The sequence below is a fragment of the Morus notabilis genome, unplaced genomic scaffold (assembly GCF_000414095.1).
Source record: "Morus notabilis unplaced genomic scaffold, ASM41409v2 Scaffold206, whole genome shotgun sequence".
Classification (NCBI taxonomy): domain Eukaryota; kingdom Viridiplantae; phylum Streptophyta; class Magnoliopsida; order Rosales; family Moraceae; genus Morus; species Morus notabilis.
In genome coordinates this window covers 161786-233874 of record NW_010365213.1, presented here as the reverse complement: position 1 = coordinate 233874, position 72089 = coordinate 161786, and the positions used below count along the sequence as shown (strand labels likewise).

At 32.7% G+C, this 72089-nt stretch overlaps 4 protein-coding genes across 4 annotated transcripts; 2 read left to right on the top strand and 2 right to left on the bottom strand.

Moving 5' to 3' along the window:
* Positions 1 to 28262: 28262 nt before the first annotated feature.
* LOC21404383 (agamous-like MADS-box protein AGL104) lies at positions 28263 to 31194 on the bottom strand. Its single transcript, XM_024171881.1, has 12 exons — positions 31010 to 31194; positions 30493 to 30546; positions 30366 to 30398; positions 30243 to 30261; positions 30065 to 30126; positions 29897 to 29924; positions 29692 to 29753; positions 29419 to 29518; positions 29260 to 29304; positions 29062 to 29165; positions 28772 to 28964; positions 28263 to 28385 (listed from the first exon to the last, which is right to left on the bottom strand). The coding sequence occupies exons 1-12, from the start codon at positions 31192 to 31194 to the stop codon at positions 28263 to 28265; spliced, it is 1008 nt and encodes a 335-aa protein (XP_024027649.1).
* A 3582-nt stretch (positions 31195 to 34776) lies between these two features.
* On the bottom strand, positions 34777 to 36085 carry LOC21404382 (heavy metal-associated isoprenylated plant protein 24). The gene is made up of 2 exons (XM_010107570.2): positions 35546 to 36085; positions 34777 to 35412 (listed from the first exon to the last, which is right to left on the bottom strand). The coding sequence occupies exons 1-2, from the start codon at positions 35697 to 35699 to the stop codon at positions 35117 to 35119; spliced, it is 450 nt and encodes a 149-aa protein (XP_010105872.1). The 5' UTR covers positions 35700 to 36085; the 3' UTR covers positions 34777 to 35116.
* Positions 36086 to 44278: 8193 nt separating this feature from the next.
* On the top strand, positions 44279 to 51380 carry LOC21404381 (60S ribosomal protein L30). Its single transcript, XM_024171902.1, has 5 exons — positions 44279 to 44361; positions 44465 to 44570; positions 44678 to 44779; positions 51000 to 51068; positions 51172 to 51380. Exons 1-5 carry the CDS (start codon positions 44341 to 44343, stop codon positions 51210 to 51212), a joined length of 339 nt encoding a protein of 112 aa, XP_024027670.1. The 5' UTR covers positions 44279 to 44340; the 3' UTR covers positions 51213 to 51380.
* An 11120-nt stretch (positions 51381 to 62500) lies between these two features.
* LOC21404378 lies at positions 62501 to 63295 on the top strand. Its single transcript, XM_010107566.1, has one exon. The coding sequence runs from the start codon at positions 62501 to 62503 to the stop codon at positions 63293 to 63295; it is 795 nt and encodes a 264-aa protein (XP_010105868.1).
* The last annotated feature ends 8794 nt before the right edge of the window (positions 63296 to 72089 follow it).

Below are 72089 nucleotides of genomic sequence, written 5' to 3'. Positions count from 1 at the left end.
TTTCAAATTTGACCCCAAAAAATAGAAGTTCTCTCAATTTTTGCCCAACAAACTGATTTATGTTGGCAGCCCACATGGCACATTAACCAATCACCATGAGTTAAAGGTTGCGTTTGTGATGAGAGTTCTAGAACTGAAACTATGATTCTGGTTCAAATCTTTGTTTGTTTACAAAAAGTAAAAAATGGTCTTTGAAAACCAATGTTTAGTTTGGATAATTATGTTTCAATATTTGAATCTTGATGTGATGTTTTGAACCAGAATCACCTCAAAAAATAAAACCATCTTTCCCCTTGATTTTGGATGGTTCAAACTTCTGGTTATGATTCCAATTCTAGAACTATGGTTTGGACCCCAAATTTAAATCATAAATCATAGCTCTAGTTCCAAAATTAAAACCATCTTGATTTGAACTCTCGTATCAAACACAATCCGAAGTGTTGAACAAATAGTCTTCTAATTTAGTAGCAGTGTATCATGTTGCCATGTTATAGGTTTTTTATTTTTTATTTTTTTTTATTTATTTTTAAAACTGCTATGCTGTAGCAATATTTATTATATTAATGAAGTTGATAGCTGTATAAATCAAGTACTTAACTTTGAATTTTTCCGGTTGTTTAGTTGTCATAATTACCCGACTAGGAAATCACCAAATTGGTCATAACAAATACAAGAAGTCCACAAAAAAAAAAAAAAAAAAAAAAAAAAAAAAGGTCTACTGATGAAAGTAACGGAAAGTCTGAAACGACAACCTCGCAGATCAGAAAAATAAAGAAAAAGGAAAATAGAAAACCATGCTGAAACTGAAGTAGTGAAACAAATCCCAAAGGCAAACCGTTACTAAATAGATTATTTGGCTACTGCCTAACAAACCTGGCCACGTTTTATGCATTTCTGAGGATATTGGTCATGCATGGAAAACGAGTCAGGGTCACCCAAATTAAAACTGCATTTTATTGGTAGATTAAAGTACACACACATATATATTGGTTCCCGGCTATATCATCGTGCGTTAAATACACTTTTACAGTTGAGTTGCCTCTATAACTCTATTAGTATACAAGTTCATGAGTAATTGTAAACCCAATGTCGCTCTCTAAAACCAACCTTGGTTTTTCTGGCATGTCGATACCAAGTTTCTAGTAGGCCAGCTGGGGAAGTTTTGCTCCTTTTAAATCATCAAGGAAGAAGAAGAAGGGCCTTTTTTTATTAGAAGAGTTCTGCAGATTGTGATGTAACAAAATAAACAAAAGAGTTTAATTCATGCATAGAGTCTATTTGGTATTGTTTTTAGAGGAAAAAAAAAACTACAACAGGACAGGGTGTTTAATAAATTGTGTTTTTGTCTAGCAGCTTCTAAAAGCTGCTGTCGAATGACATAATTTGAGAAGCAAGTTATTAGTTGCTAATTTGCATAGCTACTTTTGCTATTATTGTCCAAATTTACTAAAATAACTTTAATAATAAAACTTAATTCTCTATCTATCTATTTTATTTTTCAAAATAAATTAAAAAAATATAAATTCTTAAATATTTATTTAAAAATTAAAATATTCAATAAATATTCTATGTTAAATTTAACTCAAACATTTTATATACTTGTCAAAATGTTTAAAATAACAACATTAATTAATTAATTTTACAATTTATAATTTAGAAATTGTTTTAAATAACAAATTAAGATCATATATACTTTTTAGATTTTGGTGTACAAATATTATGAATATTGATCTTAATAGAAATGAAACTAGCTATAAACATATGTGCTAAAGTATGTCTATCTTAGTTATTATACATCTTCACAATAATTTTATACATAAGTTACCAAACACTAAAATTTCTACTTATGGTATTCACAATAGCTTTGAAAAAAAAAAAAAAAATTATCAAACACTTATATGCTTCTTTTCACAGTAACTTCTCACTAACAATAAAACAATAGCAAAAAAATTTTAACAGCACACCAATGCTAAACTAGCCAATAATGTAGAATTCAGAAATTGAGAATACAGTAAAACCTCTAAAAAATAATATTGTTGGGACTAAGAAAATATATTATTTTAATGAGATTATTAATTTATCAATAAATAAATAATTTATCAATTTATCAGTAAATGAATATTTATTTATTTAAGAAGAGTTTTATATTTTAATAATATGTGCCACTTTGGTACATGCATTGTTCTTTTAACTAACATTCATGTATAAGTTATAAATAAATTAAAAAAATGGATATAGTCAAAATTAATATGTTTATATATAGAATTTCAAAGGTTATAATGTATATAATAAATCTTATATCCAAATAGATAGAAGCCAAAAATTAATGTAAGTACATTTTACATAAAATGGTAATAAAATTAATGTACATATTTTTCAAATTTAATACCTAGAAGGAAAATAGTCCTTAACATGATGAATTCTATATGTTATTTTTTATTATTTTTTGTATTTGATTAATTATTAATTTATATTTTCATTGGCCCTTAAGGGAATTTGAGAAAAATTATTATCTTATGCTTTTAGCAAGATTATTAATTTAGTATATTAGTCCAAATTGAGACTAGAAGATTTTATTATTTAATCAAAATTATTAATTTATCAAACATTCATTTATCGAAATTTTATTGTAGAGTGCGCATAAATATTGAGTTTACGATCATCAACAGTTCAACATTTAACGTACTTATTATAGAAAACATCAATAGAATAATAGCAAGCCAAAACACTGAAGCACAACTAAAAAAATACCGAAAATACGAATTTTTTAAAAGAAGAAAATTTTGGACAGAAAATAGAAAACAAAAACTATTTGACTAAATAAGAGCAAATATAACCGGGATAAGAATCCAAAATGGCTAATAATGAAAAAAAATACTGAAAGTACAAGATTTTGAAAAAGCAAATTTTGAATAGAAAGTAGAAACAAAAAACTATTTTATTAAAGGAACAAGGAACCACAAATCGAATTGGAATCCAAATTTCTTAGATTAAGTTATTAACAAAATAAATATTACCAAAAAGGAAGGAGAGAAGCCTTTTGAAGGCCTCAACGATAGAATTTGACCGAAGAAGTGTTGGCTTGTTTTCACTTGAAAACATATATTTTTTCTAGACATCTGCACTACCTATCTTTATCATATAACTATTGAATCATATAAGGAATCTCTACGATATAAATCCTCTTTTTCACTATCAGTAAGAGTTACCGTTTAACTGTTAGATTAATTTTTTAACTGTCTAATTTATATTTAATAGTAAATCAATGTCACATGTTGTAAAGTTAACGCGAACACTTACATATCTTACCATTAAAAAAAATTCCAACTAACATCTATAAAAGACTCAACTTTAATTCCATAAAAAGGATATCCCAACTTTACTCTATAAAAAACCGATCCCAACTTTAAATTTGTTGGCAAATTAACTGAGTGCATCAGCGGAAATTATTAAAAATTAAACAGTACTACTCTCCTGGATTTATCCAGAGAGGAAAATGTCTAGAAAAATTTATTCGATAACTTTAAGGAGAAAGAAGAAAAAATCATTACATGAGAAGCCACAGAAGGCCCTTTTACTGATCCAGTCTCGGTAACTAGTAATTCCATCCTTCATTTGCTCCCTGCAAATCAAAGGTTAAATTCGTGTTAATTAAGATAATTAATGTATTATGACCCAAATTATATTTCAGGAATTTGCAATTACCATGTTTTTGGTTAAATGCCGCAAACATTCGGAGATGGGGGTCAATAGGAAGACCCATCTCTTCATATTTTGGGTCATAAACGCCATTTGTTGTCCTCCTGAAATACAACACATATATAATATAGATTCCGTCAATATCTTTGACTTTTTTTCTTTGGCTTTATAAAATTCTAGAAATTAATTGTGCATGGCTTGAAATTAGGTAAATAGATATATAACCTTGCAGTAGTATGACGACTGGAAATATTAGCGCTGTCAGCTTCATTGTTTTCTTCAGATTGAGAAGTCCCGAACTTGATCACATTTTGAGAAACAACATTGGCTGACGGTGAATTACTTTCTTTTCTAGCACCTTCTTGAATATCCCTCTATACGAGATTTGAACATATTAATAATTAAAATTATAACTAATTACGAAAGTAATGTAACAAATCTTATACTGCATTTGAAACTAATTATACTACTAATAAACGATCCCTTTTTTTCTCACAGGTTTGAGTAGAAAACTTGAACTGAAATTTAAATTTTCGTGGAAGAAAATAATGTAGTAAAAATGTTGAATTGTGATTCGACTGTGAAAATAATAGAATTTTTCTAAAATTTTAAGGGAATAAAAGTTTTACCCTGACGCGTTTGGACAGCAGTGCAATTGACTCTCCAATTTCAAGTCTCTTTGTAGCACGGGGACGTCCATGGCTATCTAATATTGCTTCTCCCTAAAAATAAATTTCCAAAAGAAAAAAAATTAAAAAACTATTGGACTATTACTTCAAGGTAAATATTTTTTTACTAGTTTTTCTTAAAAAAAAAATAAAATGATAAGAGATTTATCAACATTTATTTTTTTACTCTAGCAACGTACCAGCTCTTTCATCGATGATGTTACACTCTGGTTGGGAATTGCCACTCCCGTAATCCGATACCCACCTTCCTGCGCTGATAATTAAGGACCCGTTTAGTTCGTTGATTCGAGTTTTTAATTCGAGTTTAAATGTGATTTTATGTGAGAGCTTTTTACTGTAGTAAAAAAGTTAGATGTGACTGTTTCTGAGAGCTTTTTATTATAGCAAAACTCAAATTCTAAACTCGAATCAGTGAAATGAACGAGGCCTAAGATTGTTCTACATATAAATGATATTTTTACGTAAGTTTGTCAATGTGCTATAAAATATGGAAATAATTTCTGAAATTGGTTATTGTTATGTACTGTTATTAATTAATTATAAGCAAGAAAAGAGTATTACTTGCTCAATTTGTGAGTTCAGGATCTGACTATCCGGAGGAATAGTGCCATTAACATTAGTACTACTAATCTCTATTGGGAGACGAGTTTGAGCCTGTGATCTAAAAATTTTATAGATACAGTAAGAGCATGATTGAATTATAATTAATCAAAGAAATTTAAACTGAAATATGTTGAATAATTAATTTTACCTTTGCATCAAAGATACAATAGGGTCACTTTTATTTGCCCCTGCAGTGAGTAGATCATTGGTCTGTTGGCTGCGTGCCCGGGACCTATAATAATAAAGGAAAATATTTTAAAAATATATATATTTAAAAATCGTATAAAGGAAAAATTTTGAGCGCGCGTATATTCATCGAAAAGAAAAGGAAAAAATGTAAAAGGTTTGATTACCTAGTAAGGATGGAAGGCATTGGTATGCTGGAGCTACGAAATCGCTCCGCCGGACACGCATTAGAAAGTGTCTCAATCTGCCGCTGGTCAGTGTTGGACAACCTTCGGGAAAGGAAGTAGGAAAAGAGAGAAAATTAACTTTAATAGAAATGACAGCTTGGCTGAAGCAAACTATAACTATTTTTCCACTTAATTCCTGTCATTAAAATTGTATAACAACAAATATTCAATAAGATTACACCTAGTTACCTAGACAGTATTGAGGAAGGTCCGCTATTAGTAGGTGTCGCGCTAGGAGGTGTCACGGAATTATTAGAATATTCTTGTGGACCGAGCATGTTCGGGATCACCGATGACTGGTTAACTTGTTGTACTCCGGTATGCAATGTCGGTGGGATCCTAATTAAGGTTAAGATATGCCAAAAAAAAAAAAAAGGTATAACAAAAACGAGCTAATTAATTTACACAAAATTATGATGAAATGAGAGAGAGATTGGAAATGAAGTTAATGAAGGATTTTTTTTTTTAAAATGTTACCTTGAAGACATGGCATTAGATTCAGGTATTAAAGATGTGTTTGTCTTTGGCAGCATTTCGTTAAGTTGTTGACGAGGATACGAAAACTGTGAAGGCCTAAAATATTCATATAAATAAATCACCCTTTAGTTGTTTCGACTACATATATATATACACACCTATGACCTATCTGGACTGATTAATTAAACAGACAAGGTTTATAATACATATATACATATACATGTATATATATATATATATGTATATTCTAAAAAAAAAATTATTATTTCTTACTTTTTTATTTAAAAAAAAAAACACACACACACACACACACACATATATATATATATATAATTTGTATATACACGTTTTATGCACAAAATGGAAGACAAATATACGTACCTCGGATTGAAAGGGACTTCAGGCAGCATCGAGTTATAGAGTAGTGGCCGCCGGTCATACACAGCAGGTGCGGTATTTGAGGGCTGGTGATTAACATGATAATACGACAAATTTTGGGGCCTAAAACATCCAAAAAAGAAATATAAGAAATTATATAAGAAGAAAAAATTGTAGTGTGCTTGATTCGTACGTATACCGCGTCAGTAAATATTTATACTTATATTAACTTATTATATACAGTGCATAATTACTTGGAGGAAAACAAAAATATCAAAATGTTGATTAGATACCCGTGATGAGGCGAAGAATATTCCAAATTTGTGTCATGAGCAATATTTGACATTGGTGGAACTTGGCTAAATTGTTGAGGTTGATTAGGTAAGAACTGCTGGGGCCTAAAATATGAGAGAAATCAAAATGAGTACATTTTTTCGTCTCTATATGCTTAGTATATAATCAAATAAAAACTTGGAAAATGTATAGAAATTATGAAAATAAATATAGACCAAAATCCCGCAGAAGTAGTAATCGCCGGACTGAAAGCAGCATTTAGCATATTGAAGGGAGCGAAAATGGCTTGATGTGGGTTGATCAGTTGAGAACTTTGATCAGCAACTCCTGTCCCAGTCATCTGCTAGTTACAGCATAATCAAATTTACAACGTCAAAGTAATTACAACTCTAAATGTAAAATTAGTAGTGATCTTAAGTAATACTTTTTGTATGGCCCGTTTGGTTGGGTTTCAACAATAAATTTGAACATAAATTCAAAATTTTATGAGAGAATATAGATTAAATTGTAGTTTTAAGTTATGAAACAAACGTGCATATAAATATTTGTAGTCTTATAACTAAGCATCAGGTTACCAATAAAAATACTTACACCAGTGTTTTGAGGGAGCGAATTTGAGTAGGGGGATGGTTGTTGACTAATGTTGTTGTCCATGAAATTATTGCTTGACAAGATTTGGAATGGTTGAACATTGTTTGTGCCGAATTGACTAGTAGCACCCATACTTCGAGACCTAAAAATATCGAGTAAATTTCGAGCATATATGCAGTTGAAAACTCATGGAAACTGATGAATAATAAAGATTTTCATAACTAACATCATCTAAAATTATACGTAGTTTTGTTAACATACACTGCAGGAAAATGTTGCTCAACAAGTCCATGATGAAAATTTTCGGAGTAAGCATTCGAATGGTAGGGGTAAATCAGGTTGGGCTGATGATCATCTTCTCGACGAAAGGATTGAAGAACCGCAGTGTCTTGTGCCATTGACATTCCCATCTGAATTTGATATATATATATATATATATATATATTACAAATCAATGGCACAGGTAATTAGTTTTTTTTTTTTTTTTTATTGATATATGTTACACATAATGTAACTTAATTTCAGTAGGAATAGATGACACATGCCGTAACTACCGGGAGTGAAATTCCATTGAAGAAGGATGATAATCTTGGAATATCTATCACACTCGGAGAAGTAATCTCAAGCGAGCGATTTGGGCTGTGAAGTTGAAAGCTTGAAAATGGAGGTTGCATCATCATCAGGTTCTGACGAGAGTTTGCAGAATGTTTTATGTTGGACCAGTTACTTCCAACCAATGACCTCAGCTCTGGGTGTGGGTTGTCCTATATACAATAGAATATCATTATAAGGGAGGACCATTTTTTTTTTATTATTTTCTTTTGGAACAAGATGCCTATTACTATATTAACACACAACCACATAAGATCAACAAAATAATTAAGGGTCCGTTTGTTTTATATACTCAAACTTAAATAATTGATTCTGTTACAGTATTTTTTTCTCACAAAAAGATTGAATTTCAAACGTTAGAATCAAGAATCATAGTTTAAGTAATATATATATATTATACACATATAAATTCACAGAAAACAAAGAGATCAGTGTATAGGATTCGAGTATTGATGTAATTAATAAATACCATTATTGGAGGATGTTGTTGGGGTGCTCCTGTTAATACAAGATTGGAGGAGTAAATAGTTCCCAATGGCTGCAAGTTTGGATCATTAAGAAGTGGAGTGCCGGAGATATTTTCACCTCCACTTTTATTCTGTGCATGATTCGTAAGGTCCAAATTCTGGTTCTGGGGCAGTCCAAGCTCCGAAACATCATCCTGATCGATCATCAGCATAATAAATAAAATTAGTAGTCAAAATCATTTAAACATCATAAGCAATTAATAAAAATTCCTGACTAACATATTCACAATTATCATAGGTTACCTAAGAGCGTGTTTTTTTTTTAAACTAAAGGAAAAAAATTAACACGTTCCAATAAGTTGGCACGTACAAGCAACTTAATAAAACCTCAGTCTAATTTATTAAAAGGGTAAATCAGAAAAAAAAAAAAAAAAAAAAAAAAATTCAGAGTCCATGCACAGGGCCAAACCATATTACAAAAGAAAAATACCACACAAAAAAACAACCCTATATATTATGAAGGCAAACGAAAACAAGCAAAAATAAACATATGTTTCATTTGTGCACAGTAGAAATTATCTCACATTTCAATGAAATAAAACGGCATGTAGAAACGATCAGGTGATATAGCCAAGTGAAAAGTAGTAACAAAGATATTGGTAATTACGGGGCAACTTGAAAGAGAAATTTTGGCATGCCAACAATTACACATCAAGTAATCAAACTAATTAGAAGATGATCATTCTAGCATTAACAATTAAACAAAGCATATAATATATTGTACTACACATTTCATTAATTGAGTTGGTTACCGGTGTCCCCGACATTGAAGGGTTATCATCAGAAGATGAAGTCCCCGTTGGTGCCATGTTTGGTCCAATATTCTCATGAGCTAGATCTGGGTCAGATACGGTAATACTACTAGTATTAGTAAATGCTGAAACGGCGACGTTTTCCGTCTTGTTCCCCGAGCTTATTGCTTGATCATTATCCGCCAGAGGCTGCTCGTCAGTACTGCTCCCACATGATGATCCCCCTTCAGCCTGCTCTTGCAGATTCTGCCGATCTTGATCCTGCACCTATATATACAATAAAGGTTATTCGGACATATCTTCTATGTACCTTTTTTTTTATTAGTTATAAGAATTGAGGAGTGTTGGAATTGAAATTTAGTGGTGTTGAAATACAAGAGACAGAAAAAATAAAGAAAAATGTTTTAACATAAACGTACATTGTTGGACATGTCAATTCCAGTTTCGCTTTGTTGTATCAGATCAGTCTTCTGGGTAGCCTCGTTGTTAACCAACTCCATCTCATTAAAAATTGAGTTCAACTCTGAAGGAAGTCCTTCTTGAACAGCAGCCGGGTCGATGTTGTCCATTTTGATTCTTTCTGATTGCATAACTAGAAATATTAAAATTAACATGTGTGTGTGTGTGTGTGTGTGTGTCACGCAATAAGGTAATTAGTTTGACAAAAAGGTGGAATGATTATGATGCCTGGTAAAACCTTGGGATTGGGATTATATCCTATTTGGCCAAATTCAGTCCCCAAATTTGGATCGCTAAGAAAAGTCATGCCAAGTATTCTTTGTGTGGTCTTTCCTAATTAATATTTAGTTTAGAAGTATGGGGGTGAGGCTGATCTCACTGTTAGATTTATACAAACCAATAATAGAAGATTGAAAAGAATTATATGTTAATCACTATTGTACTAAGCACATGATTAAAATTTGCATAGTTTTCAAATATATATATATATATGAATATTTAACATAAAGAAACATAAAAATAAAAAGTAAAGAATTTTATTGTCGATTAAGAGTTGAGGGATTTATAATACAATTTCAAATATTTAAATTATAGTGACGATTATATAATCTAACGGTGGCATACATATTTTGGAGAATTTTAGAGGAAGGGTAAAAAAAATATATTAGTACGGCATAATTATACATTGTCAAATAATATTAGAATCATACTAGATTCAAATTACGAGACTTAGTTCTGACCACTATAACGGTATAGATAAATTCTCCAAATATTCTTGTAATTTTCTTACATTTTACCTTTTTCTAAATTTAAAAGACTTTTTGATACCATTTTAGTTTTCTGAAAGTTGCACTAAATACATTTTCTGAGTTTAAATGGAAAAATTAGAGAATTATATAATAGGAAAAAAAATATTGTACTATTTAAATGCAGTTTTGAACTGTAAGATTGTAATAAAATGATATTATATATATATATATATAAGATATAGTATTTAAAGAAACTCGATGAAAATCTAACAATTCAAAAATATTCCTACAGTTAAAGTAATTTTCTCGGTTAAAAAATAGCTTTTTCAAATACAGAAAAAGTTGATTTAGCCACAAAAAGGTTACAAATATTTGGTGAGGTGCGTCAGATACATCCGAATTTTCCATATAGATCAAGCCCTCGGATATAGTGAGTGCACAAGATCGCATTTAAAGGTATTTGTGCCACCTGCTAATCATGAGCAACGCCCTAAGGCTAATATCTTTCCCCTGTCAAAACTCGACAAAAACCATCGAGTGAACCAACTCACACTACTCCTAAGTGCAAATCCAAGACAACACAAAAACCTGGTCAACTTTGAGTTTCATTTACGATAAGGAAAAAAGACTTCTTCTGAAAAAAGAAAAAAACAATACGTCATTTTATTTATTTATCTATTTATTTATTTATCTACGATGTGGTCAAGTACATAGTACATCTTGAGAACACGACCACTCTAGATTTTACCTTTTTCGACCAAGTATATATGATAATCCGGCCACACAATCATGGAATAATCACATAAAGAGAAAAATTACAGATAATCAAGGCCATCAACATAAGGGCAAAAGAAAAAGATAGAGACAGAGAGAAACACATAGGTAAACAAACTAATTAACAGATTAATCCTCACATTTGTAATTGATAAAGTTTTAATTTTTATAGAGGATCGTGTAAAGTATGGCGTATAGATGTAAAAATGTGGCTTATTAGCGATTAAGATAATGTAACTAAATATGAGAAATAACAAATGAAGAAAAGCACACATTTATATTGGTAACTTAAAAAAATAAAAATAAAAAATAAAAACATCGAGTGAAAAAGGTATGTGAAATCGATACATACTTTGCCTGCAGCAATGGCTTTCTTCAGTTTTGCCTGCAGCCTGAAGGTAGCTGATCAATGAGGGGCAAAAGAGAGAGTGATCAACAATATGAAAGAGATAGACTAAGAGGTTTATAAGATAATATTGAGGAGCCTTGTTAAACTGAAAGGAAAGAAGAAAATAGAACTATATTGGAGGAAGAAAATAGAACTATATTGGAGGAAGAAAATTTAAGAAATGAGAATACAGGAAGGTCATATAGAGATCATGAGTATTTATAGGCAAATGCACATGAAATTTTGTCCCATATGGGGAAGTTGAAACAGAAAATATATATATATTTTTTTTGGAATTTTCTTTCTTTCTTTCTTTCTTTTTCGTATTTTTCCTTGGTTTCCTTTGATTCTTTTTTTTTTTTTTTAGGGGCTAATTAATTATGACGATGCACATACGGGAAGAAATCCGAAACACCAAAAGTCCACAAATTTTCAAATATAGTCTTCTCTCTTTAGAGAAAGTCGTCGCTAAACGACATCGCATCGATTCTTCACGGCCAATATCTTCCACTAAATGACATATGCAAAAAAAGCAGAATTGCGCCGTTTGGCAACATAGAATCCTCTTCATATAGAAGTTAATGATATCCTATATTTGAAATATTGTTGTATTTTATTTTTTTAAAAGGCATATGTAACCGTTTTCCTTTATCATGTCAAGTGTGCCCTAACAATTCTTAAACCGATGCACAATTCTAATCCGACCTGAGCGACCTACCCCTCTAATAGAAAAAGAAAATTAGATGAAAAATTGAATAATATTAATATGTAATCAAGGTGATGTGAACCATGTATGATGTAGCCCTAACAAGAGTGATGAATATTGCACGGTGTGCTCATAAAAAAATAAAATAAAATAAAATCCTTGACAATATGATTCTATTTATAATACATAAAGACTACGAAAATGAAAATTTATTTTCTCTTATTGCTAACAAGGACTAAATATTTCGATTACCACAGTCACAGATACTGAATTTGTCTAGCCATGATAGTTAGTTGCTACTTTGTATACATACTTAGCCATTTGACTTTGATAAACTAAGTCTCAAAAGGATCCAATTAAGACTCTCTCCAATGTAAATGTCAATGTCAATGCTATATTTGACTTTAAATTTTATAAAACTGACATCTTGATATGCTATTTTATTTTATGCTCCAATGTATAGTGCTAATTTAAATGCTATATCCACTTTTTGTCACATTTATTAAGTTTTAAAATGATATATAATTTCAAAATCAAAATATTGTAATTGTTAAAAAGAAAGACTTACCAACCAATAGCAATTAAATGTAAAATTTAATATTTGTTATATTTGGTGATAAATTTTTCATCAAGTATAATTACATTTTGCACCAAACATAACATTCAATTGGATATGATCTTCCAGTTAGATGCCAAATTTTGGCATTGACACGTAAATTGAAACTTATGTTAAAGATGCTTTGAAAAAATAAAATGGACCAGGAAAGATTTGCGCGCCTGAACTTTCTCGTAGGTGTGCATGTGTGATGATTAGGTATAACGTGCATGGCGTAACAAATTTATTACCCTTTTTTTACAATCTAAAATTAATATACGATTTTTAAGAATTAATGCAACAAGTGGCATAATTTTTTATGAATATTTTATTTTTTATGATTTTTTTTATTTTTCATCTTTAAAAAATAAAATAAAATAAAAATTACGTAAAAAAATTATGAAATTTTGCAGACACGATCCTAACATTTTTCTGGGCATGCTCGCAAAAGATGGCCTCAAAAAATGACAAAAAAAATAAAACAGTGTCAAAAAGCCATCGGCTTGCGTAGTGGGGCTCCCAGGGGCCGAAATAAAAATTTTCCATTTTTATTTATGTTCTGCATTCTAAAATTAATATACGATTTTTAGGAATTAATGCAATAAGTGGCACCAATTTTTTATGAATATTCTATTTTTTATGATTTTCTTTATTTGTCACCTTTGAAAAATAAAATAAAATAAAATCGACGTCAAAAAATTATGAAATTTTCCAGACACGATCCCTACATTTTTCTGGGCATGCCGGCAAAAAATGGCCTAAAAAATGACAAAAAAGTAAAACGCTGTTCAAAAGCCTCCGGCACGCATAGTGGGCCGCCTAGGGGCCGGGATGGGTCAAAAATTTACATTTTTATTTATGTTTTGCATTCTAAAGTTAATATACAATTTTTAGGAATTAATGCAACAAGCAACACCATTTTTTGATGAATATTCTATTTTTTATGATTTTCTTTATTTTTCATCTTTGAAAAATAAAATAAAATAAAAACAACGTGAAACAATTATGAAATTTTACAGACACGATCCTTACTTTTTTCTGTGCATGCTTGCAAAGAAAAGGCCAAAAAAAAGAAAAAAAAAAGAAAAATGTTGTATAACAGCCCCTTGCTCACGTAGTGGGGTGCCTAGGGGCCGGGATGGGTCAAATATTTACATTTTTATTTATGTTTTGCATTCTAAAATTAATACATGATTTTTAGAAATGAATGCAACAAATGGCACCATTATTTGACGAGTATTCTATATTTTACGATTTTCTCTATTTTTCAACTTTGAAAATAAAATAAAATAAAAATGATGTCAAAAAATTATAAAATTTTGCAGACACCATCCTTACATTTTTCTGGGCATGACTACATAAACTGGCCTAAAAATGAAAAAAAAAAAAAAAAAAAAAAAGTAAAACGCCATCAAACAACCCCCTAGCCCGCGTATTGGGGCACCCAGGGGTTGGGATGGGTCAAAAATTTAAATTTTTTATTTTTGTTTTACATTCTAAAATTTATATATGATTTTTAGCAATTAATTCAACAGGCAGCGCCATTTTTTGATGAGTATTCTATTTTTTATGATTTTCTTTTTTCTCCTCTTTGAAAAATAAAATAAAATAAAAACGACGCCACAAAATTATGAAATTTTGCAGAGGAGATCCTTACATTTTTCTGTGCATGCCTGCAAAAAATGGGTTTAAAATGACAAAAAAAGGGAAAACGCTGTCAAAAAGTCTCCAGCCCGCCTAGTGGGGCGCCTAGGGGCTAGATGCGTAAAAAATTTAACTTTTTATTTATGTTTTGCAATCAAAAAATAATATAACATTTTTAGAAATTAATGCGACAAGCGAAACCATTTTTTGATAAATATTCTATTTTTTATGATTTTCTTTATTTTTCATCTTTGAAAAATAAAATAAAATAAAAACGACGTCAAAAAATTATCAAATTTTGCATATACGATCCTTACATTTTTCTGGGCATGCCCGAAAAAAAAGGCCTCAAAAATGAAAAAGAATGCTCTCAAAAAGCACCCTAGCCCGCGCAGTGGGGCGCCCAGGGGCCGGGATGGGTTAAAAATTTAAATTTTTTATTTATATTTTGCATTCTAAAATTAATATACGATTTTTAGGAATTTATGCAACAAGTGGCACCATGTTTTGATGAAGATTCTATTTTTTTATGATTTTCTTTGTTTTTCATTTTTGAAAAATAAAATAAAATAAAATGACATCAAAAAATTGTGAAATTTTACAGATACGATCCTTACATTTTTCTGGGTGAAGCTGCAAAAAAAAGGCCTCAAAAATTGAAAAAAAACAGAAAAACGCTCTCAAAAAGCCCCCTTGCCCGTGTAGTCGGGCACCCAGAGGCCCGGATGGGTAAAAAATTTACATTTTTATTTATGTTTTAGATTCAAAAAATAATACATAATTTTAAAGAATTAATACAATAAGCGACACCGTTATAGATGAATGTTCTATTTTTTATGATTTTCTTTATTTTTCATCTTTAAAAAATAACATAAACTAAAAACGACGTCACAAAATTATAAAATTTTGCAGACACGATTCTTACATTTTTCTAGCCATCCCTGCAAAAAATAACCTCGAAAATGACCAAAAAAAAATGTAAAACCCTTTCAAAAAGCCTACGTCCCTCGTAGTGGGGCGCCCAGGTGCTGGGATGGGTCAAAACCTTACATTTTTATTTGTGTTTTGCATTCTAAAATTAATATAAGATTTTTGGAAATTAATGCAACTAGCGGCGCCATTTTTTGATGAATATTCTATTTTTTATGATTTTCTTTATTTTTCATCTTTGAAAAATAAAATAAACTGAAAACGACGTCACAAAATTTTAAAATTTTGCAGACACGATCCTTACATTTTTCGGGGCATGTCTGCACTAAAATGCCTCAAAAAATGACAAAAAAAAAAGTAACACGCTGTGAAAAAACCCCCGATTCGCGTGGCGGGGAACTCAGGGGCCGGGATGAGTAAAAAATGTAGATTTTTTTTTTATAATTTGCATTCTAAAATTATTATACAAGTTTTAGGAATTAATGCAATAAGCAGCACTATTTTTTATGAATATTCTATTTTTTATGATTTTCTCTATTTTTCGTCTTTGAAAAATAAAATAAAATAAAAATGACGTCACAAAATTATGATATTTCGCAGACACGATCCTTACATTTTTCTGGACATGCCTGCAGTAAATGGCCTCAAAAAATGACAAAAAAAGCAATACGCTATCAAAAAGTCCCCGGCTCACGTATTGGGGCGCCCAGAGACCGCGATGGGTCAAAAATTTAAATTTTTTATTTATAATTTGAATTCTAAAATTAATATACAATTTTTAGGAATTAATGCAACAAGCGGCACCATTTTTTGATGAATATTCTATTTTTATGATTTTCTTTATTTTTTGTATTTGAAAAATAAAATAAAAATGATGTCACAAAGTTAAATGATTTTACAGACACGATCCTTATATTTTTCTGGGCATGCCCACAAAAAATGGCCTAAAAATGACAAAAAAATGTAAAACCCTGTCAAAAAGCCTGTGCCTTGCGTAATGGGGCGCCCAGGTGGCTGAGATGGGTCAAAACTTTACATTTTTTTTATGTTTTCTATTCTAATATTAATACAAGATTTTTGGAAGGTAATGCAACAAACGACACCCTTTTTTGATAAATATTATATTTTTATGATTTTCTTTATTTTTCGTCTTTGACAAATAAAATAAAAGAAAAACGACGTCACAAAATTATGAAATTTTTCTGACACGATCCTTACAGTTTTCTGGGCATGCCTGTAGTAAATGGCCTTAAAAGATGACAAAAAAAGTGACACGTTGTCAAAAAGCCCCCACCCCCATAGTAGGCGCCTAGGGGCTGGGATTGGTCAAAAATTTAAATTTTTTCTTTATGTTTTTCAATCAAAACTTAATATACGATTTTTAGAAATTAATACAACAAGCAGCACTATTTTTTTATGAATATTTTACTTTTTATGATTTTCTTTATTTTTTTGTCTATGAAAAATAAAATAAAATAAAACGACGTCACAATATTATGAAATTTTACATACACAATCCTTACATTTTTCGGGCATGCTTGTAAAAAATTACCTCAAAAATAACAAAAAAACATAAAACGCTGTCAAAAAGCTCTCAACTCGCGTAATGGGGTGCCCAGGGGCCCAAGGGCCGGAATGGGTAATTTAAATTTTTTATTTATGATTAACATTCTTAAATTAATATGCGATTTTTAGGAATTAATACAACAAGCGGCACCATTTTTTGGTGAATCTTCTATTTTTTATGAATTTTTATTTTTCGTCTTTGAAAAAAAAAATAAAATAAAAATGATGTCACAAAATTATGAAATTTTATAGACACAATCCTTATATTTTTCTAGGCATGTCTGCAAAAAATGGCTTCAAAAAATGACAAAACAAAGTAAAACGCTGTCAAAAAGCCCGCGACCCGCCTAGTGGGGTGCTCAGGGGCGGGATGGGTCAAAACTTTTAAATTTTATTTATGTTTTACATTCTAAAATTAACATACAATTTTTACAAATGAATGCATCTAGCGGCACCATTTTTTGATGAATATTCTATTTTTTATGATTTTCATTATTTTTCATCTTTAAAAAAAAATAAAATAAAATCGATGTCACTAAATTATGAAGTTTTTTAGACACGATCCTTATATTTTTCTGGGCATGTCTCCAAAAAATGGCCTAAAAAGACAAAAAAAAAAAGTAAAACGTTGTCAAAAAGTCCAGGGCCCGCCTAGTGGGGTGCTCAGTGGCCTTGATGGGTCAAAACTTTTAATTGTTATTTATGTTTTGCATTCTAAAATTAACATACAATATTTAGGAATGAATGCAGCAAGCGGCACCATTTTTTGATGAATATTCTATTTTGTATGATTTTCTTTATTTTTCGTCTTTGAAAAATAAAATAAAATAAAAATTACATCACAAAACTATGAAATTTTACAAACACTATCATTATATATTTTCTAGGCATGCATGAAAAAAAAATGGCTAGAAAAATTGTACAAAAAAAAAAAAGTAAAACGCTATCAAAATGCACCCAGCTCGCGTAGTGGGGCACCCATAGGCCGGATGGATAAAAAATTTACTTTTTTATTTATGTTTTGCATTCTAAAATTAACATATGATTTTGAAGAATTAATGCAACAAGCGACACCATTTTTTATGAATATTCAATTTTTTATGATTTTTTTTATTTTTCATCTTCAAAAAATAAAATAAACTAAAAACGACGTCACAAAATTATGAAATTTTGCAGACACGATCCTTACATTTTTCTAGGCATACCAGCAAAAATTGGCCTCAACCAATGACAAAAAAAAGTAAATCGCTCCCAAAAAACCCGCAGCCCGCGTAGGGGGCACCCAGGGGCTAGGATGTGTAAAAACCTTACATTTTTATTTATGTTTTGCATTCCAAAATTAGCATACGATTTTTAGGAATTAATGCAACAAGCGGCACTATTTTTTTATGAATATTATATTTTTTATGATTTTCTTTATTTTTTCACATTGAAAAATAAATAAAATAAAGACGTCACAAAATTATGAAATTTTACAAACGCGATCCTTATATTTTTCTGGGCATGTCTGCAAAAAATGACCTAAAAGAATGATAAAAAAAAATATATAAAACCCTATCAAAATGCCCCCGACTCGCATAATGGGGCACCCATAGACCGGGATGGGTCAAAAATTTATATTTTCATTTATATTTTACATTCTAAAATTAATATACAATTTTTAGAAATTAATGCTACAAGTGGCACCATTTTTCTGATGAATATTCTATTTGTTATAATTTTCTACATTTTTCATCTTTAAAAATTAAAATAAAATAAAAAGGACGTCCCAAAATTATGAAATTTTGAAGACATAATCCTCACATTTTTCTGGGCATGCCTGCAGAAAATGGCCTCAAACAATGACAAAAAAGTATCATGCAGTCAAAAAGTCCCTGGCCCGCATAGTAGGGCGCCAAGGGGCCGGGATGGGCCAAAAATTTAAATTTTTTATTTAAATTTTTTATTCAAAAACTAATATACGATTTTTAGGAATTAATGCAACAAGCAGCACCATATTTTGATGAATATTCTATTTTTTATGTTTTTTTTTATTTTTCATCTTTAAAAAATAAAATAAAATAAACACGACGTCACAAAATTATGAAATTTTATAGACACGACCCTTACATTTTTCAGCGTATGCCTGCAAAAAGTGGCCTAAAAAATGACATAAAAAATTAAAACGCTGTCAAAAAGCCCACGGCTCGCGTAGTGGGGTGCCTAGGGGTCAGGATGGGTCAAAATTTTTACTTTTACTTATGTTTTGCATGCCAAAATTAATATACGATTTTTAGGAATTAATGCAACAAGCGGCTCTATTTTTCATGAATATTCTATTTTTTATGATTTTCTTCATGTTTTGTCTTTAAAAAATAAAATAAAATAAAAATGACGTCACAAAATTATGAAATTTTGCAGACACAATCCGTAGAGTTTTCTAGGCATGCATACATAAAATGGCCTAAACATGACAAAAAAACATAAAACACTCTCAAAAAGCCCCCGGCTAGAGTAGTGGGCCGCCCAGGGGCCGGGATTGGTAAAAAAATTTACATTTTTATTTATGTTTTGCATTCTAAAATTAATATACGATTTTTAAAAATTAATGCAACAAGCAGTACCACTTTTTAATGAATATTCTATTTTTAATGATTTTCTTTCTTTTTTGTCTATGAAAAATAAAATAAAATAAAAATGACGTCACAAAATTATGAAATTTTACAGACATGATTCCTACATTTTGTTAGGCATGCGTGCAAAAAATAACCTCAAAAAATAACAAAAAAAGTAAAACATTGTAGAGAAGCTTGCAGCCCGCGTACTAGGGCTCCTTGGGGCCGGGATGGGTCAAAACATGAAATTTTTCTTTATGTGTTGCATCCTAAAATTAACATACAATTTTTAGGAATTAATGCAACAAACAACACGATTTTTTTATGAAAATTCTATTTTGTATGATTTTCTTTATTTTTCGTCTTTACAAAATAAAATAAAATAAAATAAAAACAACGTCACAAAATTATGACATTTTACAGACACTATCCTTATATTTTTCTGGGCATGCATGCAAAAAATGGCTAGAAACAATTGTAAAAAAAAGTAAAACGCTATAAAAAAGCACCCAGCTCGCGTAGTGGGGCACCCATGGGACGGGATGGATAAAAAATTTACATTTTTAATTATGTTTTGCATTCTAAAATTAATATATGATTTTGAGGAATTAATGCATCAAGCGGCACCATTTTTTATGAATATTCTATTTTTATGACTTTATTTATTTTTCATCTTTAACAAATAAAATAAACTAAAAACGATGTCACAAAATTATGAAATTTTGCAGACACGATCTTTACATTTTTCTAGGCATACCAGCAAAAACTGGCCTCAAACAATGACAAAAAAAGTAAAACGCTCTCAAAAAACCCACGGCCCGCGTAGGGGGGCGCCCAGGGGCTGGGATGGGTAAAAACCTTACATTTTTATTTATGTTTTGCATACGATTTTTAGGAATTAATGCAAGAAGCGGCACTATTTTTGGATGAATAATATATTTTTTTATGATTTTATTTATTTTTTCACTTTAGAAAATAAAATAAAATAAAAATGACATCACAAAATTATAAAATTTTACAGACACGATCCTTATATTTTTCTGGGCATGTCTACAAAAAATGGCCTAAAAGAATGATAAAAAAAAAATATCATACGCTTTCAAAATACCCCCGGCTCGCATAGTGGGCGCCCATGCACCGGGATGGGTCAAAAATTTGTATTCTCATTTATATTTTGCATTCTAAAATTAATATACCATTTTTAGAAATTAATGCTATAAGCGGCACCATTTTTTTGATGATATTTTATTTGTTATGATTTTCTACATTTTTCATCTTTGAAAATTAAAATAAAATCAAAAGGACGTCACAAAATTATGAAATTTTACAGACACCATCCTTACATTTTTCTGGGCATGCCTGCAAAAAAAAATGACCTCAAAAAATGATAAAAAAAGTAAAACGCCGTGAAAAAGCCCTCGGCTCGCATAGTGGGGTGCCCAGGGGCCAGGATGGGTAAAAAATTTATATTTTTATTTATATTTTGCATTCTAAAATTAATATACGATTTTTAGGAATTAATGCGACAAGCGGCACCATTTTCTAATGAATATTTTATTTTTTATGTTTTTTTTATTTTTCATCTTTAAAAAATAAAATAAAATAAACGCGGCGTCACAAAATTATGAAATTTTGTAGACGCGATCCTTACATTTTTCAGCGCATGCCTGCAAAAAGTGGCCTAAAAAATGACATAAAAAATTAAAACACTGTCAAAACGCCCCCGACTCGCGTAGTGGGGTGCCTAGGGGTCGGGATGGGTCAAAATTTTCACTTTGACTTATGTTTTGCATGCCAAAATTAATATACGATTTTTAGGAATTAATGCAACAAGTGGCTCCATTTTTTCATGAATATTCTATTTTTTATGATTTTCTTCATTTTTTATCTTTGAAAAATAAAATAAAATAAAAATGACGTCACAAAATTATGAAATTTTGCAGACATGATTCCTACATTTTGTTAGGCATGCCTGCAGAAAATAACCTCAAAAATAACAAAAAAAGTAAAACATTGTAGAGAAGCTCGCGGCCCGCATATTGGGGCGCCCTGGGGCCGGGATGTGTCAAAATTTTAAAATTTTATTTATGTGTTGCATTCTAAAATTAACATACAATTTTTAGGAATTAATGCAACAAACAGCACCATGTTTTTTTATGAATATTCTTTTTTTTATGATTTTTTTATTTTTCAGTTTTAAAAAATAAAATAAAATAAAAATGACGTCACAAAATCATGAAATTTTACAAACACGATCCTTACATTTTTCTGGGCATGCTTGTAAAAAATGGCCTAAAAAATGGCAAAAAAAAGTAAAACGTTATCAAAAACCCCCTGGCTCGCGTAGTAGGGCGCCCATGGGCCGGGATGGGTCAAAAATTTATAGTTTTATTTATGTTTTGCATTCCAAAATTAATATATGATTTTTAAGAATTAGTGCAACAAGCAACACCATTTTTTTGATGAATATTCTATTTTTTATGATTTTCTCTATTTTTCGTATTTGAAAAATAAAATAAAATAAAAACGACGTCACAAAATTATGAAATTTTGTTGACATGATCCTTACATTTTTCCTGCCATGCCTGGAAAAAGTGGTCTTAACAAGTGACAAAAAAAGTAAAACGTTGTCAAAAAGCCCCCAGCTAGCGTAGTGGGGTGCCTCGGGGCCGGGATGGGTCAAAAATTTAAATTTTTTATTAATGTTTTGCATTCTATAATTAATATATGACTTTTAGGAACTAATGGAACGAGCAGCACCATTTTTTATGAATATTCTATTTTTAATGATTTTCTTTATATTTTGTCTTTGAAAAATAAAATAAAATAAAAACAACGTCACAAAATTATGAAATTTTGCACACATGATCCTTACATATTTTTGGACATGCATAGAAAAATAGCCTCAAAAAATGACAAAAAAAGTAAAACACTGTCAAAAAGCCCCCGGCTCCCGTAGTGGGGTGCCCATGGGCTGGGATGGATCAAAAATTTATCTTTTTATTCATGTTTTGCATTCTAAAATTAATGTACGATTTTTAAGAATTAATGCAATAAGTGACACCATTTTTTGACTAATATTTTATTTTTTATGATTTTCTTTATTTTTCATCTTTGAAAAATGAAATGAAATAAAAATGATGTCATAAAATTATCAAATTTTCCAGACATGATCCATTCATTTTTCTGGACACGCATGCAAAAAATGGCCTAAAAAAATGAAAACAAAAAAGTAAAACCCAGTCAAAAGGTCCGCAGCCCGCGTAGTGGGGCGCACAGGTGCAGGGATAGTTAAAAAATTTACATTTTTAATTATGTTTTGCATTCCAAAATTAATATACAATTTTTAAAAATGAATACAATAAGCGACACCATTTTTTGATGAATATTCTATGTTTTATGATTTTCTTTATTTTTTATCTTTAAAAAATAAAATAAAATAACAATGACGTCACAAAATTATGAAATTTTATAAACACGATCCTTACATTTTTCTAGGCATGCCTGCAAAAAATGACAAAAAAAAGTTAACACTATCAAAAAGCCCCCGGGTCCCGTAGTGGGGCGCCCATGGGACGGGATGGGTAAAAAATTTATAGTTTTATTTATGTTTTACATTCTAAAATTAGTATATGATTTTTAGGAACTAATGCAATAAGCGACACCATTTTTTGACTAATATTCTATTTTTTATGATTTTCTTTATTTTTCATCTTTGAAAAATAAAATAAAATAAAAACGACGTCACAAAATTATGAAATTTTGTAAACACGATCCTTACATTTTTTTGGGCATGCCTCCAAAAAATGGCCTGGAAAAATGGCAAAAAAGTGGAACACTATCAAAAAGGCTTTGGGTCCCGTAGTGGGGTGCCCATGAGACGGGATAGGTCAAAAATTTATATTTATATTTATGTTTTGAATTATAAAATTAATATACTATTTTTAGGAATCAATGTAACAAGCGACACCATTTTTTGACTAATATTCTATTTTTTATGATTTTCTTTAGTTTTCATCTTTGAAAAACAAAATAAAATAAAAATGATGTCATAAAATTATCAAATTTTCCAGACACGATCCTTTCATTTTTCTGGGCCTACCTGCAAAAAATGGCCTCAAAAAATGACAAAAAAGTAAAACGCAATCAAAAAGCCCACGACCCGCGTAGTGGGGTGCCCAGGGGCAGGGATGGCTAAAAAATTTACATTTTTATTTACATTTGGTATTCCAAAATTAATATATGATTTTTGAAAATTCATGCAACAAGCGACACCATTTTTTGATGAATATTTTATTTTTTACGATTTTCTTTATTTTTTGACTTTGAAAAATGAAATAAAATAAAAATGACGTCACAAAATTATGAAATTTTGCAGACACAATCTTTTTTTTTTGGGCATGCCTGCAGAAAATGGCCTCAAAGAATGATAAAAAAGTAAAACGTTGTCAAAAAGCCCCTGGCCCGCGTAGTGTGGCGCCCAGGGGACGCGATGGGTCAAAACTTTACATTTTTAGTTATGTTTTGTGTTCTAAAATTAACATACGATTTTTAAGAATTAATGCAACAAGCGGCACCATTTTTTTATGAATATTCTAATTTCTATGATTTATTTTATTTTTCATTTTTAAAAATAAAATAAAATAAAAATGATTTTAAAAAATTATGAAGTTTTGCAGATAGGATCCTTACATTTTTTTGGGCATGCCTACAAAAAAATGGGCTCAAAATATGACAAGAAAAAGTAATCACTGTCAAAAAGCCCTCGGCCCGCGTAATGGAGCGCCCTGGGGCCGGGATGTGTAAAAAATTTACATTTTTATTTATTTTTTGCATTCTAAAATTAAAATATAATTTTTAGGAAATAATGCAATAAGTGGCACCATTTTTTTGATGGATATTCTATTTTTTATGATTTTTTTTATTTTTTTCTTTGAAAAATAAAATAAAATAAAAATGACATCAAACAATTATGAAATTTTGCATACGCCATCCTTACATTTTTCTGGGCATGCCTGCAAAAAAGTGGCCTCAAAAAATGACAAAAAAAAAAGTAAAACGCTGTGAAAAAGCCCCCGACTCACATAGTGGGGTGTCCAGGAGCCAGGATGGGTAAAAAATTTACATTTTTATTTATATTTTACATTCTAAAATTAATATACGATTTTTAAGAATTAATGTAACAAACGGCACCATTTTTTGACGAATATTCTATTTTTTATGATTTTGTTTATTTTTCGTCTTTAAAAAAAGAAATAAAATAAAAACGACGTCACAAAATTATGAAATTTTACAGACACGATCCCTTCATTTTTTTTTTTTTGGGCATGCCTGCAAAAAATGGCCTCAGAAAAATGACAAAAACAAGTAAAACGTTGTCAAAAAGCCCGCGGCCTGCGTAGTGGGGCGCCCAAAGGGCCGGGATGGATCAAAATTTTACATTTTTATTTATGTTTTGCATTCAAAAATTAACATATGATTTTTAAGAATTAATACAACAAACAACACTATTTTATGATGAATATTCTTTTTTTATAATTTTCTTTATTTTTCATTTTTTAAAAATAAAATAAAATAAAAACGACGTCACAAATTTAGCACAAGTTTGTTTTATGGTTTTGAATCAAAATTCTCCATTTGAATCGGGAATAGAGAATCTATTAAGTAGAGTCCAAGTTTTGTGAGAGATGAGTCATGTGAATACATTTATTGGGTTAATTAAATAAATGGTAACGGTGTATGAGTACTATTATGTATTATTTAATACAATCTAGTTATTTGAGTAAGTTGAGTCTAGATTTTGTGACCGATAAAATCAGTTTCTAGTAGATTGTCACTACTCATCATATGCCTCTGCATATATGTAAACATAATTATGCATTCGATTTACCACAACATAACTTTAATGGAAGCCTGAAGCGGATGATTAAAAGAGTCAAGAAAAGGACAGAGACAACATACTAGTCCCACAAATGTCAAAACAAAAAAAAAAGAGTATGTTAGCTCTTGTAATAAATTGAAAATTTGGGAATTTAGTAATAACCATTTCTTTTGTGTGTGTGTGTGTTTTTTTTCTTTTGATAATTCGACAAGTTTTGTTCGTTTCACAATAGGATATACACACCAACATGGTGGATTACCATCAGTATCACGATATATTCCTATCAGGCATCAGCCATAGGATACGTCCAATAAAGAAGCAGACTACCACCCGCATTAAAGTGGGCAACAGGTTCCGTTGGCCTAAAATGAGCACGAAACACTGCAAGGTTCCAGAAAAAGCACATTAGACGACGTTTTTTTAAAAAATTCATCGTGTAATGTAGCACGTTCAATAATGTTTTTACAAAAGCAGTCATTTACTGTTCTACTTTTAACAATGGTTTTTATAAAAACCGTTGTTAAAAGTCTTAACAAATTTTAAAAACATTCATATCAACGCAACACTATTTCTTTGTTCAAACATCTTCATCAACATATTATTCCGAACACAAATTTCGTAAAGACAACACAAACTAAGAAATTAAAAAAAAAAAAAAAAAAACTTATTTTAAATCCTCCACACATATGTAATTTAAATATTGCCAAAAGAACTCAACAAAGTTTCTCTAGAATATTGTAGCACTAATAAAGTAAAAACTTATAATAAAAAGTATAAACCCAAACAAAAATACTTAATTACAAAAAACAAATCTTTAAGGAATCTAAAATTACTTTGATTCCAGCGGTTATGATGGTATAATGATCATGGTAGTAAAGTAACGGTGGCAACAATAGGCATAGTCGTGGGGGTTGCGGTGGCAGCTATGGCTTAGAGAGTGAAAAGTTTGTGGAAGAGATGAAGGGAATTTGGGAGGGACAACTTCAAGGTTTGGGAGGGTAATGAATTAGAGAGAGAATTGAGAGGAGGAGAAGAGAGAGAAATAACTTAAAGAGAGGGGATTTGAGAGAAAACTTTAGAATTTGTATATTAGAGATAGGCGAGATGCTGGAATTATAAGGGATGAGAGAAAATTCAAAAACCTTAGGAAAAAGTTGTACAGGAAAATATGCGCTATTTTTTTAAATGAAAATTTTTGACATTAGACGGTTTTTAAAAACTGTCGTCTAATATGCGCGTATACATTTTTAAAACACGAAAATCTGTGTTGTTTTTATTTTTTTATTTTTTGATACATTAGATGACGTTTTTCATAAAAAGTCATTAAATAAGCGTCATCTAATATTCAATTTGTTCTAGTGTTCTTGGCAGAGCGATGTCAAGTTGCTTTGGTGGGTTAGAACAAGCCAAGATGAGTTCACGCCAAAGCCAATTGTGCAAATCATAACGGGTCTGGCGGAGAATATGTCTCTGCATATTGTGAATGGATACGGTTGAGCGAATCACGATGGATCAACGAGCAGGGCAAATTGCATGGAACGCCGCTGCCATTAGGGGTAAATGTGAAATTTATAATTCTTTTAGTTCCTAGAGTTGATATAGAAAATTATTATCTACTTCAGTTCGTTTCAAAACTACTATTTGTTAACATTATTTTCACAAGTATCTAATTTACTATAAATTCCAAAATAAATAAATAAAAACTTGCGCATAGTAGGAATTTTGCCTGTCAGTCATTATTCAAATATTATTCAGGTGAATGGCCACATGTCAATAAAGGTGACACTATAAGAGTTTATGCAAATGCGGTGACATAAGATAGATACAAAGAAATTTCTCCTGTTATATATATATGTGTGTATATATATGTTGTGATATGGCTGCAAATTCATCTGGTGATGTGGCAAGCAAGTGGTATGTGGCAAGCAAGTGGTAACTCATTCTGCATAACAGGAGAACAGGAGAGTTTTAGTGAGTAAGTTTGCAGAGGATCAAGAATAAGGATAAGACCCGTTAGGTGAATATATTGGAAAAGTCCAGAGATTAGTTTTAATCCTCTCTGTTCTTTTATTCTTTTCTTCTGTGTAAATGCTTGTAGAGAGAGAGACATTCTTGTGTACAGTGAGATTGAGATTGAGAGAGATCTTTCTTGAGGGTGTAAAGACTTAATAAAGGGTTTTATTGTCAATAAAATTCCAGTTGAATTGTCCAGTATTTTCATTCTTTCTTCGTGTATTCCTTCTAGTGATTTTGTTCTTTGAAGATCTGGTGGTCTTGTTTCTGGTTCGTGGTGAAATTTCTCCCAATATATTTATATATATATTTACAGTTTTGAAGTATGATTTAAGAAGAATTTTGTAATTTGGTCTCCAAGGGGGGATATCGAATTCGGGGCAGCAGTCCACTTTCAGCAATAAAATAAAATAAAATAAAAATTCGGGGGAGCAAAAGGAGTACAGCAAATGCCACAGTCGTTGCAAGCTTATACAAAAAGAGAAACCAGAGAAATAAGTAGCATATTGAACTATAGACTTCAAAATCCAGCCATTCTAATGCTATATTCGACGTATTAACAATTCATCTGCTTTCACTCCATTTTTTGTGTGTTGTTTTTTAAGTAACTTTCTAACGGTTAAGCTCAGTTTACAACCTTAAATGGAAAATATGAATTTAGGCCCTGTTCACTTCGCTGATTCGAGTTTAGAATTCGAGTTGAGATATTATTTTATGTGAGAGCTTTTTACTGTAGTAAAAAAGTTAGATGTGATTGTTTGTGAGAGCTTTTTACTATAGAAAAATTTGAATTATAAACTCGAATCAGCGAAGTGAACGGTTATTTTCCAAGCCTGCACCACGCAAGCCGCTCAAACTATACAACAAAAATAAATTAGAAGAGCAGAATTCATCTAGATCTGGAGCATATAGTCAATGTATTCCAGCTTCAATTTGAAGCTTCGTTCCCAAAATTGCGGGGTCCCACATTTAAGCTGCTAATTGGGATCTCGATTTGCTGGTGTGGTATGATCTCTGCCATGTTGGATGTCCCCAATGCATGCTGATCGCCCTAAAGAATTCATACACCACGAATCAAAAAGGAATAAGTCAATGATGGAGCCAAAATTTTCTCTGCGCGAACACACTAATAAAATATAATATAATATTTGTTTAAAAAAAGTCACAGTTATAAGTTTTTATATTTAGTGGGAACATAAATTATAATTTTTCGTATTACATAAGAGTACATTTGAAAGATTTTGCGCATAGTAATTAAAATTTTTAAAAATTCATTGCCTACACTGGAGTGCGTGAAGTTATATCAGAATCAAACATGATACAAATTTAATAGCTTAAAAAATTCAGTACTCGGGTTTCTTTTTTTTTTTTTTTTTAACGCGCTACAAAATTTTCCTGTGAGGATATTCAGATTTTAATTAGAGGTGGAAGGAAAACCTCAATTTGAGAGTAAAAGGTGGGTGGCATGAGGGAAGGATGGGCAGTAGCAGTTGGAGGGTAAGGCTGAGGCCAAGCTTGTAGTTTTTGGTCACCAGCATTTGGGACATGACACCCTCCTTCCAAGCTGTTTGGATCCACATTCGAGCTTGTTCCTTGTGCAAATGGATCATAAACCGTGGATCCTAATTCTCTAAAATTAAAAAAATAAATAACTAAATAAATAAAGATAATTGGTGAAATAAATGAAAACCAAATTAGCTAGCTAATTATATTGAACAAAAAAGTACGTAAGGGGATCCAAAGAAGAAGACGCGTCGAAGATTTGGGCATTGCTGTTGGGGATCCAACTTTCTATTGCAGTCTCGTAAGGGCCTTGGAATACTTGCTGCCACTCAAACCATGAAAAAATATTACAATTTTGAAAATATCTATATATAAAAAAGATGAATTTTTATTGGGTTTTTGAACATTTGAATTACCGGTACTCCGGGTGGTTCGTAAGAAGATAGTTGATTACTCAACAAGTATTCCTGCAACATAATACCAGCACTCATAATCATTGAAAAAAAAAAAAAACAGAGAAAAACAATAGAAATATTAAAAAACTAATAAGAATAATAAAAAAAAAATCAAGGGCTATATACCTTTCTCTGCATGACGGTTGTCAAAGTATCAACAAGATTTTTCTCACAGGAATCCATCTCCTCCATAGATGTGATTTTTAAAGGGTCGGGTTCGTACATTCTATTTTTCAAAAACCAGAAATTATATAATATTGTTCATAAGTAATATTTCATCACAACATAAGAAAAAAAAAAGACAAAAGTATATCTTTCCATTTTTTTTTTTTTGTCTCTATCTATCCGACTTTCACAGTTACAAATGTGTGCTTTTTGGTTTTATCTTTTGTTTAGGACCTTATCTGCTCCTCTGCCATTTGAAGTTGTTGCTGTAGCCTACAAATTTCTTGTTGGAGTTCCTAAAATGATAAAATTGAACAAATTAAAAACACTTAATTCATTTTATTTTTAAAAAATAAAAGAACGTATGAAAAAGACAAAAACCACTAAAACTTAAGATTGAACAAGCTCAAGATCAGAAGAAATCACTTAAATTAATTACCTCAATTTCAGTATTCACAGCGATAGGACTTTTGTTTACCCAAAGCAATTGAGATCATTGGGGAAATGAAAAAAGAAAAAAAAAAAAAAATAGTAGTGTTCACTAACATTATTTCTCTGTATAATAAAATGAAAAATGCAAAAATGCAAAAGCCGAGGAAAGACAAACTTGGCAAGTTGAAGGGCAATATCGCTTTCATTCCTGAGCTGTTGTAGTGTCCGAAGCAAATACTACACATTTAACACGTGTTCTCAGTGTTTTCAATTGCTTTGTAAAAATAAAAAATAAATAAAGAAAATAAAAGTCTAAGACAACCAAAGATTTAGGTACGTGCCATAAGGCTAACCTCTTTGTTTTGCATATCACTGCCAAAAAAAAACACAAATATTTGATTAATTAAGAATTCAACAAGATTTAAGAGAAATTAAATCGACAATTTATGAAAACTGAAAGGGATACGAGAGCATACGGATGTTGGCGGTGATCGGGGAAAATTATAGCACTGCGAAAAATAGAGTAATTAGTATACTAATAACCGCATGTAGCAGGCTAATTACCCAAAAAAAAAAAAAAAATTATGAAGGTTTATAGCTTACTGTTCTCTTTCTTGGTCTGGAAGATTAATGAAACGAGTAAATACATCCTCGATCCTGATGTTCAAGGATAGGAACTAATTTAGCCAGAATAACAGATATGAACAATATAATATATATTATATACCAAAGACCAGCCATAAATTAGCAATTAATTAAATATCCTTCTCATCGGAAAAAGGAACTTAGACAAACTATTATAAATCTACATCACTAATTTGATCATTAACGTTACTATTAATCCATAATTAATGTAGGATCATCTCAACCTTAATACACACGTATTTTTGTTCATAACGAGATTTTTATTTTTAACTTATTTGGTTAATTCAGTTTCGATCATATTCATAACGGATTCATAAATATGAGCCCAATTTCACTTGTGAAAGTGATTATTTAAATAATCAAAGAAATAATAATGATCACAATTTGTACATAATTAAAAAATAAATAAATGAAAACTCCATGTATATAATTAGATATATATATATATATATATATATATATAATACGTGCGTACCTTCTTCTGCCAGAGAAGTGGCTAAGACGACCGGAAGGAGAGAACATAATTAGAGCAATATCAATGTCGCAAAGGATTGAAAGTTCATAAGCCTTCTTAATAAGTCCATTTCTACGCTTTGAAAACGTAACTTGTCGATTTGTGTTGTTTTCTATTCTCTTTATCTCCAGTTTAACACGACCCATACCAATTCCTATTCACTGTACTCCAAAATCATTCAAACGGAAGTTTATTATCAGAATATTTATATATATATGGCCGGGAGAACAAGATTATGATCTAAAATGGCAAGAAGAAGCCAGAAAAGAAAAGTATTCACAAAGCTTTTCAAACGTGTATATAGGAATAATGCATGGATAGGAAGGTCCTTGAAAGAAGGGTTTATTGGGTACGACAGAGAAATAATGGATGGTTATAAATAATGGGAGATAGAAGAGACAGGGCAAAGAGAGATCCAAGGGGTACGTTGGGCGGTTGATCGAACGACATTAATAATGTTACCACTAGCTAGTACTTGGCTAAACCTCTTTGAATTGGTACCATATATATATATATATGTACGAATGTATGTATCTATCTATATATATATATATATGTACGAATGTATGTATCTATCTCTATATCCCTTATGGTACAGTTATAGACTAATTAATCTCTAATACTCACTAATTTTATTTTCTTTTGTTAAATAAAACTAAATTCTTTACTTGAGTTTATACAGCTAAGAAATTATTACTCCATGCAAGCGCCTACCTTAATTAACATTACTTATGAGAAATGCGCATGTGATAATATAATATCACCATGTATTGAACAAGTCTTTGCTATTAACTTGGAGGTCGTGTTGTGTAACTCGTATTCGTACTCAGAACAGTGGGCCTACCTATTTAATGGGCCTCAACCAAAAAAAAAAAAAAAAAAAAAACCCTTGTTCAAGCGTTCAACATGTACGTTCTTGCATTCCCCACGTAAAAAGTCTTATTCGTTGTACACTGCAGGCCGATGATACAAAAAATGATCGGATCCTAGAATTAGATGGGATAACGACCAAGTCCCAAGTCTACATTGTTCCTTGGAGGATAAGATATACATATAAATAAATAAATATATATATATATACACACACACACACACACACACAAAACATATATACATCTAGCTGTTAACTTCATGTTTGTCCTTCGTTAGGAAGGGGCTTCCTGAACAAAGTAGAGAAACATATATATCTATAGACTACAAATATATATATATATATAGATCTAACCAAAATTTTTATAGTATTAATATTTTTCAGTGCTAGTAAATGCTTAATTTGACTATTCCAATGTGCGGCCAAGTTCAGTCATACTAACAATGTATTTTTAAGGCCCGTTTAATTTACTGATTCAATAGTTACTTTTAGATAAAAACATTGAGAAAACTACTTCTATTGGTCCGATTGCATCATAAGTTAAGTTTTCGTTTGATCATATTGCTCAGAAACCTTACACGTTGTTCTCTTTTCTTTTTCTTTTTTTTTTTTTTTTGACCTTGTGTTTCTTTGGTTGAAAGATATATACGTATGATTGTTTTATGGTCGGTCCTGCTAGCCAGCTCCGAAGCCGCCTATACACCAGCATACATACATATATATACATATACATATATATATTTATATATTCATGAATATTTGTATGATGCATGCATACTTAACTCAATTCTTGTCATTCTGCCGCTTTTATTGTTTAGCTTAGTGAAGGGCCAAGCAAAGAACACCTGAAGGCCGAAAAGGAAGATGAAGAAGGCAAAGCTTTTGCCGAGAAAATTAGAAGACGTACCTCAGCTTGATCACTCACCTCTTTAATTTTGTGTCATTTGTTAGAAATCTCTGTTCTTACATCTTCTTTAAGTTAATATATAAAGGGATGCAGAAGAGAATTTTTTGTAGTGTCTAAAAAAGAGTACAAATCTTTACACTCTGCCTCTCTAGAAGGGAATTCCTCTAGCAAGATTTCTCAAGTAAAAATTATCATGATAATTTTGTGTTTAAAAACTCTTAGAATTGTAATCATGACAACTAACATTTAACGTGGATGATAATAATTAATTGCGTCATTATGTGTTTGATATTTTCCTTTCTTATAAATTTATAATATACTATTTCTTTTTTATTTTGGCAATATGCTATAAGAAAATTAAGGAATCCGTCCCTCTCAACTCTTTTTCTTTTTAATTTGTGTCATTCTTTAAAATCTTGTCCCTATTAAATCAATATTTATCTGAATAAAGAAAAGACATAAATCTCAGTGTTTTTTTTTTTTTTTTTTCCAAGTGAAAAGTGTTTACGAATGCATAAATGATCTTTATGCCCAAAACAGAGCATTTCTCTAGATTTCTATGTTGCGTAATATGACACTTTGGGCCGCCCACCTCGGGCCAGATATATATATATATATATACACGGCCCAGACCCTGCGCTGAAATCAATATTTACCAGTTCTTGGCTGTTACATTATAGAACTTTTTTTTTCTTGCACAAAAAAAAAAAAAAAAAAAAATCAATGGTTTACTCACGCCCACAGGCCGACGATCATTTTAACAATTGATTAGGATCGTAGATAAAGCGAAAAAGGAAATTAACCGACGCTTTCGTTAACTAGCCAATTTATAGTTCTCTTTGCATTAGCCATTTTGTTGTTCTCTTCGGCCGTTGTTGTACACTTGGACGTTCGCTATAACGCGCCACTTCACTTTCCCTAATCTAGGATGCCTTAGTCATGTTCATTTTACCGATTCGAGTTTAAAATTTGAGTTTTATTATAGTAAAAAATTCTCATAAACAGTCAAATTTAACTTTTTTACTACAGTAAAAAGCTCTCACTTAAAAAATAAGCACTTCATAAATTTAAATTGTGCTTATGCTTCTGGGTTAATTTTATTTTTCATAGCACTTAAAAAATAAGTACTTAATAAATTAAGGATAGCTTATTGAGTCAATAAATCCCCTGTTTAAGGATGAGCGACAAGTACCACTTTCGTGAGGTCTTTAGGTGATCATCTATTTGTATTATCCTAATTAATTTCAAGGTGTCCTACGTCATCGTTTGTGCTTTAATTAGTTTAACCAACTAATATTTCTTAGCGCCACTAGCTGTTTAACGTGTACCGACCAATTTCACTTTTAATTCACTTAAAAAAACTAATTAATTAAAGAAACCATACATCTTTGATCGATAGATCTTATCCACATAAACATGCATAGCTATTTTTATCACTGTGAATATCATAATCAATACCAATGGGGATGATCTTTACTCGAAAGAAAATGACGTTGTTCGAAACTAACGCAACATTACAAAGAACACTAAATTATATGAAGAAAATCAGAAGAATATGAAACGATGTTGTCGTAATAAGCGAAGAGTATAATGATATTGTGCATATATATCATGAAAATGGATTTATCAGAACGAGATCTATCCAAATGAGACTTGTTAGAACGAGTATATTACATAACGATAGTGTATTTAATTTGGAATGATATCGTAGATGTAGATCAAACGGACGCTGTTAGCTTAACAATTCATCCCCAAAACTTAAGTTGTGGACTGGATAAGTATAGGTAAATTAATTGAAATGCCAAATATGTGAATATTTAAGCCTGATAGATATTAAAAACTTAATAATTTAAATAGAAATAAAGAGTGTAATTACGGAAGTTTGAACTCAATACTTTTTATTCTAATATCATATTAGTTTATCAATTAATCTCAAAAATTTAAGCCGTTAGAAAGTAGATTAATAATAATTTTATATGTAACAGAGACCGCAAAACGAACTATATATCGACGGTCACCATTAAAACTCTTGTAATTAATAACTCTCCAGCGCGTGCGCCAGAGCCTCTACATAGGAGGTTGGTGCAAGAAGATATATATTAATCAATCATAATCATAATATGAAGCCCAAAATAATCAATCACCCCACTATTTGGCTTATCTAGCACTAGTGAACATCAACGTCCGCGAGGTCCCATATTATGATTTTCACATGAACTTGCGTTGACAAAATATTGCTCGTTTTGTACGGACGTGCGTGAGTTTAACTAATATTATTATATTATTTTTTCTACATGATGGAGCAGGCATTAGGGTTTTCGTCGCTGAACATCTGGGTGTAGCGGTCGTCCACGGTGGTCTCCGTGGCGGTGGCGGTGTCGGGGACTTTCCTGACCATGTTGGGCGGGGCCTTCTTGTCGTACGCCTGAGCGACGTACGGATTGGCGACCAGAGGGTAGGGAACGTAAGGCCACATCTCGACCTTCTTCTTTGTGGACTGAGCCGCCTTCAACACTTTCTTTGGCTCCACATACCCTGTTACTGTCACCTTCTGCTGTTTCAAGTCCACGTCCACCGATTTAGCCCCTGCAATATTAATATTATTCTTCGCATCCATTAATAATAATTTACACCAATATTTACTTTTAGAACATATATATATATATATATCACGCACATATATAGAGATATATATATATATATATATATATATAGATACCTTTGACACCGGAGAGGACACTCTTGACCTTGCGAGCACAACCCTCACAGTCCATCCTGACTTTGAGGGCTACAGTTTGCATTTGCTTCTTTTTCTTGCGTTTTTTCGAACTTAGTAGATTAGAGAAGTACTCCAAAGTACCTTCAACTCCCATTTTTATTTTTCCCTCACTTTTTGGGAATGATTACAAGTGGTCAAAGACTTTCTTTCACAATGAGAGATTAATGATCGCAAATGAAAAAAAAAAAAAAAAAAAACTTGTTTTGTATAATTTGGAAGAGGTTGAACTTGATCAGAGAAGAGATATAATATGAAATTTCCTAGAGAAGGGAGATTGGGTTGATCATGAATTTATGAAAAGAGACTTAAGACTAGTCCAAAGTACTTTTGTCTGAAATGTATAAGGGAGCTAAGAATCAGAAGAGAGCTTGAAAGGAAATTAAGAGAGCAATTACGAGTCACAAGATGGTAGCTAGGAGACAATACACTAGTCCGGGTCTTGCTGGTTTATGTGTTTTTTATAGTGTCCAAAAAGATAGCTCAATGGAAATATCAACATAAAAAAATTAAAAATAATAATAACAATAAAGAAAAAAGACCAATTGAAGTAAAGGGGGTCCTAGAAAGTGCAAGAACCTTCTCCGAAAACCCTGTGGATTCCCTTCTTTAAAGCTTCTATTTAGTAGCCCAATTGGCCTGTCCCATTTACATAAATGTGGATAATTCTAATTATTTTGCTCTATCTCTGCATATAGACCCCTCTTCTCTTATGTCTTATCTAGGCATTTCACCACGTCCACATGATGAAATGACATACAATTCATCAGAGCTAGCAGGGCCTTTATAAAAAATGATTGATCAATATAAAATTGGTATTCGGTTATAAAACCTTGATTGTTATTAATTTGCCTCCAAATCCAATTACGCGTTGAAGAGAAAGAGGAAGAGTTCAATACTTTGGGTACACGAAAGTAGAAAGTAGAAACAGTTTCCTTTTTCTGGTAAAGCTTGAGAGCAACACTAGTGGACAAAAGCCCGTCCAAACTTTGAAAATTTTTCCAACACCATTAATTAATTTAAAACATTGTACAATACATTATATATGTATAATGTACATTATATGGTTTTGATGGCATCAGCAGCATATGCCATGTATCGGTTGATCAAACGAGACATTTGGTAGTTAGGACACCAACGGCTGATGCGACGGCCACGTGGCAACTAGAAATTTTAATGGAGCAGGTAAGGTAGCTCCCATTTTGTACACTAGTGATTGTCTTCTTGTGAAATTGCTTGGTTGATTTGGTTATTGATTGGGCAGTGGCACTGTACAAAATTGTTTTCCTCTCTTTTTACTTTGGAAGAAAGAAAGGAAAAAACTAAAAAAAAGTTATGAGGAAGACAGAGAATAATAAACAAAGCCCAGATGAGTGTGGCTACTGTGCCAGATGGCAACCAACAAGTTGGAAAATGAGTATATTTTAAAGCAATATGCAATATCTTTTTTTGATGATCAGATTAAGTTTTCAAAAAGGTTTCTAGGTTGCCACTTCAATATGAGTCCTATCTTCATGAAAACGAAGTTTTATTTTTCTTTTTTCTTTTTTTTTAATTTTCCCTCTTTTTGGAGTCTTTTATGATAGAGTGAACAATGTGTGGTCGATATCTCCCGCTAACTTTGATGGTATATATAATATAAACTAATGCAAATCATTTGGCTTTGAAACAAAAAACTGTCGCGCAAACATTAATGTTGGGGGCCCTTGGACATGAGTTTTATGAATATTTGACCTCTGAAGGATGCAAACTTCAATTATAAGCTCTTCATTTTTTTTTTTTTTTTTAAGGTTCTTAATTTTTCTTTTGGACCTCACCCCACTCTACCTCAATATATTGATTGAATATCTTCTAAAAGTGACAAAATTTCCTGTGTGATAAATTAATTTGGGATTATATGTATCAAGGCTAGTGATCATATCGTTAAAATTTATAAATACATGAATAAAATAAAAAATTATTACATTTTGTTATCCTCTATTTTATTGCATTTGTGAATATTGTTACACCAAATTGATATCATACACTTAAAAAAAAAAACAAAATGTCGACCTCCGAATATCACGCGGCCAATTTTAAAACTTAACCAATGTCTTTATTTTTTTAAAGTGTAAATTATTGTCTTTATGTCCTTCTAATTATAAATTCCATATTTTTTTTTGAGGGGGCTCCATATTACTTTATTTAATTTTTGAATTTTTGAAAATAGCCAAAGAGTTCGAGGGAAAAAAAAAGAGCAAAAACAACACTTAATTTTACTTCTTTTTTTAGAATAAAATGCATTTTATTTTCTGAAAAAAAAACTAATTTTCTTTATTATGTATTTAACTGACATTAGGGCATAAAAAAGGGCCAAAAAGTATTCGGTGGGCATTTTTAACGTATTTACTTAGTATTACTTATTTATTGAGATATCAATTTACTAATTTGATAAAACACAAAGTATTAAGATGTAATTCTTCCTAAATTAAATTTATCATGATACTAGCTTTTGTTTTTTAATCTGATTATCATGATACACATATGTGAAACAATATCTTGGGTCTTCTAGTAGTTTCCTGACTTGGTGACCTAGTCCTGCATCCCTTAGCAATACAATATGTGAAACATATATGTGGCCATGCTTATTCCACAATCATAATCCAAACTTTTTTAATTTTTATATTGATGCGTTTCTTCTCAAATAAAATTTACTTTTTCTTCATAAAAATTTAAATTTAATTTTCATGTTATAGTATTTTTTATCACATAAAAATTACTTTACAATTTAAATTCTCAACTCCAATTGTGAAAAGTACATGCCGTATATGTCAATGCGATTGTACTGCTTACTATCAATCTTCGGAATATGACCTTCATTGGCCCTAATGCAAATTGTCTGTCAAGTTGGGTCAGGCTTAGCTAGCTAGCCATGAAAGAAAGTATGATAATTGAAATTGGCCATCATACGCATGCGCATCATTAAAAATCTAAGTCAACAGGTCAAGCCTAATTACCCGAGAGGGCAGCTTTTTCAAAACAAACAAACATGGAGTAGGATTTGTACACATACAAAAATGAAAACTTCTCAAATTTACAAGAATTAATTAATAAAAACTTTAGGCAAGATAGCAAAAATTTTAAGGAGTTTCTTTGGTAAGCTAAATTTATCGGTAGTGTCAATTTCTGACTATTAGATTATATTAAAATCACATCAAATTAAAACGTACGCAGAAAAAATAATTTTTAATACAAATTTAACAGCTAATAATAATTAAAAGTACGATAATTGAAATTGGTCATTATACTTATGTGCATCATTAAAAATCCAAGTCAACTGGTCAAGCCTAATTACTCAAGAGGGCAGCTTTTTCCAAAACAAACATGGAGTAGGATTTGTACACATACAAAAATGAAAAATTCTCAAATTTACAAGAATTAATTAATAAAAACTTTAGGCAAGATAGCAAAAATTTTAAGGAGTTTCTTTGGTAGGTTAGATTTATCGGTAGTGTCAATTTCTGACTATTCGATTATGTTAAAATCACATTAAATTAAAAAGTATGCAGAATAAATAATTTTTAATACAAATTTAACAGCTAATAATAATTAAAAATATGATAATTGAAATTGGCCATTATACGTATGTGCATCATTAAAAATCCAAGTCAACTGGTCAAGCCTAATTACCCAAGAGGGCAGCTTTTTCCAAAACACACATGGAGTAGGATTTGTACACATACAAAAATGAAAACTTCTCAAATTTACAAGAATTAATTAATAAAAATTTTAGGCAAGATAGCAAAAATTTTAAGGAGTTTTTTTGGTAGGCCAGATTTATCAGTCGTATCAATTTCTGACTGTTAGATTATGTCAAAATCACATCAAATTAAAAAGTATGCAGAAAAAATAGTTTTTAATACAAATCTAACAGCTAATAATAATTAAAAGTATGATAATTGAAATTGGCCATTATACGTATGCACATCATTAAAAATTCAAGTCAACAGGTCAAGCCTAATTATCCGAGAGGACAGCTTTTTCAAAAAACAAACATGGAGTAGGATTTATACACATACAAAAATGAAAACTTCTCAAATTTACAAGAATTAATTAATAAAAACTTTAGGCAAGATAGCGAAAATTTTAAGGAGTTTCTTTAGTAGGCTAAATTTATCAATAGTGTCAATTTCTGACTATTAGATTATATTAAAATCACATCAAATTGAAAAGTATGCAGAAAAAATAATTTTTAATACAAATTTAACAGCTAATAATAAAAAATTATTGGTAGTTCATTTTTTTTTATCTTAACAGAAAAGCTCTATTTTTAATTAATCGTAGAGGCTTTTATAAATGTTTTGGGGCAGCTTGGCATGTTTTGATAAATTTCTATTTGTAGAGTATCATAAACATTAACTACACATCCTTGATATATCCTTTCAGAAAACCACACATACATGCTAGGGATTCACATGTGTAAGTATATTACAGGATTAATACAAACATATTATATATATATATATATAAGCAGTATAAACGTGATTAGTCTTGGTTTAGCTTTCATTTTATCGGTCAGACTAGACAATGTCCTTGTCAAAACACACGCCACTATCTATGGTCTATGATGAAAATACATTACGTATCACTATTAATGGTACTGCCCAATATCTATATATCACTATCACCATGGCCCTGGCATTCACTAATAATTTACCGCGAAAGGATCCTATATGAAAGGTCCGTTTTTGGTGTCACAAATAGTGTTATAACACTAGTTGTAACATTGATGATAGATACATGCAGAAGAATATATTTTTTCTTTGATTCAGCAGCAGCAAATTATAAGTGCAGAAAAATCAACGGAAACATAAAAGAAACAAGGAATTGATATCGCAGTTCGGTGCGCACATCTATATCTGCGGGGCCACGCCTATGCAGTGAACAATCCACTAAGATAAAGAGATTACAAACACCAATCGGTCTTACACACTCAAAGACTTCATCCTTGATGTTGTCGCCGCTGTGAAGAATCCTCTTAGTGGCCTTGTTCAGCGAGCACCACTCGTCTTTGAAAACTTTCTCACGAAAGCAATACGTTCTCCCGAAAAACCACCTTTTGTTTTTTTTACTCAAAGAACATCAAAGCAGTCTTTTGCTGCAGAATATTTCATTCAAAAGCACTGCCTCACGTTCATGGCTGTATACTAATTATATACAACCCAAATTGGTCAACAGACCCATTTATTCTCCCACCAAAATCACCCTAAACAAAGCAACTTCTCCTCAACGGATTCTTTCTAAAACAGCCTCATCAAATAGTCACCAAAAGTCAAACCAATCAGCTTCATAGCTGATTTTCTTTGATTTCCTTCTATGGTGGAAAATCATTCCAAATCCAGTGCAAATATCCTGAAATAGAGTTTCCATAGCTGTCCACAAATGTCAAAAATGAACTTGACCATGTTTTTGAATTTTGTACAACCCAACTCGAAAATATGCCTACTAATAAAATCTTAACAATTTCTCCCATTGGCATTTTTTAACAAAACTAACACAAGTTTCTATTTTCAATAAAAATTCAAAAACTAGAAAAATTAGAAAAGCTAACACATTGTTCTCCCCCTTTTTGACAAAATAAAGCCAAAGACTGAAACATAAAGTTTACAAAATAAAAAATAAAAAAAAATTCACACCGTTAACCTTTCTTCAATAGCTAATGTCACGGATCATGTTGTAACTTTTGTTGGAACACTCAAAGTAACACTTCGCACTATATATCATCTTTCAAGTCTTTATTAAACGGTTGGGAAAAAAAATTATATGCACATCAAATTAATGATGAGATGTACTAGCTAGGTAGTCTTCTCTTTATTATTGTACACAATGGCTTTAGGACAGGCCCCTCTCGCTCCAAAACAAAGTGCCAACTGCAAACTAGCTAAGTCTGAACATAGCCATATATAATTGCTCACAACAAACAAGAGGTAGGATTACTTTTATTTTTGGCACTAGCTGACTGAAAAGACTACCTCCCACGCCCAATTGAGCACTCATATTCATCTTATGAAATTATTAGACGTTTAGTTTATAGATTTAGAATTATGATTTAGAGTTATTCTCAATTTATGTATATTTTTTGTGAAAAAAAATTCCGTTGCTCATATAGAATAAGTCCTGTTAAATGGGTAGCTGAAATTTAATTTAGTAGGATAGTCATAAGACCTAAGTCTAAACAGCTTTTACCCATAAGGATGAATACCATTTTTGAATGCAATATTAACACCTTATAATTTGAAGCCTGAAACTGTTTCTCTCTCTCCTCTTAAAAACCATACACTTAATTATTTAGCTTAATATATTTTTTGGAAGGTAGTAGATAATTTCAAATTTCGGGAGAGTTATTTAAAAAAAAAAAAAAAAAGACTTCATGTATTACATAATAAAGAAGGTGGGAATATTTGATTAACCAAGATGTCACTTCAGCATAAGTCGATCACCCAATTAAGAACAAATTGTATTACAATCAAAAACATCATCTACATTTTACGCTCATAATTAAGGATTTCCTTGATCTTTCAACAATATGTAAACAATTAATCAGGCGTACGACAAGTACACCTTTGGAGCTTGAAGACAAACTAACTTCATATACTTCAACAACAAGTGTAGATTAATGTATATGATCACAGTATGCGGTATACATATTTCCCTTAGTCTCTGAGATGTGTCCACCATTTCAATAATACAAGATTAAAAATTCTGATATCATTATCAATTCGTCCGTTGGCTACACAATCCCAATAATTAAAGAACCTGTCTTTTTCACGGAAATCGTCTCTAAATCTGAAAAGATTTGCTAGGATCTTATACAGTGCTCAAGTCTTGTGGTTCTATTTGTTTTATTTTCTAAGTTTCTTTGCCTTATACCACTTTAAATGTGACGTTTTGTATATAATTTTTAAACAATATAGTGAATACTGGTTTTATGTGGTATTTTAGTAGCTAACATGTTTGTTTATCATCCCTTTACTTTATAGAAAGGAGCTCTCTAGCCAGGATTCACACGCACAGCCTTATCATCTTATGAGTTTGCCTATGCTATGCGTATTGGATATGTATTAAATATAAATAAAATGAGAAAATTTAGGCATCATCCCCGATCCCGTTCAACTTATGTATTAACCGAACCCCATCACAAGCACTAGTTGTGACCACCGGCGGAGGCAGGTGAGGCCCCCCGGCATATGCCCCACTAAATATTTGGTTTTTAAAATTTTACCCCATAAATTCTCAAATTTTTTTATTATATATATGCCACTCTTTTATTGATAAAAATTTCAAAATGTTTTCATTAAATCTAATCTAAATATTTTCTTTGACTAATTCGTTTTTCTGATTGTTTTTTTGGTTCTTTTCTATTAAATTCTATACTTTTTAGTATATATAATTGAATTATTTTTCTTTAATTTACTCTAGTTAAAACTTTTTTTTTTTTCAAATTTGTCCGTTCTATAATATTATTTCATGTGATATTTATTATATCAAAAGTAATCCTCACAAGAAAAATGTAAATGATCTTTCTCAAATACATCCCTAAGCATTTTTTTTTAAAAGTAACATTCTCAATTACTATTTTCTCTTAAATATATTTTCTTATCAAACGCATAAAGCATGTTAATTATGTCATTCACAAGAGTATGGCTAAACGTAAAAGTACATGCAACCATTATAGTGCTTAGATTTTATAAGTCCTAAATATGCACGTGTTTAAAATGTACTCCAACTAGCTAATAGTATTAGTAGTTGATATTATTAGTATTGAGAAATTCTTCACATTTTTAATTTATGCCCCCTTGAAATATAATTCTGGCTCCTCTATGTGGCCTTTTTTTCCCCTGGAAATGCACCGGTTTTGACCTTGGACCTTGAAATAGAACCTAACACCAACCCTAACTTAGCACCAATGTTAAATATAGAATGAGCATAAATAGGCATCATGGTTGATGGTAGAACTATAGAAAGTAAGAAGATAAAATGATCCTAATAAGTATACGATTAAGTAGAATACATATTTTTTTTTATGACAGTTTGTATTGTATTAATTTTGAATTCAAAATGAATGTAGTCAAGCACCATATAATTAAGTTTAAAATAATACCAACGTGCTCATATAGTGTATAAAACGTCTTAATGTACTTCATAAGGTGTCATAAAATGTACTAGCAAAAAAAATTGTTATAAGATGCCAAATTTTAAAACACCTTAAAAAAAGAGAAAGATATCCGAGTTTTAATTCATAAATATTTTGAAGTCTACATATAAAAATTTGTATTTAATTATTTAATGAAACGAAAAATAACAATTAACTTAGATAGAGTACATAGGCACGTTACAATAAGGTATAAAATTTATGAGATGAAATGGACTCTTTTTTAAGTTCAGGGAGTAATGTTGAAACATAAGTATAAAGTTCAGGGACATTTATGAAATTAACATTAAAAATTATGCTTAAATTTTTCAGAAAAAAAGTGGTATGTTTCAACTTCAACTTTATTTAGGACCTATAAAGTATTGGCCCATTAAAAAGCTTATTGGGCTCCAGATAGAGCTAGCCCATTTTTAATCACGTGATCTGCACGTGCAACTCCACCTTGATAATAAACCCTAAAAACCGCCTTGAGTAGCAAAACCTCGCCTCCTCTTCTCCGCAGAGACGACTCCACCAGGTAAGTTCGGACTCCGTTTCATCTGCAACAATGGTGACCGCGAAGAAGACCGTACGTTTCTCTCTCTTAATCTCCATTTTCTTTCTCTAACGCATTGTTTTTAACCTTCTTGTCGTTGATCTGAATTTTGATGGTATTTTTGGTGTAAATGCAGAAGAAGACCCATGAGAGCGTCAACAACAGGCTCGCTCTGGTTATGAAGAGCGGCAAGTACAGCCTCGGTTACAAGACTGTTCTACGCTCTCTTCGCAGCTCCAAAGGTTTTTCCTTTAATTTGATGATATTTCGTTAAATTTCTTTGCTTTGAGATTCAAATGTTTGGATAATCTGTGATTTTGATTACTGAGATTCACTTATGGAAATGCAGGGAAGCTGATTATAATCTCCAACAACTGCCCGCCTCTGCGAAAATCGGAGATCGAGTACTATGCCATGCTTGCCAAGATTGGGGTTCACCATTACAATGGAAGTAAGTCTTTAACGGTAGACTTTGTAATTAATTCGAAATGTATTATTATTTTCATCTTTTTTTGTTTTTCTTTTTGTTTTTGTGTTTTTTTGTTTTTTTGTTATTGAGCTTCTCGTTAGCGTCTTTGGGTTGCATTAAGTATGGCAGTGTTCGTAAGTTTGGTTGGCTTTTGATTTTCCCTATCGTTTACTAATAGGGGAACTACAATTAAGAAATTTCTTGAGACGAACTTGAATTGTTCATTGAGAAGTTATTGTGACGAGATTAAATTGGATTAGGTTCTTCTGGTGGTAGTAGAAAAGTGGTATTACTTTATAGTCATTGTGATACCTTCTTCTTGGAAGGAAGAGCAAGGTATCAGGATCACCCCTTTTGAGCGGGTGAGTTCTCCAGAAACAAGAAATTGGGAAGGATATTTCAGAGAAGAGGAGAGGAAAGGAAGGTAGAAAATCTATTTCATTTAATTGATAATCTCTATAACAACAATCAGCACCCCTTTTTAGCTAGCCTCTTGCTGCCTCGGGCGAAAACAGAAATTGGTTACATAACTCGTTAACAAAATCCAACTCAGCAAAGCAAGAAAATAAAAATAACAATATTCTGAATTAAGGTTTCCCTAAGACAAAGTCTTTGTATTTCCCGGGAATCTTCTTGGGCCTTTCTGTCCTGGTGATGTTCTGGGCCTCCTCCTGGACTGTGGACGCTGGCCTATTCTGCTCAGGTGGGCTCGTAGGCAGAGTTGGGTCCGAGGTCGTATCACTCCCCCCATCTTGAAAAAACACCTTGTCCTCAAGGTGAAATTCAGGGTAAGCCACACGAAATAGGTCCAGAGGCTCCCAAGTGGCTTCTTCGGGTGCACTGTCGCTCCATTGAACTAAGAGCTGCACCTGTAACTTCCCCTGCTGCAAAACCTGGCGTATTGCGCAAATGGCAACAGGAGTAGACACCGGTTGATTATTGACAAACGTAGTGGGCAATTTGGTGCTGTGCACCGTTGATGACGCTCGGAAAGGTTTGAGAGTAGAAACATGGAACACGTTGTGGATTTGTGATTGGGAGGGAAGCTCAAGCTTGTAGGCCACGGACCAATGCGTTCCAGGATTTTGAAGGGGCCGTAAAAACGTTTGGCAAGTTTGTGAGACACCCTCCTTGCCACTGAAATCTGCCTATACGGTTGTAAACGCAGCAGGACCAAATCACCCACACTGAAATGCAACTCCCGTCTATGAGCATCGGCTTTTTGTTTTGTTCGGTGTTGAGCACTGGCACTCCTTGAGATGACGCAACAGTAGGTCCCTTTCCACCAGAAGGTCGTCCAAAGATTGGATTGAAGTAGAGCCCTGTAAATACGGTGGGATGGATGGTGGAAGCCGGCCATACAAGGCCTGAAATGGAGACATTTTGAGGCCACTGTGATAACTCGAGTTATAGGAAAATTCTGCCCAACCCAGAAATGAATACCAACTGGAGGGTTTCTCATTCGCAAAAGCGCGCAAATACTGCTCAAGCCCCCGGTTGAAAACCTCAGACTGTCCATCGGTTTGCGGGTGATGCGCGGTGCTATGTTTCAAGGTAGTCCCACTTAATTCGAACAGCTGAGACCAGAATTGGCTCATAAAAACGGGATCACGATCGGACACTATGGATTGTGGAAATCCATGGAGCTTAACCACCAAGTCCGCAAAGAGAGCAGCGACCTTTGTGGCTGGAAAAAGAGGCGGAAGAGCACCAAAATGTGCTTACTTGGTGAGTCTGTCGACGACGACCATGATGATGGTGAAACCATGAGAAGTGGGTAAATGTGTGATAAAATCCATCGTTAAGGCATCCCAAACTAGTGAGGGAATCGGTAGAGGCTGCAAAAGTCCTGCCGGAGCTTTGGTGGAGTACTTTGTAGCCTGGCAGATTGCACAACAAGACACAAAGGTCTCTACATCTTTTCTCATGTTTGGCCAATAAAAGACGGATGCCAGACGGACCAATGTTCGTTTGATTCCTGCGTGTCCCGCCATCGGAGACGCATGAAACTCATTCAAAAGCGTTGTTTTCAACGCAGAATGTGGACTGATATAATAGCGGCCACGAAAGAGAAGAATACCTTGGTGCTCTGAGAATTTGGAATCTAGTGATCCCTTGGCCAACCGGCCATGTAAGGCCACCAAATCAGCCAAAGACTCATTTTTAGCTCGCAGGGATTCCAAGAACAGTGGCATGGGCCTGCTGTCGAGGGTGAGACAACTCGGTGGAATGCCACGGGAGCCCTCACCTATATCATGGATGCGAGATAAAGCATCAGCAGCCGCGTTGGACTTTCCCGGTTTATATTCAATACGAAAATTAAACCCGAGAAGCTTCCAAATGAAAACTTGTTGATTCGGAGTTTGCACCACCTGAGAGAGAAGATCCCTGATGCTTTTATGGTCAGTCCAAATGACAAAAAAACGACCAAGGAGATATTGCCGCCATTTATGAACTGCTTCCGCTATGGCGTGTAACTCCTTAATGTATGTCAAGGCAATGCGCAGTTTGGGTCCCAACTTCCGGCTGAAGTACGAAATGGGATGTCCGGCTTGCATAAGTACTGCTCCAATTCCCACATTGGAGGCATCGGTCTCCACAATAAACTCTTCAGTGAAGTCGGGCAAGCGTAATACCGGGGCAACCAACAGTGCTTGCTTAAGAGCCTCAAAAGCACCCGTGGCAATATCAGACCACGTGAAATCGTCTTTTACCAACAAATCAGTGAGCGGCGCGGCGATGGACGCGTAGCCCCGAATGAACCGCTGGTAATACCCGGTAAGACCCAAGAATCCACGTAATTGTTTGACTGAAGAAGGAAGGGGCCACTCGGCCACTGCTGTAGTGGGTCTGCCTGAACCCCCATTGCCGACACAACATGGCCCAAGTAGTCGATGGAGGTACGGCCAAACAAACATTTGGATAGCTTAATGTAAAATTGATGTTCCCGGAGGCAAGAGAACACTTGCTGCAAATGAGAACAATGGTCAGTAACCGATGTACTATAAATTAAGATATCATCAAAAAATACGATAACAAATTTTCGAAGAAAAGTCGAGAAAATTTGATTCATAGTTGCTTGGAATGTGGAAGGGGCATTCGACAACCCAAACGGCATAACCAAGAACTCGAAATGGCCCTCGTGCGTACGGAACGCTGTCTTGAAGATATCCCGATAATGAACCCAGATTTGGTGGTACCCGGCATGCAAATCCAACTTGGTGAAAATGGTTGCTCCTCCTAATTCATCCAACAATTCATCAATTGTTGGGATCAGAAATTTGTCGGGGATTGTGGCTGCATTTAGTGCCCTGTAATCGACACAAAATCGGTACGACCCATCCTTCTTCTTGACCATTAGAACCGGTGATGAAAAGGGACTATGGCTGGGTCGTATAATACCTTGCTCTAACATCTCTCTCACCAACTTTTCCATTTCAGATTTCTGAAAATGCGGGTATCGATAAGGCCGGACATTGACTGGTTTGGCATTTGGGAGCAAATGAATGTGATGGTCATTAGGGCAGTGAGGGGGTAATGAGGTGGGCACGGTGAACAAGTCTTGGAATTAGGCAATGAGGGCGTGAAGAGGGGGAGGTACATCCGAGGGAAGGCCAACTGGAATGGAGGTATCAGGGGAATTTGGGTGGAGGTGGTGGAGTTCAAACAAGCCATGAACAATGTTATTGGTGAGGAGGGCATGGAGCTGGTTGAAAGAGATTTGCCGCGGCGCCAAGGAGGATTCACCCTAGAGAACCACCAAGGATCCATTGTACACAAATTCCATAGATGGAACAGCGTAGTCATGCGAGACTCGTCCGAGCCGTTGCAGCTATTGAATTCCCAAAACCACATCAGGACCTTCAATGGGCAGAATATATAAATCGACCAGAAACTCATACCCTTGCAGGGATAAAGGTACCTGAGGACATAAGTGTTTGCAAAGTAAACAGTCACCGTTGCCAATATAGACCTTGAAGGCTGAAATGGGCTTAACCGAGAGGCCAAGACGTTCGGCGAGGCGTGGTTTGATGAAGTTGTGAGTGGAACCACTATCGATGAGGACCTGAAAATTGTTGGAGCCATGGTGGCCCAGAAGCCGAAGTGACCGAGGATTCCCTTGACCGGCCAAGGCATGCAAACTGGAGATATCACCCGAAACCACAGTGTCATCCCCCATGTCGAGGACCGGCTCTGGTGGTTCACTGGAGTATTCCTCGTCGTCATCCTCCGTTCCCAAGAGCAAGAGATACTTGCTGCGACAACGATGGCCAGAAGTCCATTTCTGGTCACAATTATAGCAAAGCCCCGGTTCATGTTTTTGGCGCAGCTCCGCCGGCGTTAAACGGCGAATTGGAAGGGTCGGGGTGGGTAAAAGTGGTGGCTGAGGATTGTTTGTGGGCGGAGGAACAGTGGTCAACGCGGATGGTACGGCGGCGTGTGTATGTACTGGAGTAGGGCTGAATTGGGGAGGTCGGTTTGTGTGGGTAGAGGTTGGGGCGAGTGGGTTTGGGCCTACAGTTGGTGGGTGGGCCTGTTTGGGATTCCACTTGGACCACGGGCGATTATCACGTCCCGAGTCCTCCATTCGGGCTTCGAAGGCCCTGGCTAAGGCAAAAGCGTCCATGAGGGACGGTGGCCGACTGAGGAGCAATTCCCTCTGAATCGGTGTTCTTAAACCATATACAAAAAAAGAAATCAAGAGGGGTTCAGAAATACCTGTTACTCTGTTCATCAGTGTCTCAAAATCAGATTGAAACTCTGCAACCGTTCCTCGTTGAGATAGCTTGGAGAGCAACCCCTGAGGGTCCTCATACGCCGATGCCCCGAATCGGAGCCGGAGGTTGTGCATGAACGCTGGCCACGTAGTGAGGAGTCTGTTGCTCTTCATCCACTAGTACCAAGCAGACGCACGACTCTCGAGGTGAAATGCCACGATACGAAGACGAGAATCCTCATTGGTATTATGGAAATCAAAAAATTCTTGTATACGGAAAATCCAGCTATCAGGATCAGTACCGTCAAATTAATGGAACGGAGAACAGGAGAAAGCTCCGGATGGCCCAACTGATTGTCCGTGAGTTGATTCGTCACCGGTGGGTGATGAGACGGTCCCCCAGAATAGCGATGCGGTCTGTGAACGAAGATCTTCAATACAAGCCACGTGTTGAAGAAGAGTTTTGTTCATCGTCTGTGTCTGACTCTCAAAATGAGCCTGCAACGCCAGTGTTTGATCGTCCAGTTGTGTCTGTAGAGCTTTGAAAGCAGCCAAGAGCTCGGATTCCGCCATGCAGAAAAAACTCAATGAAAGCACCAATTGATACCTTCTTCTTGGAAGGAAGAGCAAGGTATCAGGATCACCCCTTTTGAGCGGGTGAGTTCTCCAGAAACAAGAAATTGGGAAGGATATTTCAGAGGAGATGAGAGGAAAGGAAGGTAGAAAATCTATTTCATTTCATTGATAATCCCCATAACAACAATCAGCACCCCTTTTTAGCTAGCCTCTTGCTACCTCGGGTGAAAACAGAAATTGGTTACATAACTCGTTAACAAAATCCAACTCAGCAAAGCAAGAAAATAAAAATAACAATATTCTGAATTAAGGTTTCCCTAAGACAGTCTTTGTATTTCCCGGGAATCTTCTTGGGCCTTTCTATCCTGGTGATGTTCTGGGCCTCCTCCTGGACTGTGGACGCTGGCCTATTCTGCTCAGGTGGGCTCGTAGGCAGAGTTGGGTCCGAGGTTGTATCACATTGTGATATAATGTGATGGCAGGGTTAGCAATTTGTATCACGGTTCATGTTCATGTCGAGTTGAGGCTCCCTGTCTGCTCGTGTTCAGATTGGGTATCTGAACATGACCTGTGACGCAAATTTTAGTAGATGATTTTTGCAGACTACAATTTTTAATCAGAGAATCATATGGTCTACTGCCTATGCCTCATCGTCTGTTACTCTGTTTTTTCATTCTACTTACGAATTTCCATTGGGATTTTGCATCGCTGTTGTGTTTGGAAATCAACCTCCTCTATCAAGCTGTTTCATCTTGTACAATATTTTAGTGACCCTTACATTGAGATTATACATTCCACATACGCTTGCACAAGACATGACATCTTCTTGTTAAACCGACTATGATTTGAGTACTTTAATCTAACCAATACAATATGATTTATGATTCTTATCTTGATGCTTGCTTTCAGACAATGTCGACCTGGGGACAGCTTGTGGCAAGTATTACCGCGTATCATGTCTTAGCATTCTCGATCCAGGTCAGTATGACTAAACTTACTCCTTTTATTGAGATATGTTGTAAATTACCTAAAAAATGTGTGAAAAGCGGATTTGGCTAACTTTAATATTATATTTGCTCAGGTGATTCCGACATTATCAAGTCACTGCCTGGTGATCAGTGAGAAACACATGGATTTTACCTCTTCATCAAAGTAGCACTCTTTCTCTAAGGCTTTTGGTATTGTTTTTTTCTGTTATTGGAATACTTCCCCAATTTGTTTTGTATCGACAGTTTTGTTTTACATATAGAGGACTTGTTCTTTATTGAATTCCTTTATTGTTTTGCTTGAGATTGGCCTAGTGACTTGATGGTTGGTCGATCGATTCTATTTCTTAGCTCGTTTGTTACATTTAGAAACCAATATCCTTTTTTTCACAGGAATTCCATATTGAAATTGATAACTTGCCTAATTTGCAAATGGAAAATAATTTATGTTGGTACCCTCTGTTTTTTTGGTTACAACAGAAGACCCTTTTGTATTGAGGAATGTAAGTTGGTTCCTTATAATTCTTAAATGTAAATTGGTATCAAGCTTTCATTTTTCTAAAAGAAAAGTAAAACAAACTTGAAAAATCTGAAATCTCCAAATGCTGAGTTCCCAAACACAAATCCTAGCCATTGCTGATAGATGTCAATGATGTCATTGATCACCACCATCTTCGTACCTTTCATTGGTAAGTACCAACGCCTTCAAAGCCACACATTAAGATGAAGAAAACAAAGAGCTAGCCTTGACCAAGCCTAATAGTCGAAGGCTTGCCTTCATCTTTGGTGGGCTCAAACGTGTACCGGGAGTGACAACTAACACTTCCGCTACTAGTAGTTTAATTGTGATCGAACCTTGGGTTTTCCAACTTTGACCACGCCTTAGGAGCCTCCTCATAGTGCCGGAGCTACTCAGCTATCACTCTTATCCGACATTGGGACGAGTCGTCCGTTCGACCTTTTTGTCGAGCTCCTCTCTATGTGCAAGTCAGTTAAATCCCCAACTAATTGTACAATGTCTGTCTTTGTTCCTTGCTCTAGAACCCTTTAGTTTCAATATCTAACAATCTCATGAGCTCTTCAGTTAAATAAAAACAACCTTCCATCTAGCACTTTCTATAAGGCTTCCATATGTTATTCAGCCAAATTCCCCCTTCAATTTATCATTAAATTTAGAGCATCCCGCATTTTGTCTTCATTTAAAACTTCAAGTCCAATTACATCTTCAACCTTCTTGCTCGAATTTTCAAAATCTGTTAGTAATCAACTTCTGAAACTTCTAATGCAGTACTATCACAAGGCTTGATCAAATGGAGAAACAAGTACATCTTCAACCAAACTCTGAGACTCGCTTCCAATCATTTCTTCATGCTGCTCTTCAAGTTTTTCAATGCAAAAATTTCACTCTTTAACTTGAATTTTTAGAGCTAAATTTATTTTTAAAACCAGAAAGCTGTTCAGCTACTCTTTTCAAACCAAACCTATTACTATTTGATCCAGTATAAAATACTTCCCTATTATCAATTCAAACCATGTTGGTATTTCTTAAGAATCTACTCAACTTATTCTTCATTTTTGCCCAACTTCTGATTCCTCTTTTCCCTCATAATTTAGTTAGTTTTGTAGCCTATTTCACCACTATTTAGTACAATCTTTTTCTTTTTTTTTTAAAGCAAAATTAGCTTGTTTCGCAGTACTTCCATAAACTCAAAGAAATCAACTCCGAGAACATTAGAGTGGAACATTATTAGGGACCTTCTCTGGTATGCCAACATACTAATAAGTTAGGTTTTTTATCTGTTGAATTTACATAAAATCACATAAAAATTAAAAAATACGCAGATTTAACGGTTAGAATTACCTGACTTATCAATGTATATCAAAAAATCTCTCACATTATTATGTTCAGACACAACATCAAAAGAAGAAACAAACAAAGCGACATAGCAAGCAAATAAACCAAAAACAAAAACATGACGAATCCTTCTACACCTGTTTCAAAAGCGAGATTGTAAAAATAAAAAAAAAACGTATGCATAAAGCAAAATTGGATGGGTTTTTTTTTTTTTTTTTAAAACCCCCTTTTTAAAAAGGGGGTTTTAAAAAAAAAAAAAAAACCCCCCCAATTTTGCTTTTTGCATCCGTTTTTTTTTTTTTTTTAAAACCCCCTTTTTAAAAAGGGGGTTTTAAAAAAAAAAAAAAAACCCCCCCAATTTTGCTTTTTGCATCCGTTTTTTTTTTTTTTTTCCTTATCTTGGATAATGTTGGTATAATTACTATTGCGGGAGTGCGTTCTCTTGTGTGAATTGTGTTATTTTATTTTCATTTTAAGGCTAACCATGGCAAGTGTAGAAGAACGACAATTCATCTACACACACAAATGCTATATATTTTTAAGAACACACAATTAGAGGAGTTATATTACTACTATACGCTCGGAGTTGAGACCAAAAACATATATTTCCCTGTCGGAAAATGGCTGTTTTATATGTTCTCAAATACGAGTACAAATTTGATGTCCTTATTTTTCTGTCTTGATAGTCTCTTCACTAATTATTTACCATGTTATTTAAATTTAAGAATCTAACCACATAAATAGGAATAAAATAATAAAAATACCTGAGCAATTTACAAAATGTCAAAATTTAATTAGAGAGACAGCCACTGAGACAGAAAAATATAATAATAGATATTGATTCTCTAGATACACGCCTCTTTACTTAAGCATAATCAAAGGTTTAAACGTTAAATCACACCAAAATATATTAGCTATTTCATGCTAGTTGTAACGCTTTTTGTTAAACAATGGTAGTAACACTTGTTATACACCTAGTAAATGGTGACAAACTTTTTAAAATCTACTGCATTTTTTAAAAATACCTGCGGCATGTTACTCGTAGTTTTTTTTTTTTTAATTAAGAAAAATAGAAGTAACCTATGTTTTATACTTCGTAAATAGTATTCATCTTTTTATACTTATTATACAGTACTGGTAACATATATTTACATTTGGTAAAAATGAATATATTTTTCACACTTACACAGAATGTGCTGACAAAAACAGTTAAAACGTTACTCTATTCGTGTCTTATTTAGCAAGAGGAATAATTATTTTCCAATTCAAATATTATTTTGTAAAATAATAGAAAAAAATTATATTAAATTTTATTTTTCTCAAAAAATGGCTATGTTTTCTTTTGATTTCCCAAAACACGCCTCTTCACTTTTGCATAATCAAAAGTTTCAACGAGAAATCGCATCAAAGTTATAGCAAAACAAGATACTACTAATATGTATATCTTAATAACATATATATATATATATATATATATATATTATACTTCACTCTATTTGGAACACATTTTATTTCAATCAGCATTAGCAACGATTTTTTACAGCTAGCGAATGGTACTGTGTGTTTTTAATATCTACGGCATTTTTTGTTTTTATGAGAATATCTACTGCATGCTACTTGCAACTCCTAAAGAAAAAAAAAAAAAAAACACAGAAGTAAAGTATTTTCTTTTGAAGATCTCATACATCTTTTAATACCTCTCACAGCAACTCTTAAAAAAAAAAGTAATGTATTTTCTCTTTGTAAATCGCGACATATATCTTTTCATATCTTTCACACAATACTAGTAACGTACTTTGGCAAATTCAAACAAAAAATTTATGCTTATTAAAGTATTCGCTGACACAAACAGCTAAAACGTTACTCATTTTGTGTCTTATTTGGAAAAAGGAATAATTATTTTCCAACTCTAATATTATTTCTCAATACAACAAAACAATTATATTAATAATTTTGTTTCTTTTTAAAAAAAAAAAAAAAAAAAGAGGATTTGTGTTCTGGAAAACAATTTGTTTTTCTCTGTTTTCCTAAACACGCCTCTTCACTTTTACAGAGTCAATTCAATCAAAGGTGTTGATGATAAATCATATCAAAATTATATCCAAACAAGATACCATCAATACTGTATATTTTATTCTTAGTAAATAGTAACATATTACCTTCTTCGTGTTGTACGAACCATTTTTTTAAATCGACATTAATAACCCTTTTACATAGCTCACAAACGGTAATATGTTTTTAATTTTACCATTTTAGGGGAATATCTACCGCATGTTGCTAGCAACTCCTTTTGTTTTTTGTTTTTTTTCTTTTTCTTCTTTAAGTAACGTAATTCTCTTTACAAAATCGCAACATATATCTTTTTACACGTCTCACACATTATTAGTAACGTACTTTTTACACATATTATTATTTCACACTTGTCAAAGTATGCATTGACACGAATAGTTAAAACGTTACTCATCTTCTGTCTTATTTGCCAAAAGGAATAATTATTTTTCAACTCCAATATTATTATTTCTCAGTATAGCAAAATAATTATATTAGTAATTACTTTTTTTTTTTTTTCCAAAAAATGGCTTTGTTTTTTTGGAGAACAATTTGTTTCTCTGTTTTTTCAAAACATGCCTCTTCACTTTTACGGAATCAAAGGTTTAGATGATAAATCACATCAAAATTATATCAAAACAAGATAACACCAAGAATGTATATTTTATGCTTGGAGTAACATATTACCTTCTTCGCGTTGTAAGTAACACTTTCTAAAATCAACATTAGTAACGCTTTTTTATAGCTAACCAACAGCAACATGCTTTTAATTTTGGATTATTTTCATGATTACTCCTCAAACTATATGCCCTAATTTAAAATGCCCCTTAATTTTCAAAACGATTCAAAACACTCCTTAATATATAAAAAAGAAATCAAACTACCTCTTCCGTCTAAATCTGTTTATAACTTTACTACAAATTAAATTCTAATTAAAAATATCAAAAAAGAGTAAATATTGAAACAATAAAATAATAATAATAATAATAATAATAAAAGCTCCTAACATTTTCTCCTTCTTCTCACTCTATCATCTGCTATATTCCTTTCTCAAAAACATGATGCATCTCATTTCTTAAGTGAGACCATGATCATGACGAAAGAAGCTTTAACGCGGGCATCGGATCTATCCCCTCACCCCCCACGATGACGACGATGGATGATCCGATCCCCTGTCAGACGGTAGCGTGATCCCCTCGACAGAATGAATACCCAACTGTTTTTCCTACCGACGGCGGCGCAAACACAACCTTCTATAACGGCGACGCGAACTCAGCCCTCACGGCGGCACGAACCAATCTTCCACTGACGACGATACGATCTTCTTCACCCCCGCCGCGCCGATCTCCCTATTACATGGTGGCGCGAATCACTCTATCCCTGACCGGCGTGAGCTCTTCTGCCTCTATCCTCGATTTCCTCTTCTATTTTGGGTCCTTCATTTTCTGTTTGTAATAGAAAGCTTTTCAACCAAACAAAATCGTGGATTCTAGCTCCACAGTGGGTGATGTTAATTTGAGCCCAAAAAAAAATTTAGGCTACGTTTAAAATTGATCATGTTTTTGTTTTTCACGTTTTTTGAAAAAGAAAAAATGAAAACGTTTTCAAAACGGTCTTTGGCGTAATAAAAATAAAAAATAGAAATTTAATTTAATATAAAATGTGATAGAAATGAAAAACGACTTTTAGTCGTTTTTTATTTTTTGTTTTCGTTTTCTCCTCTCTCAAGTAGAGAAAGAGAAAGAGAGATATTAATGAGTTTTTTTACACTAAAAACAATCTCTTGATAAAACTACCAAATGCATTTTCAAAAATAATTTCTATATGAGATTGAAAACGTTTTCATTTTCATTTTCATATAAAAAACAAAATCATTTTTGAACGAGTTCCAAACGCGCCCTTAAACTCACGATCACTTTTAACACTATAAAGAAGATCTACATGTTTTTTGGTGGGAATCAAAGAGAAATAAGAGGGATTTTGAGGAGAGTGATATAAAAGGAAAAGTTTTTGGAATTTTTTAGAATTTGGGATCCTTTAATTTTTTAATTATTTTTCAAATAAATCATTTTCTCCCTTTTTATTTTTTTAATATTTAAATATTTTCATATTTTGATAATGCTTTTAATTGATGTTTAATGGTTGCCATATCAGAAAATTGTTAGGATTATAAACGGATTTGGATGGAATGGGTAGTTTGATATGTTTTCTATAGATCAGGAGGTGTTTTGAATCAGTTTAAAAAAAATTAAGAGCCACATTGAGATAGGATACATAATTTATGGAGCATTTATAAAAATAATTCTTTAATATTACATGTTTTTAGGGGAATATCTACTGCGTTTTACTAGTAGTTTTTTTATCTTATAAAAATAGAAGAACATATTTTTATTATTCGCATATTACATACATTTATTACATATGCCACCAAATACTAGTAACATACTTTCACACTGGTAAATACGAACAAATTTTCACACTTACTAAAGAATGCGTTGGCTAGAACAACTAAAACGTTACTCATCGTGTCTTATTTGGCAATTTTCCAATTCAAATATATTTCTTATGTATAGTTAAAAAAAATTATATTAATTTCTTTTTCGTAAAACACTGGCTTTGCTATTTGTACTGTTTTCCAACACATGCCTGATCTTCACTTTTGCATAATCAAAGGTTCAAACGATATATAACATCAAGTTATATTACAAGCAGTGAAATAATGTTACCTACTTTACGCTATATGGAACACTCTTTTTAATCAGTATTAGTAGCACTTTTCTCGTAAAAGGTAACATCCCTTTCAAATAGAAATAACTGTGGAGAATGATAATATGATATTTATTATTTATTTAATAAAAGAGTTTATTTATTATTTTATATATAGTATTGAATATTTTATGAATATCACTGAAAATTCCATGATTATTTATGTGACTTTAAATATTGTATATAAGTGTTATATGCGGGAGTATAATATTTAAGGATAATAATCAAAACGATATTCGTAATGAATTTAATTAAAGTTTAGAAGTTTTAATTAAAACAATACTAATATATGTCATTCTCATTTAGAATGCAATGGTGGTATATGCACTATTAATATGGTGAGATATTAAATAAGTGTATTACCCATAATGAGATTATGTAGAACATGGACACATATACAATATGAATTTATGATAATTTCTGTTAAGTATTTTAATTGAGTATACTGATGGTCATATATAGAATGATTTTAATCCAGAGTTATTAGTAGACTCCTATTTATGAATTTGTGTCTTTTGATTTACTTAGTACATATTCTGCGATCTTTAATCATATTCCTTGTATTTTAGAGACATGATGAAGTGAGTAGTCGAGAATGTTATTATATGAGATGGATACCATTCCTTCTTGAGAAAGAAGTAGATAAATAAATAATTCTCTTGAGAATTGATTTGATACTTGGACCAGTAGGAGCTCCGATTTATAAATTTATTTTGTGAATCATTGTCAATTAGAGAATCAATGACACTCAAGGATAAAGCTGTAATTAGAGAGGTTAACGGATTTCACCTAACTCTAATTATAAATTATTTATGGAGTATTGATCTATATATAATGACTATATCAAATAGACACTTCACAGTTTAGAAGTAATTTATGTCTGTAATTACGAGAGTGCAATTTCAAGTTTATAATGGAGTAACTTTTGGAATTAATAGAATTAATTAATTAATTAAAGAGTTTAATTAATTATTAATTTTATTGGAGCTCAGAATTATAGGTTCATGAGTTATCTCGTCGTTCTTGTAATCCTACAAGACACTAAGGCTAAAATAAAAATTTTAGAATTATGGAATTCTAAAAATAACGCTCAAGGATAATTAATTGATAATTAATTATAAATTAAATAATGTGATTATTTAAGTTTAAGTTTAAATTTGAATTATGAAACACACATGTGAAGGTGTTCACATAGTGTGAACTCACAGCACAGTGTGAATCCCTCTGGGATTCGGTTGCTTGCTCTCCAAGTTATCCATTTGACTTATTTGATAAGTTGTTCAATTGAATTAATATGAATTTGATAAGTTGTCAAATTAATTTACGTTTGACTTAAATATGAATATGAATTTGAGTCAAAATTAGACTGCATGATAAATGCATAATTTTACCTTATTCTTTACCTGCAGTATGCGCCGACCATAGGGAGGAATCTTCTTGTGGTGGCCGGCCAATATATGGATAAGGGAGAGAAATTTTGTTTCAAAAATCAAGTTAGAAGTGAGAGATAATTATCAAGCTTTATCTTAGAGATAAAGATTAGACTTCTTCTGATTGTCAAACTACTACTATATAAATAGGAGATTGCAGAAAATTAGAGAACACAATTTTTGCTCTCTCCTATCTATAGTGGCCGAATTTTATAGAGTGTGAAAAAGAAAAATTTTCTCCCAAATTTCACGTCGTGCATTTGTTGTAAGGAACATTTGAGGTTAAAAAACTCAAGTTATCGACCTAATCGTTCGCTAGGTAAATAAATTAATTAGATTAATTTATTCGTACATAAATTAATGTAATTTATAAAGTATCTCAAAGTTTTATGAAAATTTTTGTTATACACGATCCGCTAATTACATGTTTTTGCATCCCAAATCGTTTTAGAAACCAACAATAACATTTTTCTATAGTTCGAAAAAACAATAACATACATTTTTTTTTATACTTAGTGTATAGTATTGATAACGTACTTTTACACGTGACGAATCCTCACGTATTTTTCACACCTACCGTAAAATGCGCTGACAAAAACAACTAAAACGTTGCTCCTATGTCTTTTTTCGCAAAAGGAATAACTATTTTCCAATTCAAAAATTGTCTCTTAGTATAGTAAAAAAATTATGTATAGTAAGAACATATGTGGCAAAACGTATGTGTATGATGTATGAGAATTTTCTCTTCTTCTTGTGTTTTGCTTAAATTCAGTAAATGACTTCTCCCAAAAAAAAAAAAAAGAAACAAATAAGTAAATAAATAGCTAGGAAAGGAGCAGAAAGTTCCAAAAACCGCACCAAATCATAAAAACTAAACAAAACTAAAAAAAAAAAATGTTTCCAAAAAAAAAAAAATTGCAATTATGGTATCGCTCGCGCCCGTTGTAACTGGGTTTGTGACCCTAATCCCCAAAACTCCGCCTAGAAATAGGCTTAATCCTGCTCCTTCTCAAATGCCAGAGAGAAATAGAGAGAGACACAGAAGAGAGATTTGAATCTCTCTTCTTTCCCTCTCCCTCTCTCGCTCTGCAAACTCTCTTCTTCTTCTTCGCTCTATCTTCTCTCTCTCTCTCTCTCTCAAAACGTTGTCGTATGATCATCATCTTCTTTCCATTTTACAAGGCCTGTTTGGTTTCTTCACCAATCCAAACAAGACCTCCTCGGGTACGTCTTTCTTTTATATGTCACAATAAAATTACCCTTTTCTTTAATCCAAACAACCATGAATCTCACTGGATGTTTGTGTTTTTCGTTTTTATTTATTTATTTATTTTTTGTTTTGGTCTTTTCTTTATTATCTTCTCTTCTGAATGATTTGTGCAAATTAAGTTTTATCCTTTTTACTTTCTCTAATTTATCCGATTTAAAATGTTTTCATTGATTTTCCATTGTTAAGCCATACTTCTTGTTCTGGTATAGCCTTTTGGTTTCTCCAGCCATGCAAAAGTAAAGGAAACCCGTTCACGGAAACTTAGTCAAATTTCCATTAATCATTATTGCTTTTTTACTATTTATTTTCTTGGATATCTATTAAATTATATAGCGATGGAATTAGACGGTGAGCGATGAAATGAATCATATCGAGTACATATTCCTAGCATTCTGGACTCCACAAGGATATGCGTTTTTAACGTTTTCGTAGGAATTAGGTGTTTTTAGGTCCTTTTTTGCTGAATAAATATTATGTATGATTGAAGTAGGACATCGTTTTCGTCATTATTTTATGTGATTTGTTTTTGAAGGTTTTTTTGCTTTATTTTGGGGGCATGTGTTTGTGTGTGCTTGTTTTATTTATTTATGTTTTTCTCTGAAGCTTATTTTATTGTTTTTTTTTTTTTTTTCTATACACATAGGTCGTAGCTTGTTTTTTAAAATAGTTTTGTTATATATATTTAAATTATATTTATATACTGTCCAATATGCCAGCACAAAGCAAGCTCATCTGTTTTCTTTCATATTTTCGACTGTCGAAGCACTTCGTCTCTTAGCACGCGTATACGCTTCGTTTTATTGCTTTCTTGAACTCTCTCCCAATTTATTAATAATTTACATTAATCAACACTCTTCTGGATTTGTTTACAAAAGGAAACTACAAAAAAGGAATTGTTTTCACCCGAGTTTTTTTTTTTTTTTTTTTTTTCATCTGAAATAGAGTAATTTCCTTTTATTAACGGAAACATATCTTTAAATATTTTCTTTCTTCTTCCCCCCCCCCCACGTTTGTTTTTATCTTTTAACCTATACAGCTTGATAATGATGCTCGATGTTTTACGGATATTGCCCTATTAATATTTTTTTTTGGCGAATACACGATAAAATTCTTTTTACAGATAGCAATGTGGATATTTTCTAGATAATAACATTATTCAGCATGATTTTCGAGGTCAAACGACCACAAAATTCGTAAACATATGATCTTTTTTTTTTATCACCATAAAAACGTTTGTTTTTCTAGTTTAAAGAAAATAAATTGCTTCCTGCTGCTGCGGTGGACCCTCACAACGTTATTAAGGAAATTGAATTTATTGATCAAGTAAAGTAATCATATCCTACGGTCCAAATGGCTCAATCACGTTGCCCCGCCAGAAAGAAAACAACATGGAAAACTTTTTATGATGATGTAGCAACAACACGTGTTTGTCCCGCTCCTTAAGGGCCCGTTTAGTTTGCTTATTCGAGTTGAGATGTAACTTTATGTGAGAGCTTTTTACTGTAATAAAAACTGAATTTTAAACTCGAATCGGTTAAATGAATGAGACCTCAATAATTTATAGATTCTCATTTTTATTTATTTATTATATTTTTGGATAATTGAATAATAGAATATGAATGTTCACTTTTACGCGTTCGTTACCTATCTGTATTTTCAATTTTTTTGTATTTGCACTTCGATATTATTATATTATATATGCCTAAAATGTAAATAACTTTTTCTTTGCTTATTTTGAGATGTCCAGGTAAGTAATTATTGGAGAATAATCCAAATCAGATTCTGATTTCTGATTTCCCCCGAATAAACACAAGTCTTGACGTCACCACCAGATTATATACTAGCTGGCTCTGCCCTATCTCATTCTTTCCCCATCTTCAATATATCTCAATATATACCACCTCTCTCTCTCTCTCTTAAAAAAGAAAAAAAAAATCTCTCTAAAATTTTCTTGCTTAATTTTCCCTCACTGCCAAACTGTTCCTCTCCATGCGCAATTCTTAAGAACTAATTTAATTAAACTCTTTCCATCTCTTGAATCAATCTCTTCGAATATGCAAACCCACCACATCGAACGCGGACTAAACGACCTCTCCCTTTATCCACAAGAGCCAAAACGACAAGACTCCGATCGTCGTTCCGTCAGCACTCTCATGACCCCGGACTCGTTCCTGTACCGTTCGTCCTCATTCTCCGCTATTATCGGAGACTACATCGGCATGGAGAGCTGCGTCGACGTCCTCAGCGACGGCGACCAATTGGAATTATTGAATCGCAGCCACACGCCGCCGCCCGGCGAGAGAGAAATCCGCGGCAGGCGAGACCGGCGGTCGTCGGAGACGGGGAATTACAAGAGGGAGTTTCCGCCGCCGATCCCGTCGCTGGCGCAGACGGAGAATATGCATTCGAGAATGCCGTGGGTTCTCAGGCGCCACTACACCGGCGACGGACGCTTGATCCTGACGGAGGAGAAAGTCCGCCACCACGAGTACTTCCGGGCCCACCGCTCCAACGGCCGCCTAACGTTGCACCTCGTCCCCCTCGACGGCGCCGTCTTGGGTGCTTCGCTAGCTGATAAGGAGATAATTGAGAACGAATGCAACAATGTGGAGGATCGCGATAATCAGGAACACAATGATCAGGATCTGGATGATAAGGATGATGGCGGTGATGATGTTAATTGTGGTGAATTGGACGGTGGTGATGAGGTTGAAGAGGAAGATCAGTGTAATCATAAAAACGATAATGGGAATATTCAAGAGCAGGGAATTGGTTCGTGTTGTAACTATAGCAGTGGGCGTTGTATATTGGGGGTTGCAGTGCCAGCTATAAGGCCTGTTCATACTTAGAAATACTGATTTCGAATTGTATTTGATTTTTATGTGATTTTGGAGAGAATCATGATCAGATCATATCGATCAGGAGATCAAGAGTCTGCTTGGAAATTGTCCCGAATTTTGAGAGCTAATGAGAAAGACCCATGCAGCTCTTTTTTATAATTGATGATCATTTTTGTTCTTCCTAATTTTTATAACCTCCTAATACAGCATTTTTCAGGCCATGTTGAAACTCTGAGAGTTCTTTAAAAAGACCTTTTTGGAGATAATATTATAGTATTAATTCCTAGCACTTTAGTTCAAAATGAAGTAGTTAAAATGCCTTATCCGAAAATAAGAACGGTTATGTAGAAGGATAATTAAATATTATCCCGAGAAATTAGAGAATAGGATTCATTGCCTCGTTTGGAGTTTGAACTGCTTATGATATTTGGGATAATTACACCGCATGGCAAATTTCATATATACCTTGAGTTAGAAATTTAACAAAATTTTTAAGATATTATAAATATAGAAAAAATGGTGTATAATAATTATCACGATGTACTATATAATGATATAGTCATCATTCAAATAATATCAAAATTTTATATTTCTTCTAATATTTAAAAATTTTGCTATATTTCTAGTCTACTATGTAAATTTTGCTATAGGTGTAATGAAATGATTATATGTAGTATTTTATATTTGATAATGCTGGAGTATATAGGTAGCACTCAACATACGATTACTCTATTATATACTCTCAAAATTTAAAAACCAATACGATCCCGTATTATCAAGTTCAAAAGAAATTTCTTTTCATTTTTTGAAAAAATTAAATGTTAGTAAAAATATTATCCGACATTCAGCTATTTTAAGGATATGGGATTTTTTCTATCAAAAGTTTGGGGTTTTAATAATAAAACAATCAGTAATTTTCCATCAAAAGTTTGGGGTTTTGTTATGTACAACATGTAGTGCCACAGTCCACACGTTTTTTTTTTTTAATTTCTTTTATATCATATATCCAAATTTTCAAAAGTTTCAAAAGTAAAAAATATCTTACTCGAAATTAATCACCTTCCATAAGATTAGAATAATCTATGTGAGGATAAGATTAAATGCAACTATTAAATATCTGACTCATGCGACCACAATAGATAAGAGATTATTTGGTTGGGGGATTCGTATCCCGATTCGAATTATGGTTTATGATTCATTACAGTGTTTTCTCTCACAAAAAATACACGTAAATCGAAAATAATTCTAATCCATAAACTAAACGTCTCCTAAGATTTTGCTCGATATTCACTGAGCCCCTTCTCTGAGAGATTTTGAGACGATAAAATGTTCTGAAACATAAAACTGAGTGCAGGTACATAACGTAAATGAAAAAGTACAATATTGAAATACATGTCCACATATACACACACAAACATAATATACCTATACATATATATAGTATCCATACTATATATATACATATATGTTTGTACTGTTTTGCATTCACTGAGAGCTGAGATCGCCACGCCCCTCAAGAAAAACTAAGGGAGTGACAGAAATATTGCAGTAACAAGTACAGGGTGCAATTCACGAGGAATCCCTTATTTGATACATTGTTGGGGAAGATAAATGGTGTAATTAATCATCATATCATGTATATATTATTTGAAGTACAGCTACATCCCAATATCACAAAACCAATATTATAGTGTCAGAACTCATGATTGGCCTGCCCTTGTTTGCACGCTCTCGCACAATATCGCAGTTCTTTACAACTACACAATTCAAAAAATCAGTGAAATTTTGATATATCATCCATGACCAGGCGACGCGATCGACAAGTCAATATATTAATAACGCTTGACCACATATAATAGCATATACACATATATGTATACACACACACACACACATATATATATATATAAATATGGTAATATGGTTGGTCCGAATTGCGTGCTTTAGCTGTCGCTCTCATTTGGATAGTCCAGTACGATTAATATTCCATGCAAGAATTTAAAGCCACTTTACATGCATGCATTGTATTATTATTTCGAACGCCAATAATGATGATGATGATGATAGTTTCGAGTCAATTGAGTGACCCAGTTTGGATGACAGCTCTCCGAATATTTCTTCTTTGGTAAGCTGAACAGAGCAAGAAAATTTAGAGCCCGTTTATTTCATGCGTTTAAACTCATAGTTTTAATTCTGTTAAGATATTTTCATTTTACAAAAAATTTAAATTATTTCAAATGACTAAATAAAAAATCACTGATTTAAACATATAAACCAAACGAGCCCTATGTGACTAGGGCGGAGAAAAATGTTGCTTTCATATATACATTTGCAAATTGCGTAATAAACATTAAGTTTTGGGTCTAGAGTTATTAATTCTTTGATTTTTCCACTTTAGTGATTAGGCTTTTTCTTAAATTTGTCCATTTAAGTGTGTTTAATAAAATAAAAAGACAATATTTAGGTTTTTTTTTAGAGTTTAAGGGAGGTCCTTGAACATTCTTTAAGTAGAGTAAGAAGAAAAAGAAAAACATAGGACGCCAAGTTGGAAAGTTATCTGACAAATTAAGCTAGTCTATCATGAATGATGAATATATCATAAATCAAGTCTGTTCTTGAAATAAAATTAAAAATGATAAGAAATGTTAGGAATCCAATTTTAATTTCAACATTCTGATACCAACTTACATAGTGAGTTAATCATAAAATGCTGTAGTGATAATGGGACAGTGAGTTTGTGTTTTTAGTACTAGTAGATGTTATCTTTAATATTGACTAAAATGGTAATTTTCAAACACTTTACCAAAAAAAAAAAAAATCTCTCATATAGGTTAGGATTTATAAAGATCCCAAGCATTATTATTATGTTAATAATTTAAACAACAATATGAAAAAAGTAAAAAATGAACAATTGACGTTTAAAGTAATTGGGTTGAATTTCTGCTTAGCATTGCTATATAGTGTAGATCAGACGTTTATTAATTATGAGGAATTATTTAGTTGGCCGGGAGTACCATGTTATGTTCGTTTATGTGGTACATCCATCTATTAAAATTATACCATTTAGTAACTTTGTGTATGTCAGCTTTTTGTATTTACGTTTTGTTGACGGTGAATTCTCGTCAACAAAAACAGGCCGGGTTACCTCGGGGTTTCCCGTTGGATTACCGGCCTTAGTGTTGAATGTGTGTAAGAATTTGTTGGAGGGGTGTATTGTGCGTTAATGAAAAGATGTGCACAAATAAGGAACACAAGAGATTTTATAGTGGTTCACTCTATAAAATCAGAGCTACATCCACTGTGGTTATATATTTCTTTTGAAGGGATTACAATTTACATCAATTGTTCTTTCTCATTCTTTTTTCTCTCGGATCTCAACCCCTTTCCTGTATGGGGTCTCGCCCTTTTTATATTGGGGACTTCCTTCGCTGGGTTGATTTCCTTTGTAGGCAAAAGCACTCAAGTGCTCTCCCTTTTTAGGCCCAGACGTAGCCCACTAATTACTTGGAGTAGTGTTCACTCAGCCAATTAGTCTTCTATTACGGCTCTATGCATTCCTGTAACCCTTTTCTGTCCCCTGTGGGGCAGTTTAAGGGTTCACAATAAATGCCTACCTTGCAGTCATCCCCCACTTTTGTACGTAATTTGTCACGTCAGATTTTTCCCCAAAGAGCATTCCCCTCGTCGCCAGTGTTGCTTAACCCAACAGTCCTTCTTGGCGGTTGGTTCCACAGTCGAGGGATTTCTATGTCCTAAGGTCGACGGTACGATCTGTCGACGCCAGAAGGAATCGACGCCCTAAGTTGGACTTTTCACTTGGGTTCTTTATAACAGAATGGGAGGGAGCCCCAGACGTCGAGGGTTGTTGCTTTCTGGGGAGTAGTTAAGGCTACGTGTCATATTATCGTTCTTCCACGTGTCCTTCACATTTTTCCACACAACACGTTTCTCTTTCTTAGTGTGTATAGCATTGATTGTTGAGTAAAAAACACTATTATTATTCTACCTAATTTCCTTATTTTAAGTAATTAACTTTAAATTAATTATTTTTATTTTTAAAATACTATTATAAAAACGGGTGTACCACATTAGCAAGATGACTTGTACACCCAATGTAGTTTCATAAGGAGTGAAGTATTTAACTCTCTTAAGATTCTCTAATCGGTCTTAATTGCATAACTAAATATCCAGTCTTTCAAAAGCGATATGAAAGCTCTTCAGCATATTAAGCATGCCATAAACTGAAATAGCAAACCATACAAAGTAACATCTATAAATTCATAATTCAAGTAACCACGTACAATTTGCAGATAATAAAACACGATTTGAAAAAAAAAAAAAAAAAAAAAAAAAAAAAAAAAAAATTAAAAAAAAAAAAAAAAAAAAAAAAAAAAAAAAGAGTTTGTTGCTCTATGATTGCAAGTTTCACCTGACTAATAACTACCTCAATCCTTAATTGTAGCGGGCCTAAATTTAAATCTTCTATTAAAAAAAGAAAAGATTTTCTATGGTATTCTCTTTTTTTTTTTTAGAGAATATCAATGTTTTTTATTTATAAACCGTCGAATATGTATTAAATATAAGTAAAAATTAAATTAAATTAAAAAAGTAATATAAATCTAATAACTGAATACTGATGTTAAAGAAAAAAAACATATGAGAAATTTCAAAAAAAAATTAATATAATTAGGAAAGATAAAACCCAAAGGGGTAATACGTAAACTGGAAAAGAGAAACTTGGTACGTATCTACTCTACAGTAAGCTGTCACACCCCTTGTTATTAACTGTACGCGTGGACTATTATTGTTAACCGTGCGTTCGCTCAATATTCCTGCACCGTTCACTTGCCCCTTGCCCACACTAACTTTATCACGCTGATGGCTTTCACACATACCGCTATATATCTCCTACATACACTGCCATTTGTTTTACTTTTCCCTTCAAAAAGAAAGGAGAAGAAAAAAAACCATTATTATTTTTGTTTCCATTATTTTCCATTATGTCTTATTTTTTATTAGGAATGTTCTAATTTCTACCTCCATGTAGAAAAATTATACTACTTATACCATCTTATTTTTACAAAAAAAAAAAAAAAAAAAAAAAAAAAAAAAAAAAAAAGTTTTTCTTAAGGAAAAAATGTTCAAATTTCCTTTAAATCCCTCTCTTGATCTAGTTAGGATGGACTAGCCTGATTTGATATATTCCCTTACTATAAATTGTATATAGTCTCCAAAGGTAAAAAACATATTACATAAACATCAATCCGAATAATACTTTTTTTTTTCTAAAGAAAAATCCACTTAATATAGCTAAAAAACTACTATTTTAGGATAAACTGAGGTTGCAAAAGAGGACTAAACTGCAGGCCTAGCGTAAATCTATCCCTATACCTTCAATGTTGTTAAGATTTAAACTTCGATTTAACTGCACCATAGTTTGGAAAAAAAATGAAAATCTTGAAAATCGCATGAGTAATCTCTAATCTAACCAATTATTTGAGGGAGAGATTTGAAAGAATAACTTTCAAAATAAAAAATGCTACAGTCATTTTTAATTTTTTCACTCTTTTTCTTACTTTTTGTAGTTACTGTTTGACACATAAATTTTACTAACATGATAAATTATTATTTAAACAGAAAATAATATAATAGAGCTCGCGTGTCAAACAGTGAACTTTCTGTTTAAATTATAATTTATCATGTTAATAAAATCTACGCGTTAAACAGTGAATGTAAAGAATGACAGAAAGAGTGATGTTAATATTTCTCTTCACAACAGTAGGATGTCTTTTGAAAAAAAAAAAAAAAAAAGACATGCAGGTTTTTGATAATTTCTCGCATTGGAATATTAATATCAAAGGTATACAGTTATCCTTTTAAAGGAAATAATAGACAATTCTAAACCGTTAGATTTTGTCGGGTTTGTGTTATAAATCTGTGGTTAATAGGAAACGCTCGATATTGACATGTATGTATTACTTTTTACCACGTAAAGCTCCATCTGTGACTTCCTTTTTTTTAGCAAATTAAATTCAATAAATTAAAAATTAAAAATAAAAACTAGAGCTTCTTCTGCATAGGATAGAGAAAAAAAGAGGTCGCGTACGTGTCCAAGGAGGTAGTTAGAGAAGGAGGAAGGGGCAGACCTGGCATAAGAAATGGAAGCCAGAGAGATATAAAACCAGACAAATTCAGTTCAGAGATAGTTCAGTACTACAGTGATAATCTGTTCAGGTGTTTTCTGGTGATAATTTTTAATATCTATTTTTACTTTTCTGTGCGTCACTTGTAAGTTGTAATGTTCAAAAGCTAGTGCTTGTGATTTACGGCCAAAACTGTAAGACATTCTTTTTTCATTATCTAGAGAAAAAAAAAAAAGCGGACAAGTTTCATTTCAAGTGTTTCTCCTCATGTTTGTTATGTTGTCAGATCTTCAATCAACGTTGATGCACATATTTGTACAGTGAGAAGTACTACATCCGACAGCCTCATTGGTTTTTCTTGACTCAGATTGTACGTATCTCAACCTCATAAATTGCTCTCCCTTTTTCTTTCTAAATTTAAGCTCAATATATATGTGCTAAGTTTATGAACTTTTCATGAAACGAGTTTTGGTTTTTTCATTTTTGATCAACTTTATCTTCTTTAAAAGAAAAGGTGTTCTTTGGTAAGCGAATCTTTGTCAGTGCTTAGTTAATTTCACCCATTAGGGTCTTGTTTGGAACTGGTATTGCTTTCATGTTTGTTTGTTTTTCTAAAAATGAAACGAATAATTATCAAACAAGCACTTATAAGCTATTGTCCCGTAGTAGGTACATTTCGTTTTTGTTTTTTGTTTTTTCTTATGCTTTTAATTTTGTTTAATAAATAATGAGAGGGAATAATTGATATCAGATCTTATTAACATATCTCAACTAAGATTTACTTATTCTTTTAAAATCACGGGTAGAACTGTAGTTTTATATTCATTCCTCCACATTGAATATTAAGAGGTTGTTTGGTTGGGGGATTCGTATCCCGATTCGAATCATGATTCATGGTTCGTTACAGTATTTTCTCTCACAAAAAGTACACGTAAATCAAAAATGGTTATAATCTTATGATTCTAATTCATGAACCATATCTTAAAATTGGTTATTAGAAAGGAAGTTTCGTACGTTTTGTTGTACATCCACGTATGAGACGTGACACTTGAGTTCAGAATCGTGGCCGCTTGTTGTGTTGGCAGAAGATACGTAGTTCGTACAAGTCAGATGAACGGCTTCGAAAGAAAACAAGTATACTTGGTTTGAACGACATCTGACAATTGTAGTCACTAATACATAGAAATTAACTTAAATTAAAAACACGTTAAATAACAATATAGGTAGTCCACCACGGAGAACGTCTAACCAGTCGGGATGAATATAATTATTTCATCATAAACAATTTTCTGCAGAATTATAACAACTTTTCAGTTAAACAAAATTGAATTTTCTGATATTATTTTTCCTTTACAGGTTTAAAAGTAACTATAGAATGGATTTCTTGGGTGAATTATGCATATTAAATAAAGCTAAATCAATGATTTCCTCTCTTTCTGGTATGATCATGTTATGGGCAACTGGGTCACCATCTTCCATATTGCAAACCCCGATCCATCTCAAAGGAGTCCCAATAAAACTTCAACACGATCTCCAACTTGGACTCAAAACCCTAATCTACAAAGAAGCAAAAACCTGTCATGATCAACAACAAATCATCCACTCGTACAAGGCTTTGGCATCATTGCGGCCTCCGAAAACGACACCACCATCACTGTCGTCCACAAAATTGTTGACAAATTACAGCTCATGGTCATCGTCCTCCTTAGTCTTGGACGATCTGATCGGAACCGACAGTGGCGTTCACATCCTGAGCAGCTCCAACATTAATATCGACGACGACATTGGAAAAACGACATCCGGTGCGGAGAATAATAAGTGCAACAACAAACACTTGCCTAACAAGGATCGCATACACGACAGGCGGGTTAAGCAATGGAAGAAGTATCCGCCGCCTTTACCAGGGCTTGCACGGACTGGGAATTTGGCGTGCCGAATGCCTTGGATTTGGACCAGGCATTACTCGGAAGGCAAGCTAGTCCTCCAAGGCCAGCCTCTGGAGCGCCACGAGTACTTCGAAGCTCGCCGTGATGACGGCCGTCTGACTTTAGATCTTGTTTCAATAGAAAATCATCATCAAACGAAATCAAGGTCGTCAAGATCGTACTGCTGCGAAGAAGAGTTGATCCAATTCGGTGAAGATGAAAACAATATTAACGGGAATGAGCAAAGCGTGGCAGATTTTGAATCGCTCTCTGATCAGTTACCATGTTTGGATGGAATAATTAGCAGAGATAGTACTATTACTCCGAAGTGTTTAAGTAGTAGTAATTATGCGTGTGGGATGTTTATGGACATCCATGAACGTAGCAATCCCTACTCCTCCCATTCAGGGCAGGCCACTTCATCAGCTCCTCTAGTCCGGCCTATGACTAGTGTTATCATGTAATAATTCAGCTAGCTTATAAAGTTATGATCATTTGGCTTTAAGCAAAAAAAAAAAAAAAAAGTTGTATTTGATATTATGACATATGATTAATCACTTGATTAATGGCAATAATTCGAGACGTTATAAGTCACGATGAGTTAGGAAGTTGTTGATGTCCCTTCCCCACTCGTGTTGGGATTGTTGAACCTTATCATAAATCACGTGACGTATTCCACGGATACAGTTGCCATGGACAGGGCGATGCCCCCGCGCATATATATATATATGTGTG

What these genes read in the sequence shown, in the direction of transcription:
- LOC21404383 (XM_024171881.1), bottom strand. Translation starts at nt 31,194, where the DNA reads ATGGGTCGTGTTAAACTGGAGATAAAGAGAATAGAAAACAACACAAAT. An exon ending in CACTTCTCTGGCAGAAGAAG is followed by an intron (nt 30,547 to 31,009) that starts GTACGCACGTAT and finishes CTTGAACATCAG; the next exon opens with GATCGAGGATGTATTTACTC. An exon ending in TCTTCTTTGGATCCCCTTAC is followed by an intron (nt 28,965 to 29,061) that starts GTACTTTTTTGT and finishes TTTTAATTTTAG; the next exon opens with AGAATTAGGATCCACGGTTT.
- LOC21404382 (XM_010107570.2), bottom strand. Translation starts at nt 35,699, where the DNA reads ATGGGAGTTGAAGGTACTTTGGAGTACTTCTCTAATCTACTAAGTTCG. An exon ending in TGTCCTCTCCGGTGTCAAAG is followed by an intron (nt 35,413 to 35,545) that starts GTATCTATATAT and finishes TTAATATTGCAG; the next exon opens with GGGCTAAATCGGTGGACGTG.
- LOC21404381 (XM_024171902.1), top strand. Translation starts at nt 44,341, where the DNA reads ATGGTGACCGCGAAGAAGACC. An exon ending in TGGTGACCGCGAAGAAGACC is followed by an intron (nt 44,362 to 44,464) that starts GTACGTTTCTCT and finishes GTGTAAATGCAG; the next exon opens with AAGAAGACCCATGAGAGCGT. An exon ending in CTCTCTTCGCAGCTCCAAAG is followed by an intron (nt 44,571 to 44,677) that starts GTTTTTCCTTTA and finishes ATGGAAATGCAG; the next exon opens with GGAAGCTGATTATAATCTCC.
- LOC21404378 (XM_010107566.1), top strand. Translation starts at nt 62,501, where the DNA reads ATGCAAACCCACCACATCGAACGCGGACTAAACGACCTCTCCCTTTAT.